This window comes from Hypanus sabinus, chromosome 6, assembly GCF_030144855.1.
Source record: "Hypanus sabinus isolate sHypSab1 chromosome 6, sHypSab1.hap1, whole genome shotgun sequence".
Lineage (NCBI taxonomy): Eukaryota > Metazoa > Chordata > Chondrichthyes > Myliobatiformes > Dasyatidae > Hypanus > Hypanus sabinus.
In genome coordinates, this window is record NC_082711.1 from 143,489,106 (window position 1) to 143,561,194 (window position 72,089).

The following is a 72,089-nucleotide window of genomic DNA, read 5'->3' on the forward strand; positions in this document are numbered from 1 at the left end:
TTGAGCTGTTACTTGAGGCTTAATGTGAAATAGCTAGGTAATGACTTTGAACTGTAGGAACAGGCAACTGTGCCTCACAGGCTGGAGAAATTAACTGGCATGCAAGCAGTGGGGTTTTGGTAATCAGTGAGCTGCTGGGTGTAGTGGACTTCCAAAAGGCAGCTGCTGATTTGGAGACAGAATCAGGCAGTGAAGCGTTCTGCACCTTAAATACAAAACAATTTGATTGAGAAGAAAGAAAGAAGAAAGATTGAGGAACCGCAGGCAACATGTTTAGACCAGATGGTAAGATATAGGAGCAGAATTAGATCATTCAACTCATCAAGTCAGCTCCACTATTCAAAAATACAGCAACAGCATATGCTTTATCAGACTCTAAGGCAGTAGCTCCGAATGCTTTTTGGGTAACTGTCCCTTGGACCCCTGACCACATCCCAAGTGCCCCCACCTCCCTTTCTGGCCATTATGTAAAAACTAAAAAGAACTTTGATTTACACAGTAAAAGAAAATAGAAACTGCAAATTCAAAGCAGTGACAAATTATTCCAAAAATTATTGAAATCTACTTAAAGCTTCAAACAAAATTATTTCTTTATTTAATTACAGTAAAAACAATTGTCATCAACATTTTTAAAGCGTACATTAGTAGCCCAAATATTGACTATATTGGTTTTTCATCTTTCAGTGAGATGGATGGACTTGTATTGATATCAGCTTCTCAACATCAGGCTGAATGACACTTAGGAGTCTCAGATCCCCATGTTCAATAGCTTGCAGACTGTTTCATTGCTTTGAAAGAAGTTGGGCGACTGCACTGAAACTGTACGATGTTGGAAAGGCAATAAAGAACATGTTGGCATTTTTCCACAGTGCAGGATAGCATTCAGAGATTTCTTTCTGCAACCAAAAGTCATCATATGAATTTTGAAGCTCGGCTTCAGCTCAAAATCATTTTGTCCTGAGATCAGTTCTTCCTCCATCCTACATGTTAATTTCTTATTGCAAGTGTTCAGGAATGGTTTTATTACTCGATATGGAACTTGGATCGAGACAAAATCCTGAAATCTCTCTGACATATCTTTATGCAGCTCACCAGGAGGGCACAGTATACTTGAAGATCATCATCTGGTATTCTTTCTATCTCTTCCAGCTGGGAGGCTTGGAAATTGGATAAGGTCGCGATAGCCAATATTGCATCTAAGTACGGTTAACACAACTGAAATGAGGAGATGACTGATTTGACTTTGATAAAATTCACATCATTTTGTTGCATTTGAAGATTAATTTCATTAAATTTTGCAAATAATTCTGACAAATAGGCAATGCTATGCCTAATATTCTTGAGTAGATTACTGAATGAAGTATTCGAGTCTTCATAGAATTTTATCATAGTTTCAAGAAGTGCATAACTCCACCATGGATATTCCCAAGTCCAGCTACAAAAGGAGGAGAGCTGGGCATGGGGCTAGCAACCCAGAGCTACTGAAGCTCCAAAGACCTCATACCTGGGAGAAGAAAGATGCACCAAGAAGATGGGCTACACCTGGAGCCAACTTGAAAGACTGACCCAGGACAGAAGACCCTGGTGAGCTGCAATCCGCAGCCTATGCCCCAGTAGGGGTGACGGGCTGAAGTGAGTAAGTAAGTAAAAAGTGTCTCATACATTTTCCCCTTGAGAGCCATTTGACTGCTGTCTGCATCAGCAAGCTTTCAGATTGTTCATCATTTTCGATACAAAGCTCTCAAAATAGTCAAGAATTTAAAGCATGGGACCTGATTTTATTTACTGCTGTGATAACAGTATTTAATGACTTGTGCAGCTGATCAATTAGGTTTTTTTGCAATAAGATGTTACCTGTGAATTACTCAGTGGATGGTAAATATGTTAGATATTTTTTTCAAGAAGGTAATAACCCCATAGTGGTAATTTGTCATTGATGGTGTCCTAGCTGTTGCACAAGCAATAAGGTTGGTGAACAGCATGTCCTTCTCTTTGAAAATTTGCACCAACAGCCCAAGATGCTGACTCCCCTTTGTTTCTGTTTCTTGTCCCCTTGCAAATAACAACTCCTGAACCATGGTTTCATTTTTTATAAAGCAAGCAAAATCAAGAAACAAAGTTGCCTGGCAAGGTTCTGTCATCCAACTGCAGAGCAAATCGTATTGTCCTAAGTACGTTCCACAATGCGTCTTCCACATTCTCGGTCATTTCATTTTTTTGTCCTTGAACAGAGTTGTTGCTCAGCAGAATCATTTTAATTATTGATCTGGTGGATTATGAAAAACCGTTCTCAGAACCTCCCTTACTGCTGGCAGAATCCATTCTTCTCCAATTGTATGGAGCTTTTGAGATTTAACAATGAGCAACGAGCTGTTGTACGAAGCACAGAAACCATCACAGTTCTGTCGTGAAGTGCTGGCAAATATGTTTTGAAGTGCTTTCTATTTCTGAAAGTTTTCATGAAGTGACTGATAGTAAGCCAAGGTCTTGTTTGCTTCATCAGAATGTATTCTCTTCAAATGTTCAAAGAGCCTGGGAAGTTTTATTGCCTTATTTGAGAAAACGTTTACACACAACTGTCACATTGCTTGGTGCTGGTATAAGTCCACACTATACCGTCTACACTTCATTTTTGTTCAGTCTGCTTCTGCCTATTTCCTTATGGATTAATGACCATGATCAATCACTTGTTGTTTAAGTCCAACCTCAAGCACTGCAGTCAATAAAGGGGAAAGTTACGCCGTCATCATAGCCCAGGCAAAACTTCTCTCTGTCTGAAGATACATGGAGTGAGGCAGTGATATCTCGGTTGGTCCACGTGCTGGAGAAAGGAAGTCAAGATCATTTGAAAGAGCGGATTCAGAACATTAGCCCATTGAACACTATACTCTAATACACAGAAAGTGCATTATGCATGATTAGAGTAAGGGAATTGTACTAGCTAACACTATACTATAGTAGTGAACAGCAAAACTGCATGGGTTGAGCACGAAAATAACATGGTTTCTTCAGGCTAGACTTCTTATGATGTGCCGAATACATAAGTGTCACATTGCTTTTCAACAAATATAATGTGCTTCAAACAAAGTCTAAGAGAATGATAGATTAGCAAGACATGCTTATAATAAATAATTCATTTCTTAAATTAAGCCAGTACTTCCTCAGCTGCTCCCCTTGCTACTGTCCCTCCCCAATGCCCCCTTAGAATCTCTCACCACCCTCAGGAGGATGATATCGCCCACTTTGTGAACCACTGCTCTAAGGTGAAAGACATTCATCTGCCAAGAAACTACCTCCAAAATCTCCTTGCGGCCATACTTGACAACCATTAGTGTTCCTGTGTTTCCACCCCACACCTCTACCCAACAACCACCCTCCACCCTCGCCCCCAAACCACCCCAGGTCATTATTAAGTACAGGTTGACTTTCTATGGTCTGGCGCCATTGGGATCTGAGGAGTGCCGGATTAGTGAAAATGCCGAATTATAGAAGGATCACATTGAGCAATAGCTAACCTTTAAAATATCATGTAAATCAGTACGTTAGATAATAATGAAACAGAAAAGTTAAATGAGCAGCAAGTGAAATTTTAATAAAGTAATATACTGTACAGGCACTGGTAAAATAAAGGGTACAGGTAAATGTACAGGAATTAACTTATACAGAACAGTTGAGCACTTCCGCTTCTAAAGTGAAATGTTTAATATACCTTCAGGCAAAGTTACATGTCTGCAAGTGTGGGGTTGTCAGGATCATCAACATCTTCATCTTGAAAAATGAGTGAAGCAGCAGGAATTGGTACTGAAACTGGCACAACAGTTTCTTCAAAATCTGTTGATGATGGTGGCGGCTCATTTGGGTGAGCAGAAGCAGAAGTCGCAGAAAGGAGGTCTTCTATACGCAACATTTCACGTGACAGCCAGGCGGCCGGGGATTTGGTGCGGGGCTCTTCCCTCTTCACTCGCAGTTACTGAGGGCATCCTCGTTAGTTTCTTTTCCTCCGCTTAGTAATACGCTTAAATTCAGCGGGTCGCTACATCTGATCTGAGGTCATAGGCAGAAGAGAACAGAGCGCCGACTAGGCGACGCTGGAGGACAGCGCGCGACTGCCAGCAGGCGGGCGAGAAGGTGGACCAACCCCGCGTGCACCAGCTTCCCCACCACTGGTGGGTGAGACGGGCGGGTGCCGGGGGCCACGCCTCACACAAATGATATTAATAAATGCAGAAAAACAAGCAGGACTCGCCTGTCTGTGCTTACGAGAGCGCGCCAACATGTGAACAGATCTAGCACAACCAAAACAATGCGCAGCAAGTTGGTATGGTGGCCCAAGAAATTTGAAATTACAGTTGCGCTAAAAATTTGAAATCAGTGCTGGATTTTTGAAGGAACCAGGTTATAGGTAGTCGAATTAGTGAAGGTCGACTGCAATTAGATATGCTGCCCTCTAGCATGGTCCTTTGTTGGACACTACCAGTTACTTCCTTCCAATTTGTACTATTGCCCACCATCTCAGCAGCTGTTAGAACTACAAACCAGTTTAATAATTTTACCACAGTTCCTTTAATTTTACCAGCTATCCTTTATGAAGGAAACATCGTCCCTTTGGAAAATCCACTTAGGATGTGTGATTCCTCTGTTTTTCCCCCAAGTAATGCAAATAGGTTTATTTTGCTTGAGTTCTACAAGTCAATAATCTAGTCTATAGCATACTGCCTCCTATCAGTCATCTGTCTAACATAGCACACAATATGGCCCAGATAGTCCACGATCTGAGTATCTGGCTCACCAGGAGCTGATTCCTGATCTCCTTTCTCACACATTATGTTCCCAGCTCTCGTCTCTACTTCTAACACAATGACACTTCATTTCCTTGAAGACAATGGATCTTCGATCCTCACAGTCCCTTGACACTTACTAGGGCTCCAGTTACGACATTCACATGAAACCCAGCTGGGACCCATTTCCCACACTAGCCATTACACACCAGAGACCCCAATCCCTACTCACCCTGTAACTCACTGGGGCTTCTGTTCATGAATTCTTTAAGCCCACCAGATTCTTTGGAAAATTTTTGATATTATCATCTGATATCTTAAATTAAATGAATTAAAAGAGTGTTGGAGTATTAATTAGAATACCACCCAATAGTCTAGAAAATATACCATTTGAGGACCACCAAAGTCATCAAAAAGTTTTTAATGAGTGTACAAGGAGTAGAGCAGGGTGCTATGGACACAGCCTTGTGGAGCACCAAAGTTTAGAATAATCATGGCAGAGGTGTCGCTATCTGTCCTTGCTAATTGTGGTCTGTTCGTCAGGAAGCTGAGGATCCACTTGCAGAGGGAGGCATTGACTCCCAGGGAATCAGAGGTTGCTGATGAGTTTGCATGGATTTATTGCTTTGAAGGTGGAGCTGTGGTCAATAAGTTATTGTCTAATGTCAGAGTTTTACTGTCAAGATGCTCAGAGATGAGTGTTGGGCCAGGGAGGTAGGGTCTGCATCTTGGCAGCAGGCGAATTGCATTGGGTCAGGGTTGTCTGCGAGGCGTCTCTAAGCACTCCCTGACAGTGGACGTCAGAATCACTGGGCAGCAGTTGTTAAGGTATGGTAGCCTCCTTTTCTCTGCTATCCATAATAAAGCAATTATCAATATTGCTTGGTCTGCAATTACAGCATTCATTTAAAATATGTGCCTTCAAAAAGTGTGATATTCTAACACAATTAACCTACAGCTGATAATGACCATTTATAACTGTCAGTTACTCCTTTGTTGACTTTCAATTAAAGCTTCTAATTGAAAGTCAACAAACTGGAGACTAAATTCTCCTCCTTATTCCACTGACATGTGCAAACCTGCGTCACCACTTTCAGGGAGCGATGAACTTTCACCCCAAGGTTCCTCCGTCTATCAATGCAGAAAGATCCCTGCCACTTACAGTTTATGTAATTTAGTGTTTGATAAACACAAGCAATTCTGCAGATGCTGGAAATCCAGAGCAACACACACAAAATGCTGGAAGAATTCAACAGGTCAGGCAGGGTCTGTAGAAACTAAACAGTCAATGTTTTGGGCCGAGACCCTTTCCAAGACTGAAAAGGAATGGGGGAGGGAAGGCAGCCGCATAAAGGGGTAGGGGGACAGGAAGGTGCACTAGGAGAAGGTGACAGGTGAATGCAGGTGTGTGGGAAAGGCAAAAGAATGGAGAAGAAGGAATCTAACAGGAGAGGAGAGTGGAACATGGGAGAAAGGAAAGGAGGAGGATGCCCAGGGTGAGGTGATTGGCCTTTTACCTCACCTGCCTGAGTGGGGAATAGAGGAAAAAAAGGAGGGGGAGCGATTTCTTCTATGTTTCTATACTTCTACACCTGGGAACACCACTGCTTGGAAATCCCCCTCCAATTCACTCACCATCCTGATTTGAAAACATATCGCCATCCCAACATTGTCACTGGGTCAAAATCATGGAATTCCCTCCCTAACAGCACTGTGGGTGTACCTACACCTCAGGGACTGCAGCGGTTCAAGAAGGCAGCTCATCACCACCTTCTCAAGGGCAACTAGGGATGGGCAATAAATGCTGGCTTAGCTGGCGATGTCCACATCCCGTAAATGAATAAATATAAAAAAAACTTAAAAGAAATTTCACTTGTCACCGTCTAATACCCTTCCTGCTTCTCAACATTCCTCAGGTAAGATAAAACCTGCTGCCATCCACTCTCTATACACCGCTCAGCCTTGTGTTCAACCCTTGGCCCATTTGTAATTGATTAAGTCCTATTTAGATTGTTATTTTGTTTATTTGTAGTCTTCAATCAATTTGATAATCTTCTTTATCTCAACTATCAAGCAGAAGTATATCAAGGCGACTGGAGTTATGTTGTCTAGAAGACATTGCCTTGATTTACTCCTGTCTGACATTCAATGACCTGGATGACTGAGAATCTTCATAGACTTATTCTTCATCTTAAGTGGTATGCATTTTTTGCTACCTCTCAACTATCAGGCTCTTGAACAAAAGGGTATAACTACACTACACTACAGTCCTGCCAAAGAGTTTCAGCCTAAAAAGTGGATTGTACTTTTTCCGTAGATGCTGCCTGACTTGCTGAGTTCCTCCAGCGTTTTGTGTGTGTTGCTCAGATTTCCAGCACCTGCAGACTTTCTCTCGTTTATAACCATACTTGTTCTATTTCTGGTGTTCCCACAACCAATGTCTCACTTTAGGGGTCTCTTTATCTCTGTTATTTCATCCTTATTACTTATTGCTATTGATTTACATTTGCACAGTTTGTTGTTCATTGATCCTGTTTACAGTTACTGTTCTATAGATATGCTGGGTATGCCCGCAGGAAAAAGAATCTCAGGGTTATATGTGGTGACACGTATGTACTCTGATAATAAATTTTAACTTGTTTTACTTTGAACTTTGAACTTTGTAATTGGGAAGAAATTTAATATCTTACATCAAACTCTGGGGAAAGAGAAAATTGTTATAAAATTCACCAGCCTTGCTCCACAGCCTTGTGATGTCTTTAAACTCTTGGCTTCTCTCTGTGTTGATTTAAACATTCCACACTCTCTCTCTCCTGCTATGGTTTCAATTTCCCTGAACCCCTTACTTACATGCTGTTTAAACCCATGGAGCAGTTGTCACCTATTCTACTTTCAGACACACATTGCCCTCTACCCCTGCACTACATTTAAACAATGTATAGAACAAACATTTAGTTTTCATCCTCCAATGCGGGTATTGGTGAAGGTCGATGGTGGAGTGAGGTTGAAGGGGAGCATAGCGTAGGACGAGGTATGTAGGAGATGAGTCGTGTAATGTTAAGAAAGCTAACTGGAAGGAATAGTATATCTGTGTGTCTATGGCTCACTTCGACCCCTCTGGTAGGGTCATGAAATCTCTTTCAGCATTGCTCTCTACTTTGAAGGGTCCTCCAGCTGGCTAACTCCTTCTCAGCCACCCAAGAGGGTCTGGACAGCTGCGCCCTTCTGGTGCCGACTCTCTGGGCACAGAGGTCGGAAGAAGCGACGCAACAGACCTTTAACACCGTAAATCGTCGAGTTGCTTGTTATGTCTCCCCTCTCGCTGTGAAACGGGGACACCTCTTTTTCCTTATTAGAGAGAGAGAGAGTGTTTGGGGTACTGCAAGTCTGTGTCTTCACCGATGCTTTGCTGAACTCCTGAGCGCTCGGTGGGGGGGCACTGATGCTTTTTGCTAGTGGGGGTGGGGCGGGGGGTCGTTGCTTTGTGCGGGTGGGGGCAGTTCAGCGGGGGATTTGGGGCTCTAACGTTTAACTGTCGTTCATTCTTTGTGGCACTCCTCAGTTTTCGTGGAAGTTCGCGAAGAAAAAAGATTTCAGGATATGTTTTACACACATTTTTCTGACGTTAAATGTACTTATTGAGATCTACTTACCCATTGATACCTGGCTTTTCTGATGCCAGACCCAGATGGTCAACTCTGGCAGACAAAACGCATTGTCCCTGGCCTCTTGTCTCTTGAACCAGGATGCCATTTTCATGACAAGTAATGCTGAAGACTCGCATCCATGTCCGTTGTGAACCGTTTCTCCGTTGCCACCATGGTGTGTGCCTCTAGTGTTTTGCTCCCATGGGGAGTGTGCATTTGATAGCTGATACCCTTTGGTGAATGGTCAGTAGCTATGTCCAGTTGAGTGTGGTCCCATCAGAAACCCCACAGATTCTGAAATGTGTAAAATACCTTAGCAATGTTTCAAGTCGTTTTAGCCAATTGCTGTGGGCATCTGATGGGCTGTTGCATTGAAAAGGGTGGCTTCCACTTTCTCAGGTTATTGTCAATAGTCTGCCTCGCCCACACACTGTGTAGAGTTAAAGAAGGACAGCTTTGGTGTAGGCTGACGCTCATTGACGTATCAAGTTGTCACAGAGTCTTGGGGTCGGCAGGTGAATACTTTTCCTGAACTTTCCCAGTTTCAGTTGATTTACTGTTGTGTGCTTTCCACTGTCAACATTAGCAAAATCTTTCTGTGATAACTGCAGTCTTTGTGTTACCTTGTTTTACCTTGGGTAGCTGACAAAACCATTTGGAAGTTAGTAACGAAGATAGAAGATGGCTTTATAGTAGTGAGGTACATCATATTGCATAACCACAGTCATTTGCGATAGAATCTCAAAAATATAAGACCAGAATTAGGCCATTTGGCCCATTGAATCTGCTCCTCCATTCCATCATGGCTGACTAATTATCCTTCCATCCCCATTCTCCTTCCTTCTCCCCGAAGTCTCTGATGACCTTACTAATCAAGAACCTATTAACCTCCACTTTAAATATATGCTGTGACTTGGCCCCCATAGCCATCTGAGGCAATGAATTTCACACATCCGCCATGCTCTGGCTAAAACAAAAATCCCTCCTCTTCTCTGTTCTAAAGGGATGTCCTTCTATTCTGAGGCTGTGCTCTCCTAGACTCCCCCACTATTGAAAACATCCTCTCTATGCCCACTCAATGTGAGCTTTTGATATTCGGTAGGTTTCAATGAGATCCTCTTTCATTCTTCTAAAATCCAGCAAGTACAGGCTCAGAGCCATCAAATTCTCCTCATACGTTAACCTTCTCATTTCTAGGATCTGAACCTCCTTTGGACCCTCTCCAATGCCAGCATTTTCTTAGAAAAGGGGCCCTTTCTCAGATAAGGGGCACAAAACTGCTCACAATAACTCCAAGTGCGGTCTGACTAAATGCCTTATAAAGCCTCAGCATTACATCCTTGCTTTTATATCCCAGTTCTCTCGAAATAACTGCTAACTTTGCATTCACGAACAAGAGAAAATCTGTAGATGCTGGAAATCCCAGCAACACACACACAGAATGCTGGAGGAACTCAGCAGGCCAGGCAGCTTCCATGGAAAAAAGGGTAGTCAACTGTTTACTCTTTTCCATAGATGTTGCCTGGCCTGCTGAGTTCCTCCAGCATCTCGCGTGTGTGCTGCTAACTTTGCATTGTCCTTCCTTCTTTGATATTTAATGCCATGTCAAAGTCTTGCATTTCAAGCACTGGGCAGAAGTTGGCACAAGGATTTGTGACCTTGCCATAGTCCGTATGAGCTATGGACTATTGTGAAGATTGGTGTCTCTCTTATATTTAGTAGGGAGTTCACCACACCTCTGAATTACCCATCACAGTGGTTTTCAAAGTAATATCTTCCATTTCTATCACTGGGACACCAAAACAAAGGGAACCTCCACACATAGGCCCCCTCTGTTAAACAGAGAGCTGGTAAAATAGCTCTACCACACAATTCCTTTTGCTTCTGCCGAAGATCCATATTTCTGTCTCTTCATCTCACAATTGCTATCTTGGAATTGAGATTTTTCTCACAGCTATTCCTCCTTTTCCAGGTGTACATTTCTTTCTTACAACACACACGAAATGCTGGTGGAACACAGCAGGCCAGGCAGCATCTATAGGAAGAAGCACTGTTGATGGGGTCTCGGCCCGAAACGTCGACAGTGCTTCTCCCTATAGATGCTGCCTGGCCTGCTGTGTTCCACCAGCATTTTCTGTGTGCTGTTTGAATTTCCAGCATCTGCAGATTTCCTCGTGTTATTTCTTTCTTAAGTAGCTTTGTAGAATTTCATAAATCAAAAAGGTTGGAGTAAAATGTATTGTCGGCATTTTGGTACAGTGTCTCCCCACAGGTGGAGAATGAGACGTTATTTATTATAACGAGAAATAGGTTTGTAAATTGAAGACAGGTGTGCTGAAGAGCCAGTTTTGGTAAATCGCATTCAGAATTTCAGGGGCATATTTGTACAATGTGGCTGAGTGACTGTTTCAGAGAGAGGCAGAATGTGAAGGGGGAGTTCCCACAATTTTGACCATGCTTAGCTTATATGATAGGTTGTACACCTGGTTTGTGTCTTTATTAAGTAATGTAAGCATCTCGTGAAAATTGCAGCCCGGTTCCCAAGAGATCACGCAACACCGGTAACAATCACCTTCAGAGAGAAGGGCCAGATCTGCAGCCAATGCAAAAGCCTTCGCTGGAATGTCTACATTAACTCTCCAGAGGGCAATAACCTGCAAAGCCCAACAATCTCGGGTAATCTGCACAGGCTCTTTCTGAGTAAGATTTTAATTAGCACCTCTTTCTAAGTTCAAAAGTCGCAGAGTTAAATTTCCCTTTCTCAGTTATTTTTGAAAGCATAGACTGCATTAAGATTAGGTCATCAGTTGAAAGTTGTTTATAATAAAATGGGTGGTGACTCTGAAGCGCTGAATAAAGGTGGTGAGTTTGTGTCAGCTGCAGTTTCTATATTCTAGCTTGTCTCAGGCAGGGCACTATAATTTATTTACCCTCCAAGGAGTGATAATCAAGATTATAATCATTATAAATCTAAGAACTGTGTCTGCTACTGTCCACAAAGAAATTTACCGACTCTTTTGCTCGGACATTGTTTAAAGGTGTTTATCCCGCAGCTGGGGAAGTCTGAATGAGGAACATCCAGGGTCATATCCATGACAGCCGTGTGCTATAACCATGGGATTAAAAACGTTTGGAGTATCCCATAACTAGAGAATGAAATGCCAGGGAAGATAGGAAACAACCCAAGGTGCATATGCTATGGTGGTGGTTCTCTGTCGTGTCCAAAGTTGACAGGAAACCTGTGGGGGGGAGTTTTTAAAGTGGAAAAGACGTTGGTCTGGGGCGGTTCCTACTCTCTTGATCTCAGAAGTCTGGGTCCAGTGGTACGGACAAGTATCACAAACTGGGGTCTTCCTTGGTTGCAGTAAATGACCATGACGTCTTCTGTGCCTTGTCCCACCCTTCGCTCTCCACGGAGCGTCGCAGAACTGTCTTCCTGGCTGTCGGGTCTCCCTGTAGCTCTCACCTGCACAGTATGCCACAGCTGACCTCACCTGCTGGGGCAGGTAATCACTGGGTATGAGGCCGCCACCTACCCTCAACTAGTTTAGCACACTTGTCGAAGCAGTGTACTGGGTGTGGTCACTGTCGCATGCAAGCAGTCACTGGGAGCTGCAGGTGAGGCTCCCTCAGTAAACATATTCACGACAAGGTTCAATAGATGTTTGCACAGTAGGCAATTAATGGTTTTTGGGGAAAAGCAGGTAGGTGGAGGTAACTCCGTGGTCAGAGCAGCCATGATCTTATTGAATGGCGGAGCAGGCTCAATGGGCCAGATGGCCTACTCCTGCTCCGATTTCTTACGTTTGTATGTGAGAGCTGAGAGTCCAGTGGGGGTGAAAGGAGAGCGAGCTGCCCCAGAATGGACACGACAAGCCGCTTCACCAGAGATGCTACCCCTCCCTGGACACCCCATACACCCCACAGATGCTGTTATGTGTCAGGAGTTACGTTATGGCCCTGTGATGTAAGCAGGACACTCGGTGCATAAGATGGCTGAAGGGTGAGGAATGTGAACAGTTAGTGATTTTTGGGAATCTGGCCATCAGGGCAAGGACGGCATTTGAGGCCATTTCCTAATTGTTCTTGAGCTGTTGATGCTGAGCCACCTTTGTGAACCATGCATTATTACTGGTGAAGGTGCTCTCAGTGCTGTTGGGTAAGGAGCCCATCATCTAAACCCTATGGAGCAGCAATATTTTTCCAAGTCAGAATGGGCGTGTGACAAGGACAGAAACTTGCAGATGGGGTTGCCTCCGTACACCTGCTATCCTTGTCGTTCTCAGGGGTTGAGGTCACAAGATTCGGGAACTGTCAGAGTTACTGCAGTACATTTTACATAGCATACAAAATGACGCCGGCAGAGGACATGAGCGTTTGAGGTGGGCTGGTCTGGAAGGCCACTCCCCGTGGCTTGCTGGCACTGCACTCACCCGAGCAAACGGAGAGTTCTCCATCATGCAGCTCGTACACTGCGGAAAATGTCACAGCCACGGTCTCTGCCACAGGGTCTGGGTGCTCTTGCAGATAGGCTGTGGAACAGGCTCGGCAACAACGCTCGTGGGTATGCATGTTCCAATGGTGAGAGTTTCATTGTGGTGGTATTTAACTCCCTTCTCCGTTGTTTCAATCTTGCTGAGTTTTGACTAAAAGCACAGCAATGTCCACTCTCCCTGCTCTTCGTCCAGGAAAGAAGACCACTGATTAGATTGATGTGATAAAGGAATGGTATTTATTCACTGTTGAGATACTGGTTCGAAGCCACAGTCTCAGTGTTAGCTTTCAGTAGAGAGTTTTACTTAACGGTCCTGTCGACCAGGCATTTACTGTTTCCCCTTTAATTCTGCACAGAAAGCTTCATATGGCCCTTAGATCTCCCCCTGCTACGTTACCCAGCACACAGTCCGCGGGGAGCCTGTGAAGGAGGGGAGCATGTATCTGCCTCAGGAGAACAGTTTCCTGCTACTACTGTGGCAATCCAGGGCTCTTTTGGGCATCAAGTCCCAAGCACCCAGTAAAAGAGATTACCCATCAGCGGGAAGGGGAATTCTGAAACATTGGGTCTCCCTGTAGGCATCTTCCCCAATTGCATAATGCTCCCAACTTCCATGCTATGTGGGTTTCGGACCCATGGGCTTCAGGCATTTATTGACTCCGGGCCAGCCGGGAACCTCATGGATCTCTCTCTGGCTCAAAGATGGAGAGTTCTGACTCAGCAATTGAAAGAGGATATCGATGTCGAAGCTGTGGATGGTTTCTGGTCACCGACAAGATCCACTGTTCCTCAGAACCCCACCATCTTTGTGCTGGGAGGCAACCACAGCTCTCCTTCCACCTTGCTGATTTGCACGGACTGCCGCTGGTGATTGGCCTTCCCTGGCTACCTTGACACAACCCATAGGCTGATTGGTCCCTAAAGACGCTCCAGGAGAGGGGACCACGTGCTTGTCCACCTGTCAGCCTATCTCCTCCTGTGTCAACTGCTAATGTGGACTTGGCTGGTGTTCTGGTTGAACCTGCTGACCTTCCTGAAGTCCATCTCCCTGCCTCCACGCAGGCCATAGTCATCTCTTAACTGGTACCAGTCCTCCCTGGGGCTGGCTCCCTTCCCTCTCTTGTCCAAAAACTGTGGCCGTGGAAGAATACATCAAGGAATTATCCGTCAGGCACTCTCTCCAGCAGGGGCAGACTTCTTTCTCATGAACAATAAGAATGGCAAGCTCTGTCTCTGCAGATATTGTCGGCCCATCAGCAACCCCACAGTGAAGAAACGATGCCCTCCTCCCCTGCTTACCTCTGTGTTTGAACATCTCCGAGGAGCACGCGCGTTTTGCAGGATCGATCTGCGCAATGCTTACAACCTGGGTCGTGTCCAAGAAGGGGACAAGTGGACGACAGCATTCCACCGCCTGCTACGATAACCTGTCCGGTTTGAGTGCCCCTCGGTCTGGCCAATGCTCCTGCTGTGTTTCGGGCTCTGGTCAATGATATGCTCTGAAGCATGGTGAATCAGTTAGTTTTTGTGTATTTGAATGACATTCTAGTCTATTCCTGCTCTCATCAGGAACACATCGGGTATATCCGGAGGGTACTCGGCCAACACCCCAAGAACAACCTTTACGCCAAGCCAGAGAACCATGAGTTCCCTAAAAAGCAGGTGTCGTTGTTGGGTTACATATATAGACTTCCTCCATTGTTCAGATGGACCCACGTAAAGTTCAGGCAGTCACAGAGTGGCCCAAACCCTCTGTGAACAGACAAGTGAGGCACTTCATGGGGTTAGCAAACTTTCTATCACCACCTCATCAGAAGTTTCGGTTCCACTACAGCACCCATAAATTCACTCACCAAGAAGACCTCGGCAGAGTTCCCAAGGACAAGTGAAACAGACCAAATATTCTCAGAACTAAAGTGATACTTCACCACTGCTCCAGTGTTGCAAAATCCAGACCCATCCCTGTCCATTCATCGTTGAGGTTGATGCAATGGATTTTCGGCAGTGGGGCTGAGTCTCCCAGCACTCATCTGTGAATAATCACCTGCACCCCTGTGCCTTTCGTTCCTGTCGCTTGACTCCTGCTGACTGCTACTACGATGTCAGGAGCCAAGAACGTCTGGCCACCAAGCAGGTTCTAAAAGCATGGCAACATGGGCTAGAAAGAGCAGAGCAACCCTTCCTGGTATAGACGAAACACTAAAACCTCTCCTACATTCAAGATGCCAAGAAACTCAACTCTCATCTGTCATCCTGGCAGCAAGATGCTCTCTCCCAGTAGTTCGACATCTCTGAGGACAACGCCAATCCAGAACCCATCCTTCCTCACTCGTGTGTTGCTGTTTCAGTGGTCTGGCGAATAAAGGCGGAGGTGAGGTGCAGCCCACCAGTCAGACCCAGGTCCAGGTGGTGGACATCCCAACCAGCTGGTTGACCCTGCCATTGTGCACCCCTCAGTGTTGAGTGAGCTACCCTTCTGATCTAGTTGGCCATCCGGAATTCAACAGACCCTAGGATTTAGAAGGAGATCAGTTTGGTGGCCACCTACGTCCCAGAATGTCCACCACTTCGTCTCTGCCTGTCCCACTTGTGCCCAGAACGTCAGTCAGTGTTGGCTTGTCAGTGCCCTGCTGGCCCGCTGTGCCCGCTGCTTGTGCCTCCCCACCCCTGGTCCCACCTCTCGGTGGATTTCTGGGTCTGCCTCCCTCAGATGGAAGCGCTACTGTTCTGGTGGTTGTGGACCAGTTCTCCAGGGCTGTCAGCTTCACCGCTCTCCACAGGCTCCTGTCAGCTCGTGAGACTGCCACCCTCACGGTTCAGCACGCGTTCAGGCTGCACGGCTTCCCTCCGGACGTCATGTCGGATCGAGGACCACACTTCCCATCCTGTGTTTGGAAGGCCTTCTGTTCCCTTTTGGGAACCACAGCCAGCATCTGGTTTCCACCCCCCAATCTAACAGCCAGGCCAGGTGGGCTGGGAACAGGATCGGATCAGCAATCTCCCTCACGGGTATGCATATTCCAGCCAGTTAGTGTTTCATTGTGATGGCATTTAACTCCCTTCCTCTCATTTCAACCTTGTCGAATCTTAACCACAAGCACAGCAGTGCCAATGCTCCCTGCCTACCTCTCTCCTTATTCCAGGAAAGAAAGCTCCTGCTTAGAATAACGTCACGAAGGAGTGGTATTTACTTAGTGTTAGGTTACTGCTTCCGAGCTGCGGTGTCTACGTTAACTTTCAGTTTGAGAGTTTCAGGCCTAGCGTATATACCGTTTTCTTTTAATTCCGCACAGTTCTTATTAAAAGCTGTCAATCTGCATCTGCTCTCCCTCTGCACGTGGGCCATCCTCGTCAGCAAAGCCTTGGTGGTTCAGGAAGTGAATCACATGTTAGAGGATACCCTGACTTCAACCTAATCTTATCATTATGTTCACGTGACTGTTCCAGCTGGGGTTTCCGGTGACCCCAGGATGTTAATTGTCAGGGTCCCGCTAGCAGTAACTCCATTGAATATGAAAAGTAAATTGTGAGACACTTTCCTGTTGGTGATGGCCTTTAACTGGTGCGAGGTTACGTGCCATTTATCAGCCTGAAAGGTTACCCAGGTTGTGCTGCATTTAGAACGTAGAGCACAGGAACAGGCCATTCGGCCCCACAATGTTGTACTGAACCAGCTAAAAAGAAAGTCAAAAGCCCCAAAAACTAATCCCTGTACCTACACAGTCCATATCCCTCTGTCTCCCTCATTTTCATCTGCCTATCTAAATATCTGTTAAAAGCTTCTAAAATATTTGCCTCTACAACCACTCCAAGCATTCCAGGCATCCACCACTCTCTGAGTAAAAAACTTACCCCTCACATCATCCATGAACCTAACCCCCTCTCACCTTCAATGCATGCCCTCTGGCGTTAGATATTTCCACCATGGGAAATAGATACTCCCTGTCTAGTCTATCTATGCCTCTCATAATCTCATAAACCTCTCTCAGATCTCCCCTCAGCCTCTGCCACTCCAGAGAAAACAACCCAAGTTTGCCCTGCCTCTTGTGATATCACATGCCCTCTAAACCACACGTTATTCTGGTAAACCTCTTTACTGAGAAGTTGCAAATGTGCTTCTACCTTATAACGGAAGAGAAGTCATTGAAGAAGCAGCTGAAGGTGGCTTTGCCTTAGACATTGTCCTGAACAACTCCTGCCATGAGGTCCTGAGGCTAGGATGATGGGATGATATTTCTCCAGCTACAACCATTGTCATATGTGCAAAGTGTGACTCCAACATTCATCTTTCCTCTTAGATGCCCATTGAATTTATATTCTATGACCAGAGGAGGCACAATTGAGAGCATCCTGACTGGCTGCATCACTGCCTGGTATGGGAACTGTACTTCCCTCAATCACAGGACTCTGCAGAGAGTGGTGCAGACAGCCGTTGTGAACTTCCCTCTATTCAGGATATTTACAAAGACAAGGACATACAAAGGATCATTGGAGACCCGAGTCACCCCAACCACAAACTGTTCCAGCTGCTACCATCTGGGAAACGGTACCGCAGCACAAAAGCCAGGACCAACAGGCTTCAGGACAGCTTCTTCCACCAAGCCATCGGATTGATTAATTCATGCTGATGCAATTGTATTTCTATGTTATATTGACCACCCTGCTGTATATACTGTTTATTACAAACTACTATAAATTTCACATTGCACATTTAGATGGAGACGTAACATAAAGATTTTTACTCCTTATGTGCGTGAAGGATGTAAGAAATAAAGTCAATTGAATTCAAAATGCAACATGAATTAAAAAGGTTATGAAAATCATGAGATGGGTCCGATACACCAGTGACTGGTGTACAGGAAAAATATGTGATATGGTCAGAGAATGAAATGAATGAAGAGTTTTGTTGGGAGTGAAACCAAAGTCATTTCTGTGTTTGTGTGAAATGACCAGTGACCGAAAATTTTGAAGAGCACATGTTAAGTGATGAGGAAATGAGTCCCCTGTAACATATGCATAAATGAAGACTGCTTCAGATGCCCAGAAACTGAGTGCATAGATTGACCACAATGTGACGTCCATGGAATATAACCCAAGGTGCTGAAATACCTGAGGATCATGTGAGATGACCAGAGGATAAAGTGAGTGATGGAACAAGATGGCACATTTTACAAGGAAAGTGTAATAATGCCAGGGGTAAAACAGACACGGAGCATGCAGTGGATCCAGGGGCTAAAACAGATCCAGGGAGTAAAACAGACAGGGAGAGTGGGGTAGAACCAGGGGGTAAAACAGACAGGGAGGGTGGGTGGATCCAGGGGGTAAAACAGACAGGGAGAGTGGGGTATATCCAGGGGGTAAAACAGACAGGGAGGGTGGGTGGATCCAGGGGGTAAAACAGACAGGGAGAGTAGGGTAGATCCAGGGGGCAGAACAGACAGGGAGAGAGGGGTAGATCCAGGGGGTAAAACAGACAGGGAGAGAGGGGTAGATCCAGGAGGTAAAACAGACAGGGAGAGTAGGGTAGATCCAGGGGGTAGAACAGACAGGGAGGGTGGGTGGATCCAGGAGGTAAAACAGACAGGGAGGGTGGGTGGATCCAGGGGGTTAAAACAGACAGGGAGAGAGGGGTAGATCCAGGGGGTAGAACAGACAGGGAGAGTGGGGTAGATCCAGGGGGTAGAACAGACAGGGAGTGTGGGTGGATCCAGGGGATTATATCGGATTTTCTATGGGTGTCATCTTCAGGATGTATCACAGTTTATTCGATTACATTCTTTGATTATAACACATACAGTCAATACATTTCATCTCCTGGTCATATCACAAGAGCTCTTATTTCATCCACTGATTATCAGACTCTCATACTCATACTGTTCTCATACTCATTCCTGTCAACCATCGTATTTTTCATTCTTTGGTTAGATCATAACATCCTGTTTTATTTAATCTTCTACATATAGCATACTTAACTTACAGTATGTCTTCATTCTTTGGTCAAATCACAAGCACTTTATATGTTTCATCCCTTGGATCTACCCCACACTCCCTGTTTGTTTTACCCCCCTGGATCTACCCCACACTCCGTGTCTGTTTTACCCCCTGGATCTATCCCACATTCCGTGTCTGTGGATGAAATATGAGGAGCAGGAGGCACGTGTCTAGGGGATGAATTGTATAAATTGTGTTGGATGTAATCAGAGGAGGATGCAATATAACCAGGGGATAAGCTGTGTGAAGTTCATGAGCAGGAAAAGAATTTCAGGATGTATATTGTTTACATTTCTCTGACATTAATGTACTTTTGAAACCTATTGAAATAACTAGGTGATCAGTGCAAAAGAGGAAATGGAAAATCAGTTCCTGAAAATTGGAAGAAAGACATGAGGAGCACTTGCTATATTGTGTGGAATGGGATTCAGAATCCCCTTTTCTGGGGGATTTTAGTTTAACTTCTGAATCTCATTTAAGATGTGTTCTGTGTCAGTGAAGTCCCACAGTTCCAAAGGGTAGAAGACTGTCCCGTAAATGAGATCTGAACACTTTAATATCGTCCGGAGAGTAAGTTGTGAGAGACTCGGAGACTGCCGAAACGTGCTTCCTCTGTTAGGCAAACTCAGAGCCAAGCGAAACAGGGCGAAACGATGTTTAAGGTGAAGTGTGCCTCTCTAAAGGCTTTGCTCTGATCTAAAGCCCCTATATTCAGAAACATCCATTTTTCATATGACTGCGCTGTTGAACACCAGCAGATGCAGGTAGCAGTGATTCTTTTATATGATAGTCATCTCTGAATTGTTGCTTGAAATTTCTGGGAAGGACAAAATGATAAAAATAAACTTCATTCAGACCATTTTAGACGACACACTCCATTCAAATGTTAAGATACTCCAAGTCAAGTTTGCCTGAGCATAACTCACGCTGCTATTTTTGTGTTGGTATGTGGGAAGCCCGTGCATTGACTTGCAATCGACGTCGTTCCATATATCCTATGTTAAAATTATCTTTACTGCAGTTGGAATCCTGCAAACTCTCTGTCATTCTGAGTTCAAAGCATACTGGACTGATTTCACTGCGCTATGCATCCCATCGCAGCCCATGTTACGATACTGTGTGTTAACTGCCTAGCTTACATTAGCTATGTCCCACTTCGGTACCCGAGTGTGTATAACACAGATCAAAATGCTTTCCGAAACGGTGAGTCCCACTCCAGTCTGTGTTATTATTCTCCACGCATCCAGCTCCCATTGCTCTGTCTCTGTTTGTTGCTTTCTCTCCTGCTCCAGTCCACGTTACTTTCCTACATCTCCCTATTGCAGCTGACATCACCATTGTTTATAAAATACACTTCTTCCTGCTTGATTACACTACTTGTGTCATTTTAGCCTGTGTGACTGTCCTGTTGTCCACTCCATCCTGTGTTACTGTCCTGTTGTCAACTCCATCCTGTGTGACTGTCCTGTTGTCAACTCCATCCTGTGTTACTGTCCTGTTGTCCACTCCATCCTGTGTGACTGTCCTGTTGTCCACTGCATCCTGTGTTACTGTCCTGTTGTCAACACCATCCTGTGTTACTGTCCTGTTGTCAACACCATCCTGTGTTACTGTCCTGTTGTCCACTCCATCCTTTGTTACTGTCCTGTTGTCCACTCCATCCTGTGTCAGGGTCCTGTTGTCCACTCCATCCTGGGTTACTGTCCAGTTGTCCACTCCATCCTGTGTTACGGTCCTGTTGTCCACTCCATCCTGGGTTACTGTCCTGTTGTCCACTCCATCCTGTGTGACTGTCCTGTTGGCCACTCCATCCTGTGTGACAGTCCTGTTGTCCACTCCATCCTGTGTTACTGTCCTGTTGTCCACTCCCTCTGGTGTTACTGTCCTGTTGTCCACTCCATCCTGTGTCAGGGTCCTGTTGTCCACTCCATCCTGGGTTACTGTCCTGTTGTCCACTCCATCCTGTGTTACTGTCCTGTTGTCAACTCCATCCTGTGTGACTGTCCTGTTGTCAACTCCATCCTGTGTGACTGTCCTGTTGTCCACTCCATCCTGTGTTACTGTCTTGTTGTCCACTCCATCCTGTGTTACTGTCCTGTTGTCCACTCCATCCTGTGTGACTGTCCTGTTGTCCACTCCCTCTGGTGTTACTGTCCTGTTGTCCACTCCATCCTGTGTTACTGTCCTGTTGTCCACTCCATCCTGTGTTACTGTCTTGTTGTCCACTCCATCCTGTGTGACGGTCGTGTTGTCCACTCCATCCTGTGTTACTGTCCTGTTGTCTGCTCCCTCTGGTGTGACTGTCCTGTTGTCCGGTCCATCCTGTGTGACTGTCGTGTTGTCCACTCCATCCTGTGTTACTGTCCTGTTGTCCACTCCATCCTGTGTGACTGTCGTGTTGTCCACTCCATCCTGTGTGACTGTCGTGTTGTCCACTCCATCCTGTGTTACTGTCCTGTTGTCTGCTCCCTCTGGTGTGACTTTCCTGTTGTCCGCTCCATCCTGTGTGACTGTCGTGTTGTCCACTCCATCCTGTGTTACTGTCCTGTTGTCCACTCCATCCTGTGTTACTGTCTTGTTGTCCACTCCATCCTGTGTGACTGTCGTGTTGTCCACTCCATCCTGTGTGACTGTCGTGTTGTCCACTCCATCCTGTGTTACTGTCCAGTTGTCTGCTCCCTCTGGTGTGACTGTCCTGTTGTCCGCTCCATCCTGTGTGACTGTCGTGTTGTCCACTCCATCCTGTGTAACTGTCCTGTTGTCCACTCCATCTGGTGTGACTGTCCTGTTGTACACTCCATCTGGTGTGACTGTCCTGTTGTCCACTCCATCCTGTGTTACTGTCCGGTTGTCCACTCCATCCTGGGTTACTGTCCTGTTGTCCACTCCATCCTGTGTTACTGTCCTGTTGTCCACTCCATCCTGTGTGACTGTCCTGTTGTCCACTCCATCCTGTGTTACTGTCCTGTTGTCCACTCCATCCTGTGTGACTGTCCTGTTGAAAACTCCATCCAGTGTGACTGTCCTGTTGTCCACTCCATCCTGTGTTACTGTCCTGTTGTCCACTCCATCCTGTGTGACTGTCCTGTTGGCCACTCCATCCTGTGTGACTGACCTGTTGTCCACTCCCTCTGGTGTGACTGTCCTGTTGTCCACTCCATCCTGTGTGACTCTCCTGTTGTCCACTCCATCCTGGGTTACTGTCCTGTTGTCCACTCCATCTGGTGTTACTGTCCTGTTGTCCACTCCATCTGGTGTTACTGTCCTGTTGTCCACTCCATCCTGGGTTACTGTCCTGTTGTCCACTCCCTCTGGTGTGACTGTCCTGTTGTCCACTCCATCCTGTGTGACTCTCCTGTTGTCCACTCCATCCTGGGTTACTGTCCTGTTGTCCACTCCATCTGGTGTTACTGTCCTGTTGTCCACTCCATCCTGGGTTACTGTCCTGTTGTCCACTCCATCTGGTGTTACTGTCCTGTTGTCCACTCCATCCTGGGTTACTGTCCTGTTGTCCACTCCATCCTGTGTGACTGTCCTGTTGAAAACACCATCCTGTGTGACTGTCCTGTTCTCCACTCCCTCTGGTGTTACTGTCCTGTTGTCCACTCCATCCTGTGTGACTGTCCTGTTGTCCACTCCATCCTGTGTTACTGTCCTGTTGTCCACTCCATCCTGTGTGACTGTCCTGTTGAAAGCTCCATCCTGTGTGACTGTCCTGTTGTCCACTCCATCCAGTGTGACTGTCCTGTTGAAAACTCCATCCTGTGTGACTGTCCTGTTGTCCACTCCATCTGGTGTGACTGTCCTGTTGTACACTCCATCTGGTGTGACTGTCCTGTTGTCCACTCCATCCTGTGTTACTGTCCGGTTGTCCACTCCATCCTGGGTTACTGTCCTGTTGTCCACTCCATCCTGTGTTACTGTCCTGTTGTCCACTCCCTCTGGTGTTACTGTCCTGTTGTCCACTCCATCCTGTGTCAGGGTCCTGTTGTCCACTCCATCCTGGGTTACTGTCCTGTTGTCCACTCCATCCTGTGTTACTGTCCTGTTGTCAACTCCATCCTGTGTGACTGTCCTGTTGTCCACTCCATCCTGTGTTACTGTCTTGTTGTCCACTCCATCCTGTGTTACTGTCCTGTTGTCCACTCCATCCTGTGTGACTGTCCTGTTGTCCACTCCCTCTGGTGTTACTGTCCTGTTGTCCACTCCATCCTGTGTTACTGTCCTGTTGTCCACTCCATCCTGTGTTACTGTCTTGTTGTCCACTCCATCCTGTGTGACGGTCGTGTTGTCCACTCCATCCTGTGTTACTGTCCTGTTGTCTGCTCCCTCTGGTGTGACTGTCCTGTTGTCCGGTCCATCCTGTGTGACTGTCGTGTTGTCCACTCCATCCTGTGTTACTGTCCTGTTGTCCACTCCATCCTGTGTGACTGTCGTGTTGTCCACTCCATCCTGTGTGACTGTCGTGTTGTCCACTCCATCCTGTGTTACTGTCCTGTTGTCTGCTCCCTCTGGTGTGACTTTCCTGTTGTCCGCTCCATCCTGTGTGACTGTCGTGTTGTCCACTCCATCCTGTGTTACTGTCCTGTTGTCCACTCCATCCTGTGTTACTGTCTTGTTGTCCACTCCATCCTGGGTTACTGTCCTGTTGTCCACTCCCTCTGGTGTGACTGTCCTGTTGTCCACTCCATCCTGTGTGACTCTCCTGTTGTCCACTCCATCCTGGGTTACTGTCCTGTTGTCCACTCCATCTGGTGTTACTGTCCTGTTGTCCACTCCATCCTGGGTTACTGTCCTGTTGTCCACTCCATCTGGTGTTACTGTCCTGTTGTCCACTCCATCCTGGGTTACTGTCCTGTTGTCCACTCCATCCTGTGTGACTGTCCTGTTGAAAACACCATCCTGTGTGACTGTCCTGTTCTCCACTCCCTCTGGTGTTACTGTCCTGTTGTCCACTCCATCCTGTGTGACTGTCCTGTTGTCCACTCCATCCTGTGTTACTGTCCTGTTGTCCACTCCATCCTGTGTGACTGTCCTGTTGAAAGCTCCATCCTGTGTGACTGTCCTGTTGTCCACTCCATCCAGTGTGACTGTCCTGTTGAAAACTCCATCCTGTGTGACTGTCCTGTTGTCCAGTCCATCCTGTGTTACTGTCCTGTTGTCCACTCCATCTGGTGTTACTGTCCAGTTGTCCACTCCATCCTGTGTTACTGACCTGTTGTCCACTACATCCTGTGTGACTGTCCTGTTGTCCACTCCATCTGGTGTTACTGTCCTGTTGTCCACTGCATCCTGTGTGACTGTCCTGTTGTCCACTCCATCCTGTGTGACTGTCCTGTTGTCCACTCCATCTGGTGTTACTGTCCTGTTGTCAACTCCATCCTGTGTGACTGTCCTGTTGTACACTCCATCCTATCTTACTGTCCTGTTGTCCACTCCATCCTGTGTGACTGTCCTGTTGTCCACTCCATCCTGTGTTACTGTCCTGTTGTCCACTCCATCCTGTGTGACTGTCCTGTTGAAAACTCCATCCGGTGTGACTGTCCTGTTGTCCACTCCCTCTGGTGTTACTGTCCTGTTGTCCACTCCATCCTGTGTTACTGTCCTGTTGTCAACTCCATCCTATCTTACTGTCCTGTTGTCCACTCCATCTGGTGTTACTGTCCTGTTGTCCACTCCATCCTGTGTGACTGTCCTGTTGTCCACTCCATCCTGTGTTACTGTCCTGTTGTCCACTCCCACTGGTGTTACTGTCCTGTTGTCCACTCCATCCTGTGTGACTGTCCTGTTGTCCACTCCATCCTGTGTGACTGTCCTGTTGTCCACTCCATCCTGTGTTACTGCCCTGTTGTCCATTCCCTCTGGTGTTACTGTCCTGTTGTCCACTCCATCCTGTGTGACTCTCCTGTTGTCCACTCCATCCTGTGTGACTGTCCTGTTGTCCACTCCATCCTGTGTTACTGTCCTGTTGTCCACTCCATCCTGTGTGACTGTCCTGTTGTCCACTCCATCCTGTGTTACTGTCCTGTTGTCCACTCCATCCTGTGTGACTGTCCTGTTGAAAACTCCATCCTGTGTGACTGTCCTGTTGTCCACTCCATCCTGTGTTACTGTCCTGTTGTCCACTCCATCCTGTGTGACTGTCCTGTTGAAAACTCCATCCAGTGTGACTGTCCTGTTGTCCACTCCATCCTGTGTTACTGTCCTGTTGTCCACTCCATCCTGTGTGACTGTCCTGTTGGCCACTCCATCCTGTGTGACTGACCTGTTGTCCACTCCCTCTGGTGTGACTGTCCTGTTGTCCACTCCATCCTGTGTGACTCTCCTGTTGTCCACTCCATCCTGGGTTACTGTCCTGTTGTCCACTCCATCTGGTGTTACTGTCCTGTTGTCCACTCCATCTGGTGTTACTGTCCTGTTGTCCACTGCATCCTGTGTTACTGTCCTGTTGTCCACTCCATCCTGGGTTACTGTCCTGTTGTCCACTCCCTCTGGTGTGACTGTCCTGTTGTCCACTCCATCCTGTGTGACTCTCCTGTTGTCCACTCCATCCTGGGTTACTGTCCTGTTGTCCACTCCATCTGGTGTTACTGTCCTGTTGTCCACTCCATCCTGGGTTACTGTCCTGTTGTCCACTCCATCTGGTGTTACTGTCCTGTTGTCCACTCCATCCTGGGTTACTGTCCTGTTGTCCACTCCATCCTGTGTGACTGTCCTGTTGAAAACACCATCCTGTGTGACTGTCCTGTTCTCCACTCCCTCTGGTGTTACTGTCCTGTTGTCCACTCCATCTGGTGTTACTGTCCTGTTGTCCACTCCCTCTGGTGTTACTGTCCAGTTGTCCACTCCATCCTGTGTGACTGTCCTGTTGTCCACTCCATCCTGTGTTACTGTCCTGTTGTCCACTCCCTCTGGTGTTACTGTCCAGTTGTCCACTCCATCCTGTGTTACTGTCCTGTTGTCCACTCCATCCTGTGTGACTGTCCTGTTGTCCACTCCATCTGGTGTTACTGTCCTGTTGTCCACTGCATCCTGTGTGACTGTCCTGTTGTCCACTCCATCCTGTGTGACTGTCCTGTTGTCCACTCCATCTGGTGTTACTGTCCTGTTGTCAACTCCATCCTGTGTGACTGTCCTGTTGTCCACTCCATCCTATCTTACTGTCCTGTTGTCCACTCCATCCTGTGTGACTGTCCTGTTGTCCACTCCATCCTATCTTACTGTCCTGTTGTCCACTCCATCCTGTGTTACTGTCCTGTTGTCCACTCCATCCTGGGTTACTGTCCTGTTGAAAACTCCATCCGGTGTGACTGTCCTGTTGTCCACTCCCTCTGGTGTTACTGTCCTGTTGTCCACTCCATCCTGTGTTACTGTCCTGTTGTCAACTCCATCCTATCTTACTGTCCTGTTGTCCACTCCATCTGGTGTTACTGTCCTGTTGTCCACTCCATCCTGTGTGACTGTCCTGTTGTCCACTCCATCCTGTGTTACTGTCCTGTTGTCCACTCCCACTGGTGTTACTGTCCTGTTGTCCACTCCATCCTGTGTGACTGTCCTGTTGTCCACTCCATCCTGTGTGACTGTCCTGTTGTCCACTCCATCCTGTGTTACTGCCCTGTTGTCCATTCCCTCTGGTGTTACTGTCCTGTTGTCCACTCCATCCTGTGTGACTCTCCTGTTGTCCACTCCATCCTGTGTGACTGTCCTGTTGTCCACACCATCCTGTGTTCCTGCCCTGTTGTCCACTCCCTCTGGTGTTACTGTCCTGTTGTCCACTCCATCCTGTGTGACTGTCCTGTTGTCCACTCCATCCTGTGTGACTGCCGTGTTGTCCACTCCCTCTGGTGTTACTGTCCTGTTGTCCACTACATCCTGTGTGACTGTCCTGTTGTCCACTCCATCCTGTGTGACTGTCCTGTTGAAAACTCCATCCTGTGTGACTGTCCTGTTGAAAACTCCATCCTGTGTTACTGTCCTGATGTCCACTCCATCCTGTGTGACTGTCCTGTTGTCCACTCCATCCTGTGTGACTGTGCTGTTGTCCACTCCATCTGGTGTTACTGTCCTGTTGTCCACTCCCTCTTGTGTTACTGTCCTGTTGTCCACTCCATCCTGTGTGACTGTCCTGTTGTCCACTCCATCCTGTGTTACTGCCCTGTTGTCCACTCCCTCTGGTGTTACTGTCCTGTTGTCCACTCCATCCTGTGTTACTGTCCTGTTGTCCACTCCATCCTGTGTGACTGTCCTGTTGAAAACTCCATCCTGTGTGACTGTCCTGTTGAAAACTCCATCCTGTGTGACTGTCCTGTTGTCCACTCCATCCTGTGTTACTGCCCTGTTGTCCATTCCCTCTGGTGTTACTGTCCTGTTGTCCACTCCATCTGGTGTTACTGTCCTGTTGTCCACTCCATCCTGTGTGACTGTCCTGTTGTCCACTCCATCCTGTGTTACTGTCCTGTTGTCCACTCCCACTGGTGTTACTGTCCTGTTGTCCACTCCATCCTGTGTGACTGTCCTGTTGTCCACTCCATCCTGTGTGACTGTCCTGTTGTCCACTCCATCCTGTGTTACTGCCCTGTTGTCCATTCCCTCTGGTGTTACTGTCCTGTTGTCCACTCCATCCTGTGTGACTCTCCTGTTGTCCACTCCATCCTGTGTGACTGTCCTGTTGTCCACACCATCCTGTGTTCCTGCCCTGTTGTCCACTCCCTCTGGTGTTACTGTCCTGTTGTCCACTCCATCCTGTGTGACTGTCCTGTTGTCCACTCCATCCTGTGTGACTGCCGTGTTGTCCACTCCCTCTGGTGTTACTGTCCTGTTGTCCACTACATCCTGTGTGACTGTCCTGTTGTCCACTCCATCCTGTGTGACTGTCCTGTTGAAAACTCCATCCTGTGTGACTGTCCTGTTGAAAACTCCATCCTGTGTTACTGTCCTGATGTCCACTCCATCCTGTGTGACTGTCCTGTTGTCCACTCCATCCTGTGTGACTGTGCTGTTGTCCACTCCATCTGGTGTTACTGTCCTGTTGTCCACTCCCTCTTGTGTTACTGTCCTGTTGTCCACTCCATCCTGTGTGACTGTCCTGTTGTCCACTCCATCCTGTGTTACTGCCCTGTTGTCCACTCCCTCTGGTGTTACTGTCCTGTTGTCCACTCCATCCTGTGTTACTGTCCTGTTGTCCACTCCATCCTGTGTGACTGTCCTGTTGAAAACTCCATCCTGTGTGACTGTCCTGTTGAAAACTCCATCCTGTGTGACTGTCCTGTTGAAAACTCCATCCTGTGAGACTGTCCTGTTGAAAACTCCATCCTGTGAGACTGTCCTGTTGTCCACTGCATCTGGTGTTACTGTCCTGTTGTCCACTGCATCCTGTGTGACTGTCCTGTTGTCCACTCCATCCTGTGTTACTGTCCTGTTGTCCACTCCATCCTGGGTTACTGTCCTGTTGTCCACTCCATCTGGTGTTACTGTCCTGTTGTCCACTCCATCCTGGGTTACTGTCCTGTTGTCCACTCCATCCTGTGTGACTGTCCTGTTGAAAACTCCATACTGTGTGACTGTCCTGTTCTCCACTCCCTCTGGTGTTACTGTCCTGTTGTCCACTCCATCCAGTGTGACTGTCCTGTTGAAAACTCCATCCTGTGTGACTGTCCTTTTGTCCAGTCCATCCTGTGTTACTGTCCTGTTGTCCACTCCATCTGGTGTTACTGTCCTGTTGTCCACTCCCTCTGGTGTTATTGTCCAGTTGTCCACTCCATCCTGTGTGACTGTCCTGTTGTCCATTCCATCCTGTGTTACTGTCCTGTTGTCCACTCCCTCTGGTGTTACTGTCCAGTTGTCCACTCCATCCTGTTTTACTGTCCTGTTGTCCACTCCATCCTGTGTGACTGTCCTGTTGTCCACTCCATCTGGTGTTACTGTCCTGTTGTCCACTCCATCCTGTGTTACGGTCCGGTTGTCCACTCCATCCTGTGTTACTGTCCTGTTGTCCACTCCATCCTGTGTTACTGTCCTGTTGTCAACTCCATCCTGTGTGACTGTCCTGTTGTCCACTCCATCCTATCTTACTGTCCTGTTGTCCACTCCATCCTGTGTGACTGTCCTGTTGTCCACTCCATCCTGTGTTACTGTCCTGTTGTCCACTCCATCCTGTGTGACTGTCCTGTTGAAAACTCCATCCTGTGTGACTGTCCTGTTGTCCACTCCCTCTGGTGTTACTGTCCTGTTGTCCACTCCATCCTGTGTTACTGTCCTGTTGTCAACTCCATCCTATCTTACTGTCCTGTTGTCCATTCCATCTGGTGTTACTGTCCTGTTGTCCACTCCATCCTGTGTGACTGTCCTGTTGTCCACTCCATCCTGTGTTACTGTCCTGTTGTCCACTCCATCTGGTGTTACTGTCCTATTGTCCACTCCCTCTGGTGTTACTGTCCTGTTGTCCACTCCATCCTGTGTGACTGTCCTGTTGTCCACTCCATCCTGTGTTACTGCCCTGTTGTCCACTCCATCCTGTGTGACTGTGCTGTTGTCCACTCCATCCTGAGTGACTGTCGTGTTGTCCACTCCATCCTGTGTTACTGTCCTGTTGTCCACTCCATCCTGTGTGACTGTCCTGTTGTCCACTCCATCCTGTGTTACTGCCCTGTTGTCCACTCCCTCTGGTGTTACTGTCCTGTTGTCCACTCCATCCTGTGTGACTGTCTTGTTCTCCACTCCATCTGTTGTTACTGTCCTGTTGTCCACTCCCTCTGGTGTTACTGTCCTGTTGTCCACTCCATCCTATCTTACTGTCCTGTTGTCCACTGCATCCTGTGTTACTGTCCCGTTGTCCACTCCCTCTGGTGTTACTGTCCTGTTGTCAACTCCATCCTGTGTTACTGTCCTGTTGTCCACTCCATCCTGGGTTACTGTCCTGTTGTCCACTCCATCCTGTGTTACTGTCCTGTTGTCCACAGCATCCTGTGTGACTGTCCTGTTGTCCACTCCATCCTGTGTTACTGTCCTGTTGTCCACTCCATCCTGGGTTACTGTCCTGTTGTCCACTCCATCTGGTGTTACTGTCCTGTTGTCCACTCCATCCTGTGTGACTGTCCTGTTGAAAGCTCCATCCTGTGTGACTGTCCTGTTCTCCACTCCCTCTGGTGTTACTGTCCTGTTGTCCACTCCATCCTGTGTGACTGTCCTGTTGTCCACTCCATCCTGTGTTACCGTCCTGTTGTCAATTCCATCCTATCTTACTGTCCTGTTGACCACTCCATCCTGTGTGACTGTCCTGTTGTCCACTCCATCCAGTGTGACTGTCCTGTTGAAAACTCCATCCTGTGTGACTGTCCTTTTGTCCAGTCCATCCTGTGTTACTGTCCTGTTGTCCACTCCATCTGGTGTTACTGTCCTGTTGTCCACTCCCTCTGGTGTTACTGTCCAGTTGTCCACTCCATCCTGTGTGACTGTCCTGTTGTCCACTCCATCCTGTGTTACTGTCCTGTTGTCCACTCCCTCTGGTGTTACTGTCCAGTTGTCCACTCCATCCTGTTTTACTGTCCTGTTGTCCACTCCATCCTGTGTGACTGTCCTGTTGTCCACTCCATCTGGTGTTACTGTCCTGTTGTCCACTCCATCCTGTGTTACGGTCCGGTTGTCCACTCCATCCTGTGTTACTGTCCTGTTGTCCACTCCATCCTGTGTTACTGTCCTGTTGTCAACTCCATCCTGTGTGACTGTCCTGTTGTCCACTCCATCCTATCTTACTGTCCTGTTGTCCACTCCATCCTGTGTGACTGTCCTGTTGTCCACTCCATCCTGTGTTACTGTCCTGTTGTCCACTCCATCCTGTGTGACTGTCCTGTTGAAAACTCCATCCTGTGTGACTGTCCTGTTGTCCACTCCCTCTGGTGTTACTGTCCTGTTGTCCACTCCATCCTGTGTTACTGTCCTGTTGTCAACTCCATCCTATCTTACTGTCCTGTTGTCCACTCCATCTGGTGTTACTGTCCTGTTGTCCACTCCATCCTGTGTGACTGTCCTGTTGTCCACTCCATCCTGTGTTACTGTCCTGTTGTCCACTCCATCTGGTGTTACTGTCCTATTGTCCACTCCCTCTGGTGTTACTGTCCTGTTGTCCACTCCATCCTGTGTTACTGCCCTGTTGTCCATTCCCTCTGGTGTTACTGTCCTGTTGTCCACTCCATCCTGTGTGACTCTCCTGTTGTCCACTCCATCCTGTGTTACTGTCCTGTTGTCAACTCCATCCTGTGTGACTGTCCTGTTGTCCACTCCCACTGGTGTTACTGTCCTGTTGTCCACTCCATCCTGTGTGACTGTCCTGTTGTCCACTCCATCCTGTGTGATTGTCCTGTTGAAAACTCCATCATGTGTGACTGTCCTGTTGTCCACTCCATCCTGTGTTACTGTCCTGTTGTCAACTCCATCCTATCTTACTGTCCTGTTGTCCACTCCATCCTGTGTGACTGTCCTGTTGTCCACTGCATCCTGTGTGACTGTCCTGTTGTCCACTCCATCCTGTGTTACTGTCCTGTTGTCCACTCCATCCTGTGTGACTGTCCTGTTGTCCACTCCATCCTGTGTGATTGTCCTGTTGAAAACTCCATCATGTGTGACTGTCCTGTTGTCCACTCCATCCTGTGTTACTGTCCTGTTGTCAACTCCATCCTATCTTACTGTCCTGTTGTCCACTCCATCCTGTGTGACTGTGCTGTTGTCCACTCCATCCTGAGTGACTGTCGTGTTGTCCACTCCATCCTGTGTTACTGTCCTGTTGTCCACTCCATCCTCTGTGACTGTCCTGTTGTCCACTCCCTCTGGTGTTACTGTCCTGTTGTCCACTCCATCCTGTGTGACTGTCTTGTTCTCCACTCCATCTGGTGTTACTGTCCTGTTGTCCACTCCCTCTGGTGTTACTGTCCTGTTGTCCACTCCATCCTATCTTACTGTCCTGTTGTCCACTGCATCCTGTGTGACTGTCCTGTTGTCCACTCCATCCTGGGTTACTGTCCTGTTGTCCACTCCATCCTGTGTTACTGTCCTGTTGTCCACTCCCTCTGGTGTGACTGTCCTGTTGTCCACTCCATCCTGGGTTACTGTCCTGTTGTCCACTCCATCCTGTGTCAGGGTCCTGTTGTCCACTCCATCTGCTGTTACTTCCTGTTGTCCACTCCCTCTGGTGTTACTGTCCTGTTGTCCACTCCATCCTGTGTGACTGTGCTGTTGTCCACTCCATCCTGTGTGACTGTCCTGTTGTCCACTCCATCCTGTGTGACTGTCCTGTTGTCCACTGCATCCTGTGTGACTGTGCTGTTGTCCACTCCATCCTGTGTGACTGTGCTGTTGTCCACTCCATCCTGGGTTACTGTCCTGTTGTCCACTCCATCCTGTGTGACTGTTCTGTTCTCCACTCCATCTGGTGTTACTGTCCTGTTGTCCACTCCCTCTGGTGTTATTGTCCTGTTGTCCACTCCATCCTGTGTTGCTGTCCTGTTGTCCACTCCATCCTATCTTACTGTCCTGTTGTCAACTCCATCCTGTGTGACTGTCCTGTTGTCCACTCCATCCTATCTTACTCTCCTGTTGTCCACTCCATCCTGTGTTACTGTCCTGTTGTCCACTCCCTCTGGTGTTACTGTCCTGTTGTCCACTCCATCCTGTGTGACTGTCCTGTTGTCCACTCCATCCTGTGTTACTGTCCTGTTGTCCACTCCATCCTGTGTGACTGTCCTGTTGTCCACTCCCTCTGGTGTGACTGTCCTGTTGTCCACTCCATCCTGTGTGACTGTCCTGTTGTCCACTCCATCTGGTGTTACTGTCCTGTTGTCCACTCCATCCTGTGTTACTGTCCTGTTGTCCACTGCATCCTGTGTTACTGTCCTGTTGTCCACTCCATCCTGGGTTACTGTCCTGTTGTCCACTCCATCTGGTGTTACTGTCCTGTTGTCCACTGCATCCTGTGTGACTGTCCTGTTGTCCACTCCATCCTGTGTTACTGTCCTGTTGTCCACTCCCTCTGGTGCTACTGTCCTGTTGTCCACTCCCTCTGGTCTGACTGTCCTGTTGTCCACTCCATCCTGGGTTACTGTCCTGTTGTCCACTCCATCCTGTGTCAGGGTCCTGTTGTCCACTCCATCTGGTGTTACTTCCTGTTGTCCACTCCCTCTGGTGTTACTGTCCTGTTGTCCACTCCATCCTCTGTTACTGTCCTGTTGTCAACTCCATCCTGTGTTACTGTCCTGTTATCCACTCCATCCTGTGTTACTGTCCTGTTGAAAACTCCATCCTGTGTGATTGTCCTGTTGAAAACTCCATCCTGTGTGACTGTCCTGTTGTCCACTCCATCTTGTGTTACTGTCCTGTTGTCAACTCCATCCTATCTTACTGTCCTGTTGTCCACTCCATCCTGTGTGACTGTCCTGTTGTCCACTGCATCCTGTGTGACTGTCCTGTTGTCCACTCCATCCTGTGTTACTGTCCTGTTGTCCAGTCCATCCTGTGTGTCTGTCCTGTTGAAAACTCCATCCTGTGTGACTGTCCTTTTGTCCACTCCATCTGGTGTTACTGTCCTGTTGTCCACTCCATCCTGTGTGACTGTCCTGTTGTCCACTCCATCCTATCTTACTGTCCTGTTGTCCACTGCATCCTGTGTGACTGTCCCGTTGTCCACTCCTTCTGGTGTTACTGTCCTGTTGTCAACTCCATCCTGTGTTACTGTCCTGTTGTCCACTCCATCCTGGGTTACTGTCCTGTTGTCCACTCCATCCTGTGTTACTGTCCTGTTGTCCACTGCATCCTGTGTGACTGTCCTGTTGTCCACTCCATCCTGTGTTACTGTCCTGTTGTCCACTCCATCCTGGGTTACTGTCCTGTTGTCCACTCCATCTGGTGTTGCTGTCCTGTTGTCCACTGCATCCTGTGTGACTGTCCTGTTGTCCACTCCATCCTGTGTTACTGTCCTGTTGTCCACTCCATCCTGGGTTACTGTCCTGTTGTCCACTCCATCTGGTGTTGCTGTCCTGTTGTCCACTGCATCCTGTGTGACTGTCCTGTTGTCCACTCCATCCTGTGTTACTGTCCTGTTGTCCACTCCATCCTGGGTTACTGTCCTGTTGTCCACTGCATCCTGTGTGACTGTCCTGTTGTCCACACCATCCTGTGTTACTGTCCTGTTGTCCACTCCATCCTGTGTGACTGTCCTGTTGTCCACTCCATCTGGTGTTACTGTCCTGTTGTCCACTCCATCCTGTGTTACTGTCCTGTTGTCCACTGCATCCTGTGTGACTGTCCTGTTGTCCACTCCATCCTGTGTTACTGTCCTGTTGTCCACTCCATCCTGGGTTACTGTCCTGTTGTCCACTCCATCTGGTGTTACTGTCCTGTTGTCCTCTGCATCCTGTGTGACTGTCCTGTTGTCCACTCCATCCTGTGTTACTGTCCTGTTGTCCACTCCCTCTGGTGTTACTGTCCTGTTGTCCACTCCCTCTGGTGTGACTGTCCTGTTGTCCACTCCATCCTGGGTTACTGTCCTGTTGTCCACTCCATCCTGTGTCAGGGTCCTGTTGTCCACTCCATCTGGTGTTACTTCCTGTTGTCCACTCCCTCTGGTGTTACTGTCCTGTTGTCCACTCCATCCTCTGTTACTGTCCTGTTGTCAACTCCATCCTGTGTTACTGTCCTGTTATCCACTCCATCCTGTGTGACTGTCCTGTTGAAAACTCCATCCTGTGTGACTGTCCTGTTGAAAACTCCATCCTGTGTGATTGTCCTGTTGAAAACTCCATCCTGTGTGACTGTCCTGTTGTCCACTCCATCCTGTGTTACTGTCCTGTTGTCCACTCCATCCTGGGTTACTGTCCTGTTGTCCACTCCATCCTATCTTACTGTCCTGTTGTCCACTCCATCCTGTGTGACTGTCCTGTTGTCCACTGCATCCTGTGTGACTGTCCTGTTGTCCACTCCATCCTGTGTTACTGTCCTGTTGTCCAGTCCATCCTGTGTGACTGTCCTGTTGAAAACTCCATCCTGTGTGACTGTCCTGTTGTCCACTCCATCTGGTGTTACTGTCCTGTTGTCCACTCCATCCTGTGTGACTGTGCTGTTGTCCACTCCATCCTGAGTGACTGTCGTGTTGTCCACTCCATCCTGTGTTACTGTCCTGTTGTCCACTCCATCCTGTGTGACTGTCCTGTTGTCCACTCCATCCTGTGTTCCTGCCCTGTTGTCCACTCCCTCTGGTGTTACTGTCCTGTTGTCCACTCCATCCTGTGTGACTGTCTTGTTCTCCACTCCATCTGGTGTTACTGTCCTGTTGTCCACTCCCTCTGGTGTTACTGTCCTGTTGTCCACTCCATCCTATCTTACTGTCCTGTTGTCCACTGCATCCTGTGTGACTGTCCCGTTGTCCACTCCCTCTGGTGTTACTGTCCTGTTGTCAACTCCATCCTGTGTTACTGTCCTGTTGTCCACTCCATCCTGGGTTACTCTCCTGTTGTCCACTCCATCCTGTGTTACTGTCCTGTTGTCCACTGCATCCTGTGTGACTGTCCTGTTGTCCACTCCATCCTGTGTTACTGTCCTGTTGTCCACTGCATCCTGTGTGACTGTCCTGTTGTCCACTCCATCCTGTGTTACTGTCCTGTTGTCCACTCCATCCTGGGTTACTGTCCTGTTGTCCACTGCATCCTGTGTGACTGTCCTGTTGTCCACTCCATCCTGTGTTACTGTCCTGTTGTCCACTCCATCCTGGGTTACTGTCCTGTTGTCCACTCCATCCTGTGTTACTGTCCTGTTGTCCACTCCCTCTGGTGTGACTGTCCTGTTGTCCATTCCATCCTGGGTTACTGTCCTGTTGTCCACTCCATCCTGTGTCAGGGTCCTGTTGTCCACTCCATCTGCTGTTACTTCCTGTTGTCCACTTCCTCTGGTGTTACTGTCCTGTTGTCCACTCCATCCTGTGTGACTGTGCTGTTGTCCACTCCATCCTGTGTGACTGTCCTGTTGTCCACTCCATCTGGTGTTACTGTCCTGTTGTCCACTCCATCCTGTGTGACTGTCCTGTTGTCCACTGCATCCTGTGTGACTGTGCTGTTGTCCACTCCATCCTGTGTGACTGTGCTGTTGTCCACTCCATCCTGTGTGACTGTCCTGTTGTCCACTCCATCTGGTGTTACTGTCCTGTTGTCCACTCCATCCTGTGTGACTGTCCTGTTGTCCACTCCCTCTGGTGTTACTGTCCTGTTGTCCACTCCATCCTGTGTGACTGTCCTGTTGTCCACTCCCTCTGGTGCTACTGTCCTGTTGTCCACTCCCTCTGGTCTGACTGTCCTGTTGTCCACTCCATCCTGGGTTACTGTCCTGTTGTCCACTCCATCCTGTGTCAGGGTCCTTTTGTCCACTCCATCTGGTGTTACTTCCTGTTGTCCACTCCCTCTGGTGTTACTGTCCTGTTGTCCACTCCATCCTCTGTTACTGTCCTGTTGTCAACTCCATCCTGTGTTACTGTCCTGTTATCCACTCCATCCTGTGTTACTGTCCTGTTGAAAACTCCATCCTGTGTGATTGTCCTGTTGAAAACTCCATCCTGTGTGACTGTCCTGTTGTCCACTCCATCTTGTGTTACTGTCCTGTTGTCAACTCCATCCTATCTTACTGTCCTGTTGTCCACTCCATCCTGTGTGACTGTCCTGTTGTCCACTGCATCCTGTGTGACTGTCCTGTTGTCCACTCCATCCTGTGTTACTGTCCTGTTGTCCAGTCCATCCTGTGTGTCTGTCCTGTTGAAAACTCCATCCTGTGTGACTGTCCTTTTGTCCACTCCATCTGGTGTTACTGTCCTGTTGTCCACTCCATCCTGTGTGACTGTGCTGTTGTCCACTCCATCCTGTGTGACTGTCCTGTTGTCCACTCCATCCTATCTTACTGTCCTGTTGTCCACTGCATCCTGTGTGACTGTCCCGTTGTCCACTCCTTCTGGTGTTACTGTCCTGTTGTCAACTCCATCCTGTGTTACTGTCCTGTTGTCCACTCCATCCTGGGTTACTGTCCTGTTGTCCACTCCATCCTGTGTTACTGTCCTGTTGTCCACTGCATCCTGTGTGACTGTCCTGTTGTCCACTCCATCCTGTGTTACTGTCCTGTTGTCCACTCCATCCTGGGTTACTGTCCTGTTGTCCACTCCATCTGGTGTTGCTGTCCTGTTGTCCACTGCATCCTGTGTGACTGTCCTGTTGTCCACTCCATCCTGTGTTACTGTCCTGTTGTCCACTCCATCCTGGGTTACTGTCCTGTTGTCCACTGCATCCTGTGTGACTGTCCTGTTGTCCACACCATCCTGTGTTACTGTCCTGTTGTCCACTCCATCCTGTGTGACTGTCCTGTTGTCCACTCCATCTGGTGTTACTGTCCTGTTGTCCACTCCATCCTGTGTTACTGTCCTGTTGTCCACTGCATCCTGTGTGACTGTCCTGTTGTCCACTCCATCCTGTGTTACTGTCCTGTTGTCCACTCCATCCTGGGTTACTGTCCTGTTGTCCACTCCCTCTGGTGTGACTGTCCTGTTGTCCACTGCATCCTGTGTGACTGTCCTGTTGTCCACTCCATCCTGTGTTACTGTCCTGTTGTCCACTCCCTCTGGTGTGACTGTCCTGTTGTCCACTCCATCCTGGGTTACTGTCCTGTTGTCCACTCCCTCTGGTGTTACTGTCCTGTTGTCCACTGCATCCTGGGTTACTGTCCTGTTGTCCACTCCCTCTGGTGTTACTGTCCTGTTGTCCACTCCATCCTGTGTGACTGTCCTGTTGTCCACTCCCTCTGGTGTTACTGTCCTGTTGTCCACTCCCTCTGGTGTTACTGTCCTGTTGTCCACTTCCTCTGGTGTGACTGTCCTGTTGTCCACTCCATCCTGTGTGACTGTCCTGTTGTCCACTCCATCCTGTGTTACTGTCCTGTTGTTCACTCCATCTCGTGTTACTGTCCTGTTGTCCACTCCATCCTGTGTGACTGTCCTGTTGTCCACTCCATCCTGTGTGACTGTCCTGTTGTCCACTCCCTCTGGTGTTACTGTCCTGTTGTCCACTCCATCTGGTGTTACTGTCCTGTTGTCCACTCCATCCTGTGTTACTGTCCTGTTGTCCACTCCATCCTGTGTGACTGTCCTGTTGTCCACTCCCTCTGGTGTTACTGTCCTGTTGTCCACTCCATCCTGTGTGACTGTCCTGTTGTCCACTCCCTCTGGTGTTACTGTCCTGTTGTCCACTCCATCCTGTGTGACTGTCCTGTTGTCCACTCCCTCTGGTGTTACTGTTCTGTTGTCCACTCCATCCTGTGTGACTGTCTTGTTGTCCACTCCATCCTGTGGTTGTCTCCTGTGCTCCTGTCTTACCTACAACATGCTACAGTGCCAAGGTAGCACAGCCAGGTGTTGTCTCCTCTGCAATGATGAGCTCCTTTTGCCACAGGCGATTCATGAAAGGAATTTCAGATGACAGACTTTCTCAATGGATGTTCAGTTCCTGCCTTTCAGGAAAAGTTCTGATGGAGGGTACATCAGAAGCTTATAGTGCCTGACTGGCTAGGGCTTTGTTGTCTGGAGGCTCCAGTGGTTGACACTGCTACCAGGTTCACGTTTGCCCCACTTGGGGTTTTCTTTAACCTGTAACATGTAACAAGCAGACATTCACAGAGAGAAGCTGGCGCTCAGTGTATTTCCCGATTACTGCTTTACATCTGCCAAGACATATTTGCGCAGAGCCGGAGGATATGATCATAATTATACTGGTATCGAGCCTGCTTAGAAATTTTCCTTTTGGTTAATAATGTTATTTCTCTGGAGATGTAGTTAGAGTGAGGATCATCAATTTACTAAGTGGCAGGGGAACCATTTATGTTACTTGTTTTAAGGAGAACAGAACTTAGTTGCCAGGTACTTGTTGGATGAAGTCTCCCATTTGATTGAAGAAATACACCTTATTGTCCTGTAGGTGGAAACCCAGCATCCAAGACCAATAGAGTCATGTTCATGTAACAAAGAACAGTCTCTTTGGTATCCTGGGATACAACCCAATATTTTTGCTCTGGAATGAATCTGTTTAACTGAACAAATCTCACCTTCTGTTTTCAGATATCTGAAAACTTTTATTCTTTTTACTTTCAGAAAAAAAGACCCATATATTAGCTTCAAAGAAGCTCTTTATTTTGTTTGATCTCGATGTCTCTGTCTTTTTTCTCCCCAAATGTCCCCCATTCCACTCAATCACATCACATTGCTTTCAACTCCAGCAACATTCTCCATCTCAATATCTTGGCAAAGCAGAACCCAAGACAAATAATAAGGAACAGAGCACGCAGATTAATAAGGATTAGGATCAAAATTGGGCCAACAAGAGACCATTCAGACATAAAGCTCCCAAAGTGGCTCAGAAAGTTTATCTAGAGTGTAACAGAGTAACGTTATACCAGGAAGGCCTTCGTCCCAGGAATGTGCTGGGTTAACTGATTACAGCTGTAACAGACTAAGAAAGGATGTACTTATATTGAGCCTTTCATAACCTCAAGATTTTGCAGCAAAGTAAATGTAAACTGTAGTTGCTGTTCTGATGTAAATGAGTAAGTGGTTAATTTCTACTCAGCAAGGTCCTACAAGTGGAGAAAGTAACCTGTCTTAGTAGCAACAACAGAGAGATAACAACTGGCTAGGTACCAAGTACTTATTCCAACGTTCAAAGTAAATTTTATTATCAAAGTACATTATATGTCACCATATACAACCCTGAGATTAATTTTCTCAACAAACATTTAAAATAGTAACTATAACAGAATCAATCACCAAACTGGAGCTTTCAACTGGAAGACAACAAATAGGCAAATGCAAACTTTAATATAAATGAATAAGCAATAAATATTGAGAACATGAGATGAAGAGTCCTTGAAAGTGAGTCTATTGGCTGTGGGAACAGTGCAGTCATTGGCAAGTGAAGTTGAGTGAAGTTGTCCCCTTTTGTTCAAGAGCCTGATGGTTGAGGGGTAGTAACTGTTCCTAAGTCTGCTGCAGTGAGTCCTAAGGCTCGTGTACCTTCCTCCTGATGATAGCAGCGAGAAGAGAGCATGTCCTGGCATGAAGAATGAGGCCAATATATTCAGCTGCAGTGTTTCCTGGTTGAACAGCTGAATTTTCCCAGAAAACTGGTGGGGACCTGTACTTCACTGGGGATAGATTTGGATGTCTTCTTTCACAACTTTCACAAGAGTGGTAGTCCTTGCAGGTGACGAGCTGGAAGACTTCAAATCTTACAGGGCCTCAACACTTTCAAGCAATGAGGCACAGAGAAATTGGCCAAGGTGAGAACGCATGCTACGTTAGCAACAAAAACAAGTAAAGATACAAGTACACATTCTGTGCATGGTCTCCTAGTATCTTATTACCTTTTATTATTCAAGAGCATTGTCACTTGCCAATGAACTACTGTATGTAGGACTATATAGGAAGAGTTAGGAAGACACCACATAGACTAAATGTAGTCCCTCCGCCCCCCCCCCCCCACCCTCAGCTTACAGTCTCTGCTACCTCACATATAATTAAGAGGAGAAATAGTGGGAAAGGATTCTGAAAGATCCCATCCTTTGACTTTCAAAGATATGAAACTCTAGGAGACTGATATACCTGGAAGCAGGACTGAGTGTTTTCCCTGCCCCTCATCCTTGCAAGTACATAGTTTCCTTTTGAAAGATAATAATGAACATAATACTCACGAGCTTTCTGGAAACCCATTCTAGAAGAAATTGACTGTGCAAAACAAAACTGCTTTTTATTTAATATATATTTTTTGCTGATATTTTACAGAAGCCTTTAGCTAGTTTATAACACAATCCCTCAAACATTCACTGCTGTTCGTTTGGCTGGTAAAAGGTAAATCAGCTCTTGAAATCACTAGCCCTTGACCTGACCATCTTGATGGTCCCTCTTGACCTTGTCGAGGGCCTCAATGTTGTTGGAATTCTTCAGATGTTCCATCCTTCAGTGCTTTCCAGATGTTGAGCTTGATCTGATTATAGTTTGCAGAAGATGTTTATTTTGTACATACAAAAGGATACCTATGTACTTTTGCCAAAAGAAAAACTCTTCATGTGCCTCCTTTTCTCCCAGTAGGGACATTCTTCTGTTGTGTGTGTCGAGAGTGATTAGTTCAGAGTGCTCTCCTGATTGGTTCCGCTATTCCATCCCCTCAAGGACTGATCTTTCTCTCAAAGCTCTTGATTGTTAAGCAAGCGTTGAGATGTTCTAGACCACTGCAAAGCAACCCTGAGGAAGTCCAGAAGCTGAGGCAGTGGGAATGGCAGAAAAAATAATAACTAATTTTGGAATGAATATTAATCAAACCCGACAGGAGTTTGTATCTATGCCAGTGTGCCAACCCACATTCTAAGCTGTCTGTCACTATCCCTTAAATTCAATTAAAAATGTTATCCTCTTGCTGGGTCATAACTGCGTAGTGCTTTTCCAAGGAAGCATTGTATTTACAGATGGGAACTGTTACAAAGAAACTAACTGGTACCCTGCAGACAAAACGCAGTCTCTCCACAGTCCCTTCAGCTCAATCTCCTGACCACTCATGTAAGCTCTTGTAACTAAAGGAGAAAAAATGGTAAGAAAGAGTTCTGAAAGATCCTCTTCTGACAGTGGCCAGGAATCCTAAGAGGAAGAAATTAACGTGTTAGATGCAGCTCGATGATAGACCTGTTGACGATGGAAGCTCACTCCACAGTCACTGGCAAGAAGCCAGTGTTGAGCTGAAAGAGACTTACCCAGTCATTAAACTAAGCCTCCACCTTTCCTTTGGCACAGATGTAAACATTCCTGTTTCTGAGAGTATAGTCTGCCCTATTTTCCTGAGCAACCTCTATTCTCAATTAACACACAACTTTGGATCATTATCATATTACCTATTAAATTTCGATTCCTAACATTAGAGAATCACTTCTGAAGTGATGAGACAGGAAAGATTGGCTGGCTGGCCAGAAAGAGGATAGACCTAAATGGTCTTCCTGGTCTTTTTGAATGTGCCTTCTTTTTCATAATTTTATATCACTGCAGCTGATGCTTCAGGTGAAATCCCCTGATGTGTTCCAGCCTTTCACAGATCACGATGCACATTCTGCTGCATTACATTAGCTAACCACATCAGCAAAGATGGACAACTAGGCTTGCCCCATTATCTGCAATGTTGCTTCAAAGCTTGGCTATCTTCACCTAGCTGATCTTCGGCGATCTCTGTGCAATACAAACTCACGGCTCACTGGACCCAGAGATTCTGTCGGGCTCAGATTTGCACCTCAATAGACGGTCAAGTAAGCAGGCAAGGCAGCACCAATGTGTCATGGTGTAGTTGGGAGTCACTGATTCACAGCTTTCCAACAGAATGCTCGCAGGTTCTATTGGTGTAGCAAAACATGTCCATGTAGATCCTAGCAGCCCTTTGGAAGGACTTACAATGAATCTGTTTACATGGAGTGAATATACACTGGAAAATCCCTGTGAACACAGCTGGTGATAGAACAGTGTGTCCCTCTGATACCAACTGACTGTTAGAGACAGAAAATCCTTCTGGAATGTAAGGCTATATGTACATTAGCCCTTGCCCTTGCACACACACACACTCACACACACACACACAACACTCACACACACACACACACACACACACACCACACACACACACACACACACACACACACACACACCACACACACACACACACACACACACACACACACACACACACACACACACACACACACACACACACACACACACACACACACACACACACACACACACACACACACACACACACACACACACACACACACACACACACACACACACACACACTAACCGGCTGGTGGCGTAGTGGCATTAGCACCGGACTTTGGAGCAAAAACTCCTGAGTTCGAATCCAGCCAGCTCCCTTGCACGCTTTCCATCCATGCTGGGTTGAGCATTGAGCTAGCAACTCAGCCTCGAAAAAATAAGAAAGCCAGCTAAAAAAATGCCGTTACGACGGCGTCCCGATGACTCCACTCGGAGTTAAGGGCTTTCTCTTCTTCTTCTTGCTACACACAGTGTAGGCAGCAGAGCAGAGCTAACTTAACGGCTAGCTTAGTGCAGGTTTGTTACAAGGATTGAGGTTTTCAAGCGTGGTTGTGTGTGATGAAACATGTCACAACGTGAAGCACGGAGTCCAATCCACAAACTGTGCCAATTAATCCTCGCCCCAAGACTCTGACACCGTCCTCCAGCGGCTTCAAGCAAGTGGGAGAGAGACCAATTGAACAACTAAACTGGAATCCATATTTTTATTTGGCCTACATATTCATCGACTCTCCCCCAGATTCTGCCATTAACCTACACACTAGGTTCATTCACCGACCATGTCTTTGGAACGTTGGAGGGAGGGGTCCAGAGGAAGCTCACACAACCACAGGAAGGATGCATGAACTCCATACAGACATTACCGGAGGTCAGGATTGAACCCAGGCCACTGGATCTGTCGGTCAGTGCCTCTTCTACCTGTGATACCTAGGTTCAACTACCTCCATTTCCTTGACACCAGAGGACAACACATGGACGATTTTCTTTGTGCTCACGTGAGATCCCTCAGCTTGTGTAACCCACTTGTGTGCCTGGACTGCTTTCTACGTGCCCAGGACTGTGTTTCCTTTCACTTTCATCCTAGACTGCTGCGATACACCAACAGAGTTCACAGCTTCCTAATCACTGCCACACTGGGGAAGGTCACCCAATCCTACAATTCAGGCGAAAATATCCCTTCTACATTTTCTTGCCCTATTGGAATTGGTCCATAAGACATAGGAGCAGAATTGGGCCATTTGGTCCATTGAGTCTTCTCCACCATTCTATCATGACTCAACCCATTCTCTTGGCTTCTCCTCATAACCTTTGACACCATTACTAATCAAGAACTTATCAGCCTCCACCTTAAATATACCCAATGACTTGGCCTGCACAAATTCCTCACCCTCTGGTTAAAGAACTTCTTCCTCATCCCCATTCTAAAGAGATATCCATATATTCTGAGACTGTGCCTTTGGTCCTAGACCTCCAATATATAGGAAACATCGTCTCAACATCCATTCTATCTAGACCTTTTCAATATTCAATAATTTTCAATGAGATCTCCATTCTTCTAAATTCCAATAACTACAGACACAGAACCACCAAACGCTCCTCATTTATTCTCAGAATCTTTCTTGTGAACCTCCTCTGGACCCTCTCCAATGCCAGCACATCCTTTCTTAGATAAGGGGCCCAAAACAGCTCACAACAATTCAAGCCCAGAAGCAATTCACCAAGCTAATTCCTGGGGTTAGGTGTTGTCTTACCATGAACAGCTGAAGGATCTGAGTCTGTATTCCTTGGCGTTTGGAATAATGAGGATCTAGCCATCAGAAGCCCATGACAGAGGAGATGCTGAGATGTTTCCACCAGTAGAAGATACTTGATCAGGCAGATATAGTGACATGATAAGTGTTGACTATTTACAGATGAACTGTATAGGAATTTCTTATACAGATTTTTTTCGATCTATTACTTACAGATTTGTGGAATCTCTGAACTTTTCTGGAGCCACAGGAGAGGCTGGAAAGTAGGGCAGCAAACGATCAGTACTGCCTCAGGGTTTCAGCAATTCCTCTCCCCTCACAGATACTGCTGGACACACTGAGTTGCCCTAGCTGTTTGCTTGTTAGTCTGAAATTTAATATCCTCGAGAATAGTGGAGGTTAAATTACAGGAGGCATTGAAAGATGGAACAATCGAGGGTAATGAGTAACTGACAGAGATTGGCCATGATCATACTGAAATGGCAGGGCAAGCTTGAGGCACAGAGTAGCCTACTCCTGGTCCTATTTATTGTGTTCTACAGGAGTGGCTGGAGGTTTTTTCCTGCCATACAGGCATTTGGAAACCCCACATGCAGGAACCCCTTGGCTTTTTCCAGTCAGAAGCAGGAGTGTGTAGCCCTGGAGGATCTTCATGGCTCCCTTCCAGAAAGAAAGTACTTCCTGCCTGGTCTCTCTGCCTGTGAGCAAAGTTCCACCCCCTCCTGTCACTCCAGCATCAAATCAGTGGCTGTAACTAGAAGGGTGGAGCTTGTTTTGTGGTGTGACGAACACCTGTAAATATCTCTACTGCTGGACTTGGAGTTGAGGACGACCTTGGAGCACATCAGTAGAAGTTACTGCACTGAAACCAACAACATCAGTGTCAGTGTGTTATTACACTGTGAACCTTGTGATGAAGCGGCCTGCTGTTTCTACACGCAGTGGCCTCTCTGGTAGGTACACCTGTACTCCTGCTCGTTAATACAAATATCGAATAAGCCAATTTTGTGGCAGCTACTCAACTCAATGATCAACAGGTCCAGCTATTGTTCAGACCAGACATCAGACTGGGGGAGAAACGTAATCTAAGTGGCAGACCATGGAATGGTTGCAGTTGCCAGATGGGGTGGTTTGAGTATCTCGGAACCTTTTGATCTCCTGGAATTTTCATACCACAGTTGTTCCTGGAGTCTACAAAGAACAGTATGATAAGCAAGTAGTGGCAGTTCTGTGGGTGAAAATGACTTGTTAATGAATCAGGTCAGTGGAGAATGACCAGACAGGTCCAAGCTGACAGGAAGACAACAGTAACTCAAATAACCACACCTTTCGACAGTGGAATGCAGAAGCACATCTCTGAATGCACAATGCATTGCACTTTGAAGCGGACGGGCTACAAAAGCGGATCACACCAGGTTCCACTCCTGTACCTAATAAAGTAGCCATTAAGTGTATGACATTCACAAACTCAAGATGGTGCAGAAAAGTGGCAACTCTTTGCCTGCAGCTCCAATGGGAATCAAATATTCCTGTTTGGGACATCTGAAATCCACAGTCACAGCCATAGGTACATCAGTAAGCAACATAGTATAAGAAATCTATTGATCCTCAAAATCAACAGCCCCTGAAGGGCAGACGTGGGCCACACATGCAGTTCCCCTTTAGGAAAACAGAAGTGGGGCTGGCACACCAGTCCACAAGTATGAAATGAGCAGGTTTTTGACCCACCTACTCCTGTCTATTCTGCTGGTAAATATACAGTCGCTGGAAAATAAAACTGAAGACCTCAGAGCCAGAGGGACATCAGGAACTGCTGCGTACTTTGCTTCATGGAAACATGGAAACCACTAGTTTGGACACAACATTGCAGCCTGATGGCTTCACCATTGCCCACAAAGACACAGGACAGCTGAAGGTAGAGGAGGTGGAGTGTGCTTTATGATTAACTCATCGTGGTGTACTGACATGATAGTTCTCTCTTAGTCCTGCTCATCCAACCTGGAGTGTGTAGCAGTCAAGCGTCACCCTTTTTATTTGCTGAGGGAGTTTTCTGCCCTCATCCTGGTATATTCCACCTGAGGCCAATATTAGGCAGGCACTGGAGGAGCTGAGCACCATGATCGGCAGGCACAAAACCCCTGTTGTTTCCCTATCTTTGCAGGTGGTTTCAACCAGGCCAGCTTGAAGTCTTTGAACAATCACCACTAACCTATCACCTGCGGAACCAGAGGAGCCAACACACTTGACCACAGTTACACCGCCATCAAGAACAGGTACCGTGCCATCCCACGCCCACACCTTGACAAGTCTGATCACCTGGCAGTACTACTACACCCAGCTTACAGGCAGAGACTAAAGATCGCAGCACCAGTTGTGAGGACCAAGAACATATGGTCAAGGGAGTCAGAGGAAGGCTTAAAGGACTGCGTTGAGTCAGTGGACTGGACAATATTCAGGGATTCATTTTTGAATTTGAATGTAATGCCACAACTGTCACTGACTTCACCAAAACTTGCAATGGATGAGAACATACTGGACATATCCAAACCAAGCACTGTGAATGAACCAGGAGATTCATAGTCTGCCAAGTTTCTGAGAAGGCCACGACATCATGTTTGCCAATCTGTAGCTGAATTTCAAAATCATCCATTTTATTCCTTACGCTGTGCGCATTCAAATGTAACACTTTCCGTCCAGTATTTGTTGCTTTTTGTTTTAACTGCATCACGCCTCTATTGGCCTGGAACTCATCCCACTGGCATGTCAACAAATACACTCAAAAACTTCAATAGTAGTCCAGATCCTTCTGTCGAATCCAGGCTGAACTGAGGATCTAATGTGCAGTGCAGCTTCCGTAATGAAAAGGTTCAGAAAGGTTCAAAGGTTCATTTATTATCAAAGTACACAACTCTGAAATTCTCCTTCTCCAGATAGCCACGAAACCAAGAAAGAAAAGAAGGACAACGTGATCATCAACGCCCAAATCCCTCGCCCCAAACAAAAAGCAAGAAAAAACATGGAACAGGACCATCCCCCTCTCCCACATGAAAAAAAACAAGGAAGGTCAGGCGAAAAACACAGAATATAAAAAAAACTATAAAACTGGGAAAAAAATCCATAGTCCATTGTCCAAGTCCATATCCATATCCAAAACACAGAAAAACCTAGGTAGCATTCTTCGGGCAAAGTGGCGGGCCACAGTCTCCCCTCTCCAGCAACAGAGCGATCCCACCAGTGAGCAAAAGGCAGACAGCCGGCACTCACCTTCCATATTTGGTTCAATGTTCCAATCTCCCCCGTCACTTTAATTGGCAAAGTGAACAATGGAAGCTTTAATCGGCAAAATGGAGTCAAATGTCAGTTCACACCCCGTCCCACAGTCTCCTCGCCACGAGGCTGGCACCCGCTGCCTCTGCCTCCCAGAATCCTCTGGGAGATAGCGAAGCGCTGGAACACCCAAACGATCTCCGAATCACAGACTCCAACAGTTCCAGGAACACATTCAAGATGAAAATCAGATGTAAAAGACAGAAAAGAAGTGAAATGAATGATTTTGTGAACTATCCAGAAGATGTTGACTGTGGACACACACACACACACACACACACACACACACACACACACACACACACACACACACACACACACACACACACACACACACACACACACACACACACACACACACACACACACACACACACACACACACACACACACACTCACCTGGAGGAACTCGGCAGGCCAGCTGAGCCCCTCCAGCATTTTGTCTGTGCTGCTTGGGCTTCCAGCATCTGCAGCTTTTGTCTTGTTGGTGGGAGCATTGTTTGCGGACGCCATCTTAACTGGAAAAGTAGAAATAGTCACCGTTAACTGAGGAGCGAGGCCTCTAAGGTGCAAACTGCAGCAAGCAGTAACACAAACACAGCTTGAAAGCTCATGAATGAGGAGCAGGAAGATGACTAAAGTACAAGTTCGTAAAGCTGGCCTGTACTCTCATTTCTCGTCTTCTACTGTCTGCTCTGAGGCCGCTGACTCGGGCTATGACTTATGAGCTCTGGCCATCCTCCAAAGCTTAACCCAATCTGGAGAATGCTCCCGGGGGGGGGTGTAGTTCGCCAGCAGTTAACCCACTCCAGGATACACTGCTGCAGTGATCAACTCAAGGTGGGATGTAATTCCAGGAGTACTGGCAACCCTCCAGTAGCCACCTTTCAATTCCTGGGCATTCACATATTGGATGACCTGCATTGGGCATAGCACATGCTGTCGATGTAATCATCAGGAAAGCTCACCAGCATCTCCGCTTTATTACAAGGTTAATAAGGTTCAGCATGTCAGCAAACACTCTGGCAAACTTTTACAAATGTTCTCTCCTCACTGGTTGCATCATGGTCTGGTATTGCTCTTCAAAGGTGCAGAAACGTAAGGAACTGTAGGGAGTATGATCTCCACCCAAAATGTCATGAGCCCATCTCTCCGCACCATCAGTAGAATCTACAGAAGGCACTGCCTCAAGAAAGACAACATCCATCATTAAATACCCCCAGCATCCAGGCCATATCACATTCTCACAGCTTCCATCAGGCAGGGGGTACAGGAATCTGAAATCTTCTGGGCCCCTCATCTTAGAAAAGATGTGCTGGCATTGGAGAGGGTCCAGAGGAGGTTCATAAGGATGATTCCAGGAATGAAAGGGTTAAAATATCAGGAACATTTAATGGCTGTGGGTCTGTACTCACTGGAACTCAGAAGGATGAGGGGGGATCTCATTGAAACCTTTCGAATGTTGAAAGACCTAGACAGAGCAAATGTGGAAAGGATGTTTCTCACGGTGGGAGAGTCTAGGAGAAGAGGGCACAGCCTCAGGACAGAGGGACGTCATTTCAAACCAAAGACGCAGAGAAATTTCTTTAGACAAAGGGTGGTGAATTTGTAGAATTTGTTGCCACATGCAACTGTGGAGGCCAAGATGTTGGTGCAGTTAGGGCAGAGATTGATAGGTCCTTGATTGGACATGGCATTAAAGGTTACAGACAGAAGGCTGGGAACTGGGATTGAGGAGGAGAAAAAAAAAGGATCAGCCATGATTGAATGGCAAAGTAGACTCAATGGGCCAGACGGCCTAATTCTGCTCCTATGTCTTTTGGTCTAACGGTCTTATGGAAATCCAAAACCTATCGAATGGTGAAAGGCCTTGATAGAGTGGATGTGGAGAGGATTTTTCCTATGGTGGGAGGGTCTAAGACCAGAGGTCACAGCCTCAGAATAGAAAACATCCTTTTAGAACAGAGATGAAGATTAATTTCTTTAGCCAGAGTGTGGTGAATCTGTGGAATTCTTTGCCATAGGCAGCTGTGGAGGTCAAGTCTTTATGTCTAGTGAAGACAGAGGCTGATAGGTTCTTGAATGGTCAGGGTATGAAGTGGGAGAAGGTAGAGATTGTGGTTGAGAGGAAAATTGGATCAGCCACGATGAAATGGTGGAGTGGACTTGATGGGCCAAATGGCCTGATTCTGCTCCTACATCTTATGGTCTTAAAACCATAAACCATAAAAAACCATGAAAACAGCTGCTTCCCTTCAACCATTCTGCTCTTGAGCCAGCCTGCACAACTCCAAACAACAGAGATTAGCAACACTATGACCACTATATACCTAATTCTACATTGTGCTTTTGTTCTCATTGCATTTTTTCCTGTATAATTTTATACAATATGTTTATTTTTTTCTGTGAACATTGTGTGGTAGATGCTACCCGTGACACTGCTACAAGTAAGCCTTTCATTACACCTGTGCATATATGTACATGAGCATATGACAATGAACTTGACTTTGACTGTGGCAGCTCCCTCAAGGATGAAAGCAATCCCACAGTTCCTGACGTCCACAACATGAGCAAACACAACCTACAGCTCAACAGGACTGATACCGTAACTATGAAGAAGACAGCTGTTTCCACTTGGCCATGGTCACCAATGCTTCATCTTAGCTCTGACCAGAGACTTGAGCAGTAACTTTTGGGTAGAAAGTGTGGTGAACTACATTTAACCTGTCTGGACATGTACATTTACCTGCTGACTGCTCCTGTGGCCCCTCCCACAGACCCCAGTATGAAGGCGATTGGAGGCACGGCTCCTCCCTCAGTCTCCAGGATGTCGTGTGGGGATCTCTTGCTGCTGACTGCTCTCTTCCAGCGAATAAAAGCCTATATCTCGCCTCACGTCTCTGAGAGTTATTGATGGTGCATCAGATAGTTTGCTAAATTATTGAGGAAACTGGCCTGTCAGTTTCCACAGGTACTGTCTGAACTATCGCGTATCTCCACAACTTTTTAAGACCAGACGTCCATAGGAGTAGAATTAGGCCATTTGGCCCATCGAGATTGCTCCATCATTTCATCATGGCTGATCCATTTTCCCTCTCGGCCCCAGTCTCCAGCCTTCTCCCCATTCCCCTTCATGCCCTTGACCAATCAAGAATCTATTAGCCTCTGTCTTAAATATACCTAAAGACCTGGTTTTCACAGCTGCCTGTGGCAGTGAATTCCACAGATTCACCAATCACTGTTTAAAGAAATTCCTCTTCATCTCCACTCTAAGAGGACACCTCTCTATCTTGAGGCTGCATCCTCTGCTCCTAGACTCTCCCGTCACATCCACTCTACCCATCCTTTCTACATTCGACAGGTTCCAATTAGGTCACCTCTCATGCTTCTGAGCTCCAGTGATTACAAGCCCAGAGCCATCAGACACTCTTCACATGATAAGCCATTCAATCTTGCAATCATTTGTGTGAGCCTCCTCTAAACCATCTCCAGTGTCAGCACACCCTTTTCCAAGATAAGTAGCCCAAAACCACTCGTAGTACCCCAGGTTAGGCCTCAACAGAGCTTTATAAAGCCTCAACGTAACATCCTTGAGGCTTTATGAAGCACTAGTGAGGCCTCACTCGGAGTATTGTGAGTAGTTCTGGGCCCCTTACCTTGTCGTGGAGAAAAGCCTTGTTGCAGATGTAGCTGAGATCAGGTGGGTCTGTACAGACGAAAGATTGCACATGGACTCCTGATCTGTATAGCTCAGGAGCACTCAAAGGGACACTGAGTATCTAATCTCTCTTCTACTCTGTCGTACAGATATCAACCTGCTACTGCCTTTGGGAAAAAAATATAGAGCTCCCTCACATCATTCTGAACTATGACACATCCAGTACGTTACCCCTGAAATACTGAAACCACAGGAGTCAGACTGGACACAGCTTCTGAAAGTAGCAGTGTCCGGATGATCTGTATTTAGCCGTGCTGAGTGATAACCTAAGCAGGTGAGCACCCACGTTCTTTTGTGAAGTAGTACCGAGGAAATTTCCACACGTAAGGAAGCTGAGCATTTGACCTCAGCCAGTGTTACTCATCACGGTACAGGGTTTTGACTCAAAGTGTGGACTGTTCCTCTCCTTCCTCAGATGATGCCTAACCTGCCGAGTTCCCCCAGCAGATTATGTGCTGCTCCAGACTTCAGCGCCCGAAGCCTCTTGTGCCTACTGTCCTTGTCTCTGTGGAGACAGACCATGCATCTAATTTTTCATGCTCAAGTGCTTGAGGTGGCTGAAAAAGCCAGAGGCAGGATTACAATGAGCTGAACCACAGCAAACCATCTAATGGAATTAATATTTCAGATTCCGGGACATTTGGTATTTGTTTAACTATATTTCTGTGAAACAAAAAGCTAGGATGTTTATAGAGAAAGCATCTCATTTGATGAACAAGCTGGCGGCAATTTTGTTTTTCTATCGGAGCCAGTTTCATTTCACATGGGGGCTGTCTGTTCCCCCGAAAGTTCTCCCACCAAGGCTCCACACAACTTCAAACAGTTGTGGCTGAATGGGCTGAGAGCTAATCAACATTGTGCACAGGTATGAGTCAACCCTGCCAGCAGCCATTGGAGCCTGGCCCTGCATCTCTCAGTCAATACATGACTGCAGGGACAGGAGCGTGGTTTTCTTTGTTGAACTCACGTTGACGAGTTGAATATCTGAAGGAAAGATGCTGAGGTGTGAGAATGGAGGCACAGCCTGAAATGTAGGCCGCCGCCTCGAAACTAATCCAATCCATCATGCCAAGCTCTTTTCAGCAGCTGGATTGATTAAACACATTAGTTGGAGGATTCATCCATGTGATGACTGAGCAATTCTCTTGTTCCTGTTCAGTGGTTACTGGCAAGTCCTTGACAACACCCACTCAAAGACACAAGCAGAATTTGAAGCACTTACACTCTAACCTCAGCTCTGTGACTGTGGGTTAGTGATGAGTAGAGGGGCCCAGGGAGAGACATTACTCACAGTCCTGGCAACAGAGACCCTGCTGGTAGCACGTCTCTGAGCAGAAGGTAGCGTGTCCAAGTCAGCTACTTTAGAGAGTGTTGAGGGAGGACTGGCCTTCAGAGAAATTAGACTGACTTTTTGTCTGCTTGTCTGCATGGTGTACTTGGCTATTAGTTATTACTAATAGCCTGGCCAACATTTATTCCCAACTCCACAACACCCAAATCCTTCCCGGGTCATTTATCACACTATTGTTTCTGGGAGTCTGTTTGCTATAAATTGGTCATACTACTCCAACTTATGATATGATAATGTGACTCACTTCAGAATCACCTCATTGGCACTAACACACCCTGGGATGCCCTGCCATCATTGAGAGAGCTGTATGAAATTACAAGGCTTCTTCTGTTCAATCAATGGTAGGAAGACCAGTGGATAGGGAGACAAAAACAGTCGGCTCTCTCAACCGATAGAAAAAGGTGAAATACCTACCTTTTAGTATTTAAAGATTTATTTTTCAGGACTGCATCTATTACCCATATCTAATTGACCCTGTGGCTTGCTCTAGCATTTCGGAGTCAGGCGCAGGGCTGTGTCTCTGAAGTCAGACGGAGATAAGTCAGCAGACTTCCTCCCTTGAAGGATTGTGGTTAACCAGATGAATCTTAACAGCAATCTGGTAAGCTTGAGGTTAGAAGTACAATGATTATGGCTTTGTTTTCAAATTTCTGGATATTGCCTACACCCCTTGGTGGAAGGGGTACCTTGGTTGACTTCCCATTATCAACTTCGCTCAACACGTGCACAGAAAGCTGTGGGGTGAGGGATTAGATGTGGCCACCATAAATCTCTCCTACAGTACAGTCAGCAACTCTGGGAGAAGTTAGCGAGGAAGAAATATATAGTTTGCATTTCCATCTTCCTGCATGAAGTAGAAGTCAGACTCCACATCTGGGAGAATTTGTTTGCCTGTTACCATTGATGCCAGTCATAACACATAATGTATATAAAGTCATGTCAGTGGAACACTATGTAGTGTTTAGTAGGGGACTGTTCTGGCACTGCTTTCTGAAATACTGTTTTTCATCTTGAATGTTTTGCAGTGATTCTGAGGAATAGGCCTTCCCCTTAGGGTCTTGAGACTGTACACGCTGCAGTATTTCAGGGGCTGGCTTCCAGCACCAACAAGTCGATGAATTATGATATAAAGTGTTTCTGTTATCTGTACATTTTCAGACACTGGTAATGCAGAGTATTAATTCAGACATCTAGGCTGTTAAGGACAAGAGAACGCCTAATTCATTCCTTAAAAACCTGAAATACAAACATGTCAGAATTGGTTAGTCTTAAAAATTAATTTACAACTACAATAAAACCTAGTACCAATTTTCAAAGCAGTCTGTTTCCACAACATCATAATTCATTGGATATATATTGCTTTGTTAATTAGTATTCGTCAACCATTGATGAGAGTCAGCTCCAGATCAGTTCTCTCTTAGACACTGCTCTCAACCGCCAGTGATACATTTTGAAACATTCTTTATCTGCTGTTTGTCAGCCCTGCTCCCATTAACACCTTTCAGCTTCCACGTGCAAGCACCTTCCAATTTCCACCCAGGTAACAAGATTTACCCGCTGCTCATTCCAGACTCATCACCTGCAGCCTATTTAACCCCAGTTTTCACCTGCAGTCCTTGTTCACTCAGTGACCCAGCTGGCCCCAAGCAGTTGCTCCTCGCTTTCACTCTCCCAGCCTAAAGCTTACCTCGTTGCCTGTTAGTTTCTGGTCTCTCTTGTTTTGTGGCCCCTTGTGGCTTGTTATTTTGCCATGTATTAGCAAAGTGATCACTTACTGCTAACTTGTCTTCACGTTGGAGTTAAACCCCCTCTGCGATTCCTGACACTGGTGAGATTCAACAACATGCTGCATCATAATGTAAGGGAAGAGTGAATTAAGTACAGTCGGGCGCTGTAGATAGATAGAACACAAAGTAGCAGCAATTCCTGACATTTTATGACTTTCTACAAATTCATTCAAATCAAATGGGGCGGTCTATTGTTACAGCTGCCCACCAGATGTCTGAAGTTCTACTGCCAACCTTCCTTCAGAAATACTCTTAAAACGATGGAGTGAAGAAACCATAGAACATATATCCTCCCTTTGCCAATGGCAAAAGGATACAGGAGTGTTTGCTTATTTTTATTTTTAGGGTGTTAGATGTTGCTGGTTCTCCCTAATTGCCCTACAGAAGGTGGTTGCCAGCTCTCAAACTGCTCCATTCCCTCTGGTGAAGATATCCCCTCAGTGCTGATGGAGAGGGAGATCCAGCATAAAAAGCCAGCATCAATAACAGAACATCAATATATTTGCCAGTGCTAGAGGTCAGATAGAGGATTTCCTTTGTATCCGTTGCCATCACCCCTTCCTCATTGTAGAGGTTAGGGAGGTGTCAACTGAGTAGCCTATTGCGGTACCTATTGTCGAGGCTGAACACTGTGTGGCGGGGTGGGGGGGTTGAATCTTTAGTGCAATGGGGCAGAGTACCAGACATACAGCCTTCCATACCCCTCACCACCACTACTTTATCATTTCCAGAAAGTCACCCACCTTATGTACAGACTCCCCTGTGCCTAACATCACTTTATGGACATGCAGTCATCTATGTATATAAGCTATCCTACATGCTTATATTTATTGTGTATTTTTTTTATTATTGTGTTCTTTATATTGTGTTATTTTTTGTGCAGAGTTAAAATTATTCTGTTCTCTTTTACACTTGTGTACTGGAAATGACATTAAAAAAACTTGAATCTTTTTATCTTGAATACCCTGTGATTACAACATTCAAAGGACATTTGGATAGTACGTGGATAGGAGAGGTTTAAAGGCACGCAGGTTAGAAGCAGGCAAATGTGACTAGCTTGGTGGACATCATCGCGGGTATAGCGAGCTGGGGAATACCTGTAGTGGTGTCCTGCGGCTGGGTTGTTCGACCTCCAAACCTCCTATGTGCAAGATATGACTTCACACAAGAGCACAAGAAGAATCGGAGTAGGCTCCCCAAGCTCGCTCCAGCATTTGGTATGAGCATGGCTGATCTACCATAGGCTTCAACTCCTACTCAATTGCCTGAGCTTTCCAAAATATCCCTTCACCTTCAACACTGCTAATGTGCTTGTCTACATAACTCTCCGAAGTAGAAAATTCCATATATTCATTACCCTCTATAAGAAGGCTATCAGTTTTAAATGACAGTCCCTCATATTAAAATTATGTCCACTTATTTAAGATTCTCCAATTAATGAAAATATCTCAGTTTCTTCTCTGTCAAGGCCTTTTGTAGAACCTTACATGTTGCAATAAGATAATCCCTCATTCCTCTAACACAGATCCAACTTGTTTAACCTCCTTTGAATTAGCCTAGTAAATCTACCCAGGACTTTCTCCAATGCTGCTATATAATTTCTTGGGCAAAGGGAACAGAACTATACACAGCGTTCCAGGAAGGGCCTCACTAATACCCGGTACATCTTTAGTAGAACTTCCCTATTTCTTATTTATCTCCAAACCCTTTAAAATGAAGACCGATATGCCATTTGGCCTCTTAACTATATTGGATCTGCCAGCTAACATTTTGTGATTCATGCACTAGGACACCTAGATCCCTCTGAACTCCATGTATTAACATTCTCTTAGCATTTAGATTACAGTCTGCCTTTTGATTTCTCTTACAAAGTACAGATCCTCACACATCCCCACCTTAAGCTCCATTTGCCCAGTCTGTGCCCATTCACTCAGTCTATTTATAATCCTGCTGCAGTCAAAACATTCCCTTCATAATTAGCACTTCTATCTATTTTTGTATCATTGGTAAATTTGGAAACTTCACATTTTATTCCTTCTTCCAGGTTATTAAAATAAACAGTAAATAATTGAGAGGCAAGAACTACCACTCATTTACATTCTTCAATCTTGAAATACAAAAGCGTTTATTCCATTTTCTACTTTCAATCTACACTGAGACGTTTCCTCCATTTCCATTTGTCCTCAAACTCTGCACCAACCTTCTTGTCAAGTATCTTTTGGAAGTCCAGTACGTTCCCCTCTACCTACTCTACTCCTCAAAGAACTCAAGTAAATTTGTCAAACATTATTACCATTTATGAAACCATGTTGTCTTGTCTTGATTATATTAAACTTCTAGGTGATCAACCATTTCCTTCTTGATTATAGACTCTAGCATCCAGATGTTACATTATCTTTTACTTCACACCATTTTTCTTCTTTGATTCTGGAACAGGAGAGTCATATTATTTTCCAGTTCACTGATACTTCCCTGGAATTCAGTGAGTTTTGAATAACTTCGACCAATGTGTCCACTTTCTCTGCAGCCTCTTCCTTTTAGCAATTAGGAGCAGACAATCAGCTCCCATAATCTTATCTGCCTTCAGACCCATGAGCTTTCTAACACCTTGTCCTCGTGTTTGGAATTTTTACAAGTTCCTCCATGTGACTTGAATGACCCCATCTATCATCATGGGAATATCTGAAGTGTCCTCCATGATGAAAACTAATAGAAATTTGGTTCCTTCTTTCCTGATTCCACATTCTCTAGACGTTTCACACCAATGTAAGTCACGTTCTGACTTTTTTATATATCCACAGAAACTTACACTGATTGTTTTGATAGTTTTTTTTACTAGAAGTCATTATACTCTCTTCTTATGCCCTTTAATCCTTTCACTGCTGATTCCAGAAAACTTTCCAGATTCTGGTCTGCCATTATACTCTGCTACATTGCCCTACTGTTTGATTTTATGTTATCCTTGATCTGCTTTGTAGTATTTTCTCCTAATGCCCACTGGCTACATTTTAACCACATTCAAATTGCTGCCTTGATTTCTCGGTCACTCTCTGCTCACCTCTGTTATTTAGGTCTTTGGTCCATATTTGAAGAAAGCCTCTGGTGAGGTCAGAACACAAGCTGAACATCATACTCATCAGTGAATATGTTAGTTGTAAGGCTGGTGACCATATATCTCATCCCATTGCAAAGCATGGAGAGCAGACTAATTAATTGCATCAGCTTTTTCAAAAATTAATTCTGTCATCTGTTAAGGTATCTCTTCAATGACAACCTGTGCTACAACTAGATACTGAATCTTCAGGAAACTGGAGTTTTGCAAATCTTGCAACAGTTGAGGCCATACATTTTCATGTTCTCCTTTTCAAATGGTGAAACAAGGCAGGGGAATGGAGAATATTAAAAATATTGAAAACGTGGAGGACACAAAGTCAATAGAACATGACTATAGGCCCTTAAGGATAATAGCACAGTTATATAAGGAAGCTGAAAAGGTTTGCAGGTGGCTTTCTATTATTAGTTGTGACATTGATCTTAAGAGCAGGCAATTCGCTTGATGCTGCCCTCCAGTATTCGTTCAGTGAAAGAACATGGTAGACCAGGACAACATCCCATGAATCTACAGTAATGCCACTCAGGGACTTGGACCATATCTATTTTCTTTGTGACTGTATGCTTTTCATAGATTTTAACCATATGTGCAATTTGTGCTATGTGCAAGGGTTGTTGGTACTGTGTTTTGCACCTTGGCCCTGAGGAACATTGTTACACTTGGGTGTATTCATGTATGGTTGAATAATAATTAAACTTGAACTTAAGGTTACACTAGAACTTTTATCAACATTTCTTAATCAAGGGGACATAATCAAAGTGAAAAAAAATGTGAAGCCTAGACAAAACAGACTACTACTTTTGGCTGTGGGGTCAAAGCCAGCGGGTATAGATTTAAATAAATTTGTAGAAGGATTTGAGAGTAAGTAAAGAAATATATTTATGGTCAGAAGGTGGTAGGAATCGGGAATTTGCACAATGCCTGAAGCAGTGTTATTTGAGGAAACATTCATCACATTTAGCTGGTACCTGGGCCTGTACTTGAGCTGTGACTTCTGGCGTTCTGGAGTGCTGGATGAGTTGGTAACATTTTTACAACTAGCATGGACACAATAGTTATTGTCTGACATAAACTCTCTACAATTCTGCGCCTTGATCTGCAGCAGTGTGGATTAGAAGGCAAAGGGCAAGTAATTTCCTTATTACTCAATCAGACCCAGATTTATCTAGCCTGTTGAATTAAGTCTGTCATTAAAGCACTACAGCCTCATTAACACAGCCTTCTCAATTAAAGAGGATGAAAAGAAGCTCTTTCTCTTTCCTTCAGATTCGTAGTTTTGATTATCCGACAAACACTTTCATCTGGAATGTCTTATTTTCAATCAATCTACCTTGGAATAGTAGTGGGGCTAAAATCTGTTTTGAATTTCATGACAGAGCTAGTGGCAGACTTCTTCCCTATTAAGTCCTTCCGAAGCAAAAACACATCCTTTCCGTGTTTTTAATTTCTCCTATGTTTTCCTATAAGCTAAGCATAACAATGCCATCTGCCAAATCGGAAGCAATATAATCAGATTGGAAATAGTTCCCGTTAGGTTTTGCTTAAAACATCCACTCACTATCAGAACACAGCACCGCAAGAGGCCCACAGGTAGGTGAGAAACCAAAGCTGCTGATGTTAAAAACACTTTCTGTAATTCAGAAATTGACTTTGGACCATGATAGCTCTCATTGAAGACCAATGTTAAACTCATACTGCACATTCTTTTGGTTGAAAAATAATGACCGTGATTAGACAGGGATTTGAAACCAAATACCTGATTTAATGAGAGCTATGCATTGGCTTAGGAACTCAATCTACTGCAAGTCAACAAGCATAACAGTGCAATTGAACAGTAAAACTCCAATGTTATCTTTATTATGAGGGTGGCAAGCTCTGCTGAAGGGAGTGAGGCTCATTTCTGTCCTTCTATTAATTTCTCTGAGGTACAAGAGCAGGGTGTTTTGCTCCAAAACTTTATCTGCCATTTGATGAGATCATAGCTGACCTGCTTTTCAACTGCTTTTGCGAGCTCCTTTTTTTCTGCTTTCAATGCTACAGATGCCAATTGTGATGAATGCACTTTCCATTCACAAAAGAATGTTGGAACAGCAGGATCTTCCTTTCCTTAGGTGTTCTGCTGTTCAGGGAGATAGTGGGGCACTTTCATTAGAACTTGCCACTGACCATAAGACGTAGGAGCAGAAGTTGGCCATTCAGCCCATTGAACCTATTCCATCATTGCCGATTTATTATCTCTCTCAATCCCATTCTCCTGCTTTTTCCTCGTAACCTTTGACACCCTGACTAATTAAGAACCTCTAAACCGCCGCTTTAAATATACCTAATGATTTGGCCTCATTGTCTTGAAATAGAACATAGAAACCTTACAGCTCAATACAGGCCCTTCGGCCCACAAAGCTGTGCTGAACATGTACTTGCTTTAGAAATTACTTAGAGTTACCCATAACCCTCTATTTTTCTAAGCTCTATGTACCTGCCCAGGAGTCTCTTAAAAGTCCCTATTGTATCTGCCTCCACCGTAGTCACTCACAGCCCATTCCATGCACTCACCACTCTCTGCGTAAAAAAACTTACCCCTGACATCTCCTCTGTACCTGCTTCCAAGCACCTTAAAACTGTGTCCTCTTGTGGCAACCATTTCAGCCCTGGGAAAAGGCCTCTGACTATCCACACGATCAATGCCTCTCATCATCCTATACACAGAAATGTTAATTCCACTTCCCTTTCTAGAGATGCTGTGCAAACCGATGAGTATTCCTAACGTGCTCAGCTTTTCCTGCATTTCAGGTGTCATTACCTACCTCTTGGCCTAAATGGATATTAATAATACCATAGTCCAAAACATTGACATACATTGTAAAAAGCAGCGGTCACAACACTGACCTCTGTGGAACTCTACTGGTAACTGGCAGCCCGGCAGAATAGGATCCCTTTATCCCCACTCTCTGCTTTCTGCCAACCAGCCAATGCTCCACCCATGCTAGTAACTTCCCTGTAATTCCATGGGCTCTCATCTTGCTAAACCGCTTCATGTGCAACACCTTGTCAAAGGATTTCTGAAAATCCAAGTACACCATAACTACTGCATCTCCTTTGTCTACCCTGCTTGTAATTTCCTCAAAGAACTGCAGTACGTTTGTCAGGCAGGATTTTCTTTTCAGGCAACTAAGCTGGCTATCTTGTCACGTGCCTCCAGGTACTCCGTAATCTCATCGCTCACAATCGATTCCAACAACTTCCCAACCACTGATGTCAGGCTAACAAGTCTATAGTTTCCTTTCTGCTGCCTCCCACCCTTCTTAAATAGCGGAGTAACATTTGCAATTTTCCAGTCATCCGGTACAATGCCAGAATCTATTAATTCTTGAAAGATCATCGTTAATGCCTCCACAATCTCTCCAGCTACTTCCTTCAGAACCTGAGGGTGCACTCCATCAAGTCCAGGAGATTTATCCACCCTCAGACCAATAAGCTTCCTGAGCACCTTCTAAGTCATAATTTTCACTGCACATACTTTACTTCCCAGACACTCTTATGTCCAGTATACTGTAGATGTCTTCCACTGTGAAGACGGATGCAAAATATGTATTCAGTTCCTCTGCCATCTCTGTGTCTCTCATTACAATATCTCCAGTGTCATTTTCTGCTGTTCCTATATCTACCCTCAATTCTCTTTTACCCTTTATATACTTAAAAAAGCTATTGGTATTTTCTTTGATATTAGTCACTAGCTTCGTTTCATAATTCATCTTTTCCTTCCGAATGACCTTCTTAGCTTCCTTCTGCAAGTTTTTAAAAGCTTCCCAATCCTCTATCTTCCCACTCACTCTGGCTTCTCGCTCTTTTGCTTTTACTTTGGTTCTGACTTCACTTGTCAGCCACAGTAATGTCCTTCTTTCCTTTGAAAATTTCTTCTTATTTGGAATATATCTGTCCTGCACTTCCCTCATTTTTTGCAGAAACTCCAGCCATTGCTGCTCTGCTGTCCTTCCTGCAAATGTCCCTTTCCAGTCAACTTCGACCAGTTCCCCTCTCATGCTATTGTAATTTCCTATATTCAACTGAAATACCGACACATTGGATTTTATTTTTTCCCTCTCCAATTTCAACGTGAACTCAGTCATATTGTGATCACTGTTTTCTAAGGGTTCCTTAACATTAAGCTCTCTTATCACCTCCGGATCATTGCACAACACCCAATCCAGCACAGCCAATCTCCCAGTGGGCTCAACAACAAGCTGTTCCAAAAAGTCATCCCTCAGACATTCTACAAATTCTCTCTCTTGAGGTCTAGTACTGACGTGATTTTCCCAAGTCATTTCCATGTTAAAATCCCCAACGATTATCATGAAATTGCCTTTCCAACACATCTTTTCTATCTCCTGCTGTAATTTGTAATCCACATCCTGGCTGCTATTTGGAGGCCTGTAATTAACTGCCATTAGGGTCCTCTTACTCTTGCCATTTCTTAACTCAACCCATAGAGACTTTACACCTTCCAATCCTATGTCATCTGTTTTGAATGATTTAGTATTATTTCTTATACACACCATAACAAGGGAAATGTGTTGGAAAGACTCAAAGAATCAGGCATGATGAAAGGAAAAAATCATTTCAATAAAGGCAAAGTTCTATTTCAGCTGCTAGAGTCATAGAAAAGTTTGGATTGCTCCCTTGGGTATTGTGACCACTGACTCTGTATGAAATCCCCATCACTCATGTTGAAAAGCTTCAGAGGACAGCTAGTTCCTTCATTAAGAAGTGGATGGGCCTATCAGTATCACCAAGTAACATCTACCTGTATGACAAAGGAGCTCTGGAGTTACCTGTCACAGGGCTGATTGAAGAGTTCAAGTCTGCCTAGGTGAGGCTTGAGATGACTCTTTGGGAATCCCTTGATGGTGTTGTCCAGGATACTGCACGCAGGAGCTTAACAGGCAGAAACTGGAGTCCAGCAGAGCCAGTAAATCAGGCAAAAGCAGCACTCAGGATGGCAAACCTGCTGGGCCAGGTGCAATCTGGAAGAGGGGCCTTGGCACAGGCTCAAATAGCCCAGTTAGCAAAAGGTGACAACACAAAAGCAAAGGCAAGCTATTGTGGTGGAGGAAGTACAGCGACAGGAGGAGCAGATGAGGTATACAGGAGCAGTGTCTCAGGCAAAACAGAGAGAGTGGACAAGGCCAGAAAATACTGAGAAAAGAAAATTCAGCTGGAAAGACTTATGGGAAAAGATTAGCTTCCTCATAAGAGTTGTTCTCTCATCTGCCAGCCACCAAGCCCCACCTCAACCTCTGTGCTATGACCCAAGTTAGGATCTGCTTATCAAAGGGATTGAAACATTTCCGCCTATGAGCTCAAACTAAACAATGAAGGCAAAGTTCTATTTCAGCTACTAGAGTCGTTGAAAAGTACAGCACAGAAACAGGCCCTTTGGCCCATCTAGTCCATGCCAAATCATTCAAATTGCCTACTGATGGGGTTCTATTGGTTTTACATGCAGTATGAGTTACTAAACTCAGAAGTTTCAAACAAGGTGTTGTCACAGTCCCTGCTAGCAATCGCCCACCTGGCTATTTATCTCAGGAATTGAGCCTCAATCACCTTGTTAAGTTCCAATCATTCCCAGGTTCCACTGACTACACACAACTGCTTTCCATCAGCAAATGCAGTTTAAAAACCCTGTGACCACAAGGAGCTGCCAGTTCATTGGTTGACTTGTGTACAAGTAACCTTGTTCTATGGTTCTTAGGACTATCAGTTCTAGTATCATTCCTGAATTCTCTACTAAAACCAAGTCTCCAGGTAAAGACTCCCCAGGCACCAATTCTGCGCTCGCTGCAACCGCAACGCCTCCCTGCTTGGCCTCTGTGCCCGTGTTCAGCACTTGGGTTTGTTCCACCGCCATGTTCTTGTAACAGGTAACCCAAGTGAATCTGCAGATGCTGGAACTAAATAAAAACACAAAATGCTGGCAGAACTCAGCAGGCCAGACTGCATCTATGGGAGGAGGTAGTGACGACGTTTCGGGCCGAAACTAATGAAGGGTTTCGGCCTGAAACGTCGTCACTACCTCCTCCCATAGGTGCTGTCTGGCCTGCTGAGTTCTGCCAGCATTTTGTGTTTTTATTTCTTGTAACAGGTGTTTACTTTACTCGAACATCAAGGAATTCTCTGCTAATGGTGTATGTATCCTGTACATTTATAATCACTTGATGGCAATGCTATGTCTCTGGACGACATGTTGTTTAAGATCAGAGAATATTGACTTTATTTGTCACATGTACATTGAAACATACAGTGAAATGCGTTGTTTGCATCAAATCATATCAGTGAGAATTGTGATGGGCAGCCTGCAAATGTCACCATGCTTCTACACCAACAAGGCATGGTTACAACTCACTAACCCTAAAGGTATGTCTTTGGAATTTGGGGGAAAACTGGAGAACGTGGAGGAAACTGAGATGGTCAGTGGGAGAACATACAAACTCCTTACAGACATCAGCAGGAATTGAATCCCAATGTCACAGGTGGCTGCTCTAGAGCATTGACACTATCCGCTAAGCGACCATGCCACTCATGATAAGTGTATGCAAAAATGTCAGAGAAACAAAATTAATGATCGGGTTAAAGACCTTTCAGCACAGGTTGGAATAAAGAAACAGAATGGTTAGAAGATTTAGAGAAGGGCGGAGGCAAGTTGGAGAACAAAGTGAAAGATCTGTGAGAGGGTAGAGGCAGGAGAGGTTAAGTAGTAAAGGGATGAAAGTTCAAGGAAACAAAAACCTAGAGAAGATGAAAATGGAGAACCCCACCTCAAATTCTGAGACCATGCCTTAGTTGTACATTTGTCAAACAGTTCATCCTCCGAAAGTGCAGTCTGTGGAGCAGCTCCCTGTAATCGCAATATGATTCAAACAGGACTTGTTTGGCTGTGGCATAACTTGCATTCCACCCCAGCAGGTATCTTTGACATCATTCTGTTGGTCTGTTCTGATTACTTCCAGTTTCTGGCCATAAGTGATCTGTCTACATGGTTCTCTAAGTCTCTGGCTCTCCACCACTTTTAGTTCTTCACCATTTCGAAAATATTCTATTGGATGACTTTTTAAATAATAAAACATTTTATTGGATGACTTCATATTTTCCTATCTTGTCACATTTTTGACAATTCCTTTCAAAATCCTCATCATCGATATATGTTGTGAAATTTATTGTTTTGTGGCAGCGGTTCAGTGCAAGACATAAAACTTAATTCAAATTTACTATGTTACTCTAAACAGGCCATTGCCTCTAAGTAGTCCATTGCCTTGTCAGAGCTGGGGAGCAGCCAATACCCGCCAAAAGAACATCTGCAGGCATCCTGATGTCTGCAAGAGGCTGGCAGCTGTTGGTGGACCTCGAAAGGCAGCTGAGGTTCCCCGACCATATCTCAGCCACCACCCTGCGACCAGACATTGTCCTTGTGTCTGAGTCTACGAAGCAGGTGGTGATGCTGGAGCTGACAGTCCCATGGGAAGATCACTTGGAAGAGGCCACTGAAAGGAAGCTATCTAAGTATGCAGGACTGGTCAGCAACTGCCAGCAGGCTGGATGGAGAGTGAGGTGTCTCCCAGTGGAAGTTGGTTGTAGGGGATTCGCAGCCCGTTCCTTAGCAAGAGCCTACAGCAATTTGGGCATTGAGGGGGAGAGGAAGAGGAGAGCCATCCGCAGTACTACCGATGTGGCAGAGAGGGCCTCAGGGTGGCTGTGGCTCAAAAGAGGGGAGCCATGGAGTCATGTGTAGCTAGCCACCTGGACACAAGCTGGGGTCTGATCAGCCCCGGCTGGGTCACCTGGAGGAGGGTGTCTGATGTTGAAAGACCCGAAACACCCGATGATTCCAGGAACATCACTGAAGATGAGTCCAGAGGCATCAGTAGATGTATGCACACAGCAACTATAATTTCAGTTCAAATTTACTACAAGTTACAATAAATAAATAGTGTGAAAGGGGAATACCAAGGTAGTGTTCATGAACCATACAGAAATTTGATGTTTGAGGGGAAGAAACTGTTCCTTAAATGTTGCATGTGACTCTTCAGGCTCCTGTACTTCCTCCCTGATGTAGCAATGAGAAGAGAGCTCGTCCCAGATGCTGAAGGTCCTTAATGATAGATGTTGCCTTCTTGAAGATGCCCTCAATGATGGGGAGAGCTATGCTACAATGAACAAGAACTGGCTGAGTCTACAGCCCTCTGCAGCCTCTTTCAATCATGCACCTCCAGACTAGGCAGTGATACACCTATTAAACTATTACTAGTTACCTCTGTGACATTTACAATACAAGTTATCATAATGTTATTGCTAAATGAGAAAGTATAGCTTTCTACCTCATATCCTTGCAAGATTTTACTGATCAAATCTTACCGGTTAGATCATTCTTACTGTCTCCTACACTCAGCCAGTCTTCTATACTACTACATAATTTGCTTTGAGTCTATGAGCTTAATCCTCTGAGAAGAACTTCCTCCAATACCTCTGATAGCACTCAAAGATAACAATGCCCTAGTGAATTGCTTTCAATATCTCTTCAAAAGTTCAATCAGGCTCATTTAAACACTCTGTAAGGTGTGCACAAAGGAATTTAAACTGCTCACAAAAGGTTGTCACCCTCTACCTTGTTGGCATGTTAAGTATATTTCACAACATACACAATCGCATTTCCTTTTCCGGTTTCTGATGTGGATGGTGTTGACAACTTGGGGTTTGCGATGATTTGTCTGCAGATTTTAGAACTGGCCTATTTATACTGTTTTTATTGAAGAAATTATTGATTCACTATGTCGAATTCCAAAGAAGCAAAGAGCACGAAGCACAAAAGATCTGCTAGTTCATTTAAAACAGAATGGCTTGATGAAACAGCAGAAACTGCTACACTGAAAGCTCATGAGGTCAGGAACATGCAGCTGCGAGACATGTTTATGTACAATACAGAAACTGGTGTAACCTGGGTGTGCTGTTGCGTTGCAAAAGTTGATGGAAAATTTGCAAGTGGGTAGAAATGGAGTGAAGAAGCGTGAAGAACTGGACCTGATAGTTTATTATCCTTAGAATAGCTTCAGATTTACTTCCACTTAAAAATTCAGTGCCCACATATTGTTGTCACTGGGCAAAAAAACTGCACAGCACAATTTTTGTGCACACTGGTCATTACAAATTAGAGGGAACATGGTCACACTTTACAAATTGATATTGACTCCCTCCAATCAGTGAAGATTGGTATGTTCTGAAGTTACTCTTGCATATATACAGATTCAATTAGTTTCCTCGCAGCAAATTTTTGGATAAACCTTCTGAAATTTATTGTTTTCTGCTATATAATGGAGTGACACGCACCATTTTCCAATCTAACAGATCGGTGCAAAAATCCAAAAAAAATATTGTCACATTGCGGTTAAAGTTTTGGGTTATGAACAGTTTGCTCTTGAGAATTAGTCACTCTTGAGGCCAGCTATTTTCTTCAGTACTTTCATTTTACTTAAGCCCATTTCTAGATTAGTCCCTCGAGATGTTAGGGTTGCCGTCATTTTCCTGAATTGTAAGCCAGATCAAATGTTCTCTGGGGTAGGTAGTTCACAAAATATCAGCCCTTACTTTCATTGACAGTTTTCAGAGTACCCAGAGTTCACTGACTCTGATATAATTATAAAACTAGTTTTTATTCATTTTGACACCTTTCCTTGACTACTTTCACTCACTTCATGTTTCTGTTCTGTCAATTTTGACACTTGTATCTCTCCCATTCATAAGAATCTCTGGTAGATTTTATATATTCTTTGTGACTTCCATGATATTGCTTTGCTGTTGGGTATTTCTTTGCTGTTGGGTATTTTTGTTTTGTATCACACCCCCTAATGAATGTCTCCCACTAATCTTTTATCATTTTACTCATGTCTTGATTATTATGAATGAGCACAGCATTATCTAAATCCAGAATCTTGGTTTCATGATATTTGCATTCAAATGCTGTAATGAGCACATTCAGAATAACTTTATTGGATAAATGCTCAGGTGATATTAGGCAGTCAATTCGACCCAGCTAACTAATTATTACTAATGATAATCTTGTCTAACCCCTTGTTTATTTCAGAGTATGTGGTTAAAGAAGGTTTTCCCAAGATACAAGAAACTCTGCAGATGCTGGAAATCTTGAGCAAAGCGCAAGAAATCCTGGAAGTTTGATGTACAAGTGATAAATAAATGATTCTGAATCAGAATCATGATGAAAGGTCTCAGCCCTAAACTTGGACTGTTTATTTCCCTCTGTAGATGCTGCCTGACCTGCTGACTTCCTCCAACATATTGTGTGAGAGAATATTCTGAATGGCCTCAAAAAACTCGTTACCATTCACATATCTGCTTATCCAATCCAAATGGAAATTTAACTCCTTCCTTAATACCCTTCCACTTCTACTAGATACTTGTCTAATTTGTACATTCTATCACATCATGGCTGAAGAGTGCTCAATACAATTTAAAATCATGGTCTATTTTTGAATTTCACCTCCAGAGTCTCCATGACTTACTGATCCTCCAACAAACTGTTCTATGCCTTACTTTGTATCCTCCTTCATCACTAACATGTCCAACCACCTCCCTCTCCCTGGTCAGTTTTACAGTTAATTCCTAACCCTTCAAAAAGCAGCAGTTCTTCCTTTCCATGTTAATAGATGTTCAACTTTGCCCTCTGTTTACCTTAAACCGAAGCCTCTAAGGCAGTCCTTTGTGATCAAGGATGACACGTTTTGTTCCTTGAATTCTTAAGGTGACCAATGAGCCCAATTTATAAACTGCAGACTCTTCACAAAATGGGCCAGAAGATGGCGGTAAGCCAACAGAGTCGGTAGATTGTGAGCCGATGCAATCCTCCTTCCACTTGTGAAGGGTTTCTGTGTGTTTCCAAAGCATAGCCTTGAGTTCCTTAATACCACTGCAGATGTTCTTTCCACACTTTGAATGACCATAGGCCAGATGTTCCTGGCAATGGAGACTCACACTTCTTCAAGAAAGCTTATTGCAAATCCTTGAATCTACTTTATCCATCTGGTAGTATCCTCCCACTACGATGCTCAGAACAGAGTATCTGTTACAGTAGCCTGGTGTCAGGTATACAATCATTTCAGCCCACTGGGCATCAGATGCTAAATTCCAGTGTGGTGTATACCTACCCACCTCTTTGGGGTGAGAATCACACGCCAATCCTCCTAGAGGGACCAGCAGTGGAGAGCGGGAGCAGCTTCAAGTTCCTGGGTGTCAAGATCTCTGAGGATCTACCCTGGCCCCAACATATCGATGCAGCTATGAAGAAGGCAAGACAGTGACTGTACTTCATTAGGAGTTTGAAGTGATTTGGTATGTCAACAAAAACACTCAAAAGCTTCTATAGATGTACAGTGGAGAACGTTCTGACAGGCTGCATCACTGTCTGGTATGAGGGAGGCGGTTACTGCACAAGATCAAAAGAAACTGCAAGAGGGTTGTAAATCTAGTCAGCTCCATCTAAGGTACTAGCCTACAAAGTACCCAGACATCTTCAGGGAGCGGTGTCTCAGAAAGGCAGCATCCATTATTAAGGACCTCCAGCACCCAGGGCGTGCCCTTTTCTCACTGTTACCATCAGGTAGGAGGTACAGAAGCCTGAAGGCACACACTCAGTGATTCAGAAACAGCTTCTTCCCCTCTGCCATCCAATTCCTAAACGGACGTTGAACCCTTGGACACTACTTAAGTATATATTATTTCTGTTTTTGCATGATTTTTAATCTATTTCTTACTCTTCTCGTCAAGTCAACTTTTATTGTCATTTTGACCATAACTGCTGGTACAATACACAGTAAAAATGAGACAACGTTTTTCAGGACCATGGTGTTACATGACACAGTACCAAAAACTAGACTGAACTACGTAATAAAAAAAAAACACAGAGAAAGCTACTCTAGACTACAGACCTACGCAGGACTGCATAAAGTGCACAAAAACAGTGCAGGCATTATAATAAATAATAAACAGGACAGTAGGGTAAGGTGTCAGTCCAGGCTTCGGGTACTGAGGAGTCTGATGGCTTGGGGGAAGAAACTGTTATATAGTCTGGTCGTGAGAGCCCGAATGCTTCGGAGCCTTTTCCCAGACGGCAGGAGGGAGAAGAGATTGTATGAGGGGTGCGTGGGGTCCTCCATAATGCTGTTTCCTTTGCGGATGCAGCGTGTAGTGTAAATGTCCGTGATAGCAGGAAGAGAGACCCTGACTCAGCTGACCTCACTATCCGCTGCAGGGTCTTGCGATCGGAGATGGTGCAATTTCCGAACCAGGCAGTGATACAGCTACTCAGGATGCTCTCAATACAAGATTATGTATTGCATTGAACTGCTGCTGCTAAGTTAACGAATTTCACGTCACATGCTGGTGATAATAAACCTGATTCTGATTCTGAATCATATGTTTCTGATAAGATGGCGGCACGACTGGTCGCAGTGGGCACTCCAGGTCCAACAAATGGTGCAAATGGGTGTCTTAAACATCTTTTGTGATTGCAAGACCCTGTTGGACAGTGGTAATATAAAATATTGTGTCGGTCTTATTGGTTCATTGGTGAGACGGATGACTGAGTAGCTGTGTGGCCTCAGTTTTTGCACGGACCAGCCACCCAGGGGAGGAGGTGCCAGAGGGAATGTGGGAGGGGAAACTGAGGCATGGCAGGTGCTCTGGAAATGTCATCCATGCTGGGGTGGGGGCTAACCCTTCCAGCCTCTGTTGTTCTTCAGTATTCACTCCCTGGAGGGAAAACTGGAATGTCTGCAGCTGACCTGCCTTCACCTGCTGAACTAGCATGAGATGAGAAACTGCTGCGTGCTTGGTCTTGCAGAAACGTGGCTCCAAGACAACATCCCAAGCTCCATCAGTCGTCATCCATGCCACTCAGGGACTTGTGCTAATATTTTTTGTTACTGTGTGTGCTATCGTAACTATATGTGCTGTGTGTGTCAGTATCCACTGTGTTTCTGCACCCTGGTCCCGGAGGAACAGTGTTCTGTTCTATAACTATATGTGCTGTGTGTGTCAGTATCCACTGTGTTTCTGCACCCTGGTCCCGGAGGAACAGTGTTCTGTTCTATAACTATATGTGCTGTGTGTGTCAGTATCCACTGTGTTTCTGCACCCTGGTCCCGGAGGAACAGTGTTCTGTTCTATAACTATATGTGCTGTGTGTGTCAGTATCCACTGTGTTTCTGCACCCTGGTCCCGGAGGAACAGTGTTCTGTTCTATAACTATATGTGCTGTGTGTGTCAGTATCCACTGTGTTTCTGCACCCTGGTCCCGGAGGAACAGTGTTCTGTTCTATAACTATATGTGCTGTGTGTGTCAGTATCCACTGTGTTTCTGCACCCTGGTCCCGGAGGAACAGTGTTCTGTTCTATAACTATATGTGCTGTGTGTGTCAGTATCCACTGTGTTTCTGCACCCTGGTCCCGGAGGAACAGTGTTCTGTTTAGCTGCATACATGGATGAACGACAATTAACTTGAACTTGAACTTAAGGAGCTTAATATTAGCCCTTGTTGATCTGCTTTGAACACATACACTAACAGATGGAAGGCAAGATTTGTGGCACAGAAGTGCCAGACAATGACTATCTCCAACCAGAGATAATAATATGATTGAACAGAACCAATATGGAATGAAGAAAGTGAAACTATTTTTGAAAACTCTGTCAGCATTTTTTGAGGTTGAATAGACAAGGATGACTCAATAAATACTGAGCATTTAGACTTTCTGAAGACCATCCATAAGATGCAACACTGTAGGTTATCGGATTGGAGGTTATATATGCTGGCACATGACTGCGCTAGTAGATAGAGTTCAAATCGAATTAGCAGGCTCACTGATGACAAAACAGTGGTCGGTCTCATCAACAGTGAGGACAACCCAGGATACAGAGAAGAGGTAGAGCAGCTGGTAGAATGGTGCAAGCACAACAGCCCGAGTCTCAACATAAACAAGACCAAAATGAACACTGTAGACTTCATAATGGTGCAGGCTGACCTCTCCTCACTACACTTACATGGTTTCTCTGTGGAGAGATCTTGAAGCACCAAGTTTCTGGGAGCGCACGTTACAGACAATCTCAGCTGGTCCCTCAACACTACCTCTTTGGTGAAGAAAGCACAGGAGCATCTCCACTTCCTGAGGAGACTGAGGTTAGGTAAGGCTCCCCACTACCCCCATTTTAACTATTTTTTACAGGAGCGCCTTCGAGAGTGTCCTGACTAACTCCATCATCGTCTGGTACAGGAGTCGCAAGGCATTGGACTGCAAGTCCCTATGAAAGATTGTAAGGACCGCTAAGAGCAGCATCTCGCTCTGCTACCCATTAAGGATATCTATCAGGAGTGCTGCGTGTGTATCTCCCCCAATCCGTCCAGCAATTGGCTTATCCCCC